Source organism: Leucopleurus acutus, assembly GCF_964270905.1.
Source record: "Leucopleurus acutus genome assembly, chromosome: 10".
Classification (NCBI taxonomy): Eukaryota; Metazoa; Chordata; class Mammalia; order Artiodactyla; family Delphinidae; genus Leucopleurus; species Leucopleurus acutus.
Window position 1 is genome coordinate 84,519,880 of NC_139153.1, and position 51,810 is coordinate 84,571,689.

A 51,810-nucleotide genomic window follows, 5' to 3' on the forward strand; every position below is an offset into this window, starting at 1 on the left:
ACAGACACTAGAGTAGCAGAAACATTCTTAAAACCTGACCTTGACTTAAGAGGAAAGAGCAGAAGGGGCAATGGGGCAGGCAGATTGGGAGGGTGTGCCTTCTAACTCCTGTGTGAGGAAATGGCCATTTAACCAGGTAATTAATGAAACTATCTTCCTCTGTCTTGGTACCATATTTCATTTCTTCATGCCAGGCTGGAATTTGGGGAGCCTGATCCTATTACAATTTATTATATATAACTCTCACAAAAGAAGTAGTGTTGAAAAATTAAATAATTTTGTTTGTGCTGTTCTTTAGAATTCCAAATTTTTTTTTCCATTTTCGTAGTTAATTAAGGTACGTATTACCTCCATTTTACAGATGAAGAAACTGGGGTTCAAAATGAGCTTGGCTAAAGCCACAGTTTCCTTTTTTGCGGTACGCGGGCCTCTCACTGTTGTGGCCTCTCCCGTTGCGGAGCACAGGCTCCAGACGTGCAGGCCCAGCAGCCATGGCTCACGGGCTCAGCCGCTCCGCAGCATGTGGGATTTTCCCGGACCGGGGCACGAACCCATGTCCCCCGCATCGGCAGGCGGACTCTCAACCACTGCGCCACCAGGGAAGCCCCAAGCCACAGTTTTTAAGGAGAAGAACCTTGAGTCCAAGCCAAGAGTGACTTGAATTTCTGTTCATTTTCCACCATCCCAGAGGAATATGAGAACAATTTCCATTTTGCTGTATATCAGGGTTTGTTATTCTGGAATTGCTTTATGTGCCTACCAACAGGAGACAGGTTACATGAACTGTGATGTACTTGTGATGCGTTCACAGTACAATACCATGAGACAGTGTACAGGATGTCCCCTATGTCCATATCTGGAAAGTTTTCCAAGATATACTGTTATAGAAAAGAGTAAGTGTATACAGTCTGCTATCTTTTAAGAATGAAAACTGGGGGAGATAAAACATGCGTTCATTCTTGACTCACATCAGCATGAATTAACAATAGGCAAATACACAAGGAAAATAGTTACCTAGGGAGAGTGGGGTAATCCAGTGAGGAGTGGATTCTCAACATATACCTTGTTATTTTGATTTGGCTGAACCCTGTGAATGTATTACTTATTCAAGAAATTAGGTACATTTTGTACTAAAGAGAGCTTCTCCACAATAATATTTACCACCCCTTCCCTTTTACTCTCCTTATCCCAAAGACACACAGTGCACACGAAGAAAGAAACCCAAGTAAGTTTTTAATAGGAAAAAATTGGCAGGTACAGAATCAATCAATGATGTCAGAACACAGATGCCAATCCATTTATTTCTGAGAATTGATGAGTTTGACAGACACTCTGGATCTAGGCATCTCTTCGTAGTGAGAAGCTTTTGAAACCTAAGGGGAGAGAAGAAACCAAAGTAAATGTATTTGGGAACTTCTTTCTTAACCTTCCTCAGCATATGCAGAAGAACTTACAAACCTCTTCCCTCAGAATGAGTTTGGTTCATTCTGTGTATCAGCCCGTTTCATTTCCTCATATACACACTCCCCATGGTAAGAGGACCCAGCCTCCCTGGGAAATGCTCTAATTTCGCTCTTCAGATAGGGTTGCCAGATTTGGCAAATAAAAATACAAGATGCCTAGTTAAATCTGAATTTCAGATAAACAACATCTTTTGTTGAATTATAGCATGTCTCATGCCATATTTGGGGGCATACTTATACTAAAACAATTACTTGTCACTTAATTGAAATTCAAATTTAACTGAGCATCCTATATTTTATCAGGCAACTGTATCCTCAGATGCTACCTGGACGGAGCTGGTTAAGTGCACTTGAACATGTTAGCCCAGAGGGACAAAAAGTACCTAGCCCGGTGTGCTACCAATAGAACTTTCTGCATTGACAGACATGTTCTACATCTATCCGTCCAATGTAGAAGCCACCAGCAACTTGAAATATGGTTAGTGCAACTGAGTACCTGAATTTTTAATTTTATTATTTTATTTAAATTTAAAATGTCACATGTGGCCAGTGGCCTATCTTGGACAAAGTAGCTCAAGTACTAGTCATGTATCTCCCTCCACATGTAGCAACTGGAATTTAAAACCGAATGGTGGCTAAAAAGGTACATCACCCGGAAATAAACCCACAAATCCCTGCAGCTTAGTGATTATTCCGTCTCTGTGCAGATATAAGTTCTGTTGCCAACACATTAATTCTGAGTATTCATTCTGAATATTTACTGAGGATGTGACATGCCAGGGAGTGGAGATGTATGATAGAATTTTTCAACAAACTTACCCTGTAGATGATCGTGTTAACTGTATAATCCAGCATTAGACTGTAAAAGCCACCAAGGTGCCCTATGTGCAGAGCAGGCATTGTAAGGGGATGAAACAGCATTGATTTGGTCACACACATCAGCTGTGTGACCCTTTTCCTTCCATGACTCTAAGCAAGCATTAGTAACCACAGACCCAGCAGGGTATTAAAGAGGATTCTTTTATACACGGTATCAGCCAGCAGAGAAGACAGGCCCTTAAAGGAAACTGAGCTTCCTGGGTCACTGAGGCTTATCAGGAGACATTAAGTCTGGTGAGGTTAGTGCAGAAACCTGGCAAAAGGTAGAGTGTGGAAAACAAATGGTGTATATGGTACTTCCAAATTTCACTGCGGTCCTGGTAGCTGCATAGGGCAGTAGGCAGTGCATTAACAATGGTTAGTGGGCATTTTTATACAGAAATTCAGATAACCATGTGCTTTCTGGGCTCTGAGAGGGCTTTTGGGGCTACAATATCCATTCCCTGGTTCATTCACCAGCGAGTTGAGCCCCAGGCCTTCTGTTAGATGTTAGGATGTCACAGACCAGGTCCCATTTCATGAAACAGAGAGTATAATGGGGAGAGGCAAACAACAAGGGAGCTGATAAATAAAATCTTAGAATGTATTTTAAAGAATCTCAACAAGATGATTGATAGAAAGTAACTTGGAGTGAGACGTGAGCAGAGGGAGGTTACTTATTTTTTTTATTTTTATTTTTTTTTGCGGTACGCGGGCCTCTCACTGTCGTGGCCTCTCCCGTTGCGGGGCACAGGCTCCGGACGTGCAGGCTCAGTGGCCCTGGCTCACGGGCCCAGCCGCTCCGCGGTATGTGGGTTCTTCCCGGACCGGGGCACGAACCCGTGTCCCCTGCATCGGCAGGCGGAGTCTCAACCACTGCGCCACCAGGGAAGCCCGGGAGATTACTTTTTTATTTTACTTTCTATACTTGAAGTTACAAACTTAATTCATGCTCCTTTTAACACTTTACACACATGTTTATACAGGTTAACAATCTCTCCTCATATAACCTCACATAATGGGGCTTTTATTTCTAGATGGTAGACACCCTCTCTTCCCTAGTTTCTACTATCTGTCTATCTATCTGTCTATCTATCTATCTGTCTATCTATCTGATATTGCTTTGCTTTATGAAAGGTTGTCTCTTAATAAATTTTAATATATATTGCCAGGAAATTTTCTCAAAAGATAATATGACTGTGGCACTCCTTCCTCATCCTCAGCATCCTAAGTATTATTGGTTTCAGTGGTTGTCTATCCATAGGTGAGAAATGCTATTCATTTGTTGCTATGATATGCATAACCTAACTTTTAGGAAGGTGAACAGTTCTATGTATTTTGGTTTGTTTTTTCTCATATGCACTGTCTATTTGAATTTCATAAAAGGTATAAAATATCCTGTTCAGTAATTTTTTTCTATTATTGTTTGCCCTTTTCTTAGCAGCTTGCAGGTCTTCCTTGTAAATTAAAGTCATTAACCTTTTGTGTATAATGTTTTACAAATCCTTTATCCCAATTTACTCCTTGTTTTCTACTCTTTTTATGGAATATTGCATCTTAAGTTTATTTTTGTCCTATGTGGTCTGTGTCCCTTCCTATATGGCATTTGTGTTTACTGCCTGGCTTAATAATGACACCTCCCCCTTAAAATATACACATACAAAACTGAAGTTATACAAAGTGTGTCCCTAAAATTTCATCTAGTGTTTGTATTTTATACTTAGCTCTTTAATCCATCTGGGTAGGTCTATTTCAGATAGGCCTGTCTGGAGAAGAGCTGAGAACACGCTCGCCAGAAGAAAAATCAGAGGATGGGCACTGCAGAGAAAGAGACCAACAGTACAAATGTCTTGAAGCAGCAAAGGGCTTGGCAGGTGGAAGAGAGATCAGTGTAGCTGGACAGGGAGATGGAGATGAAGTCAGGGAGGTGGGCAGAGGCCAGGGTGGTCATGGATGGCTCTTCAGATCATGGTAAGGAGTATGGTAAATTAATTAAGATATGTATTAAAGGTATAGGTGAAGTGACTTACAGATAGTTTGGATTTGTGGAGATGAAGGAATGGGAGCAAGGCTCATTCCTAGAATTTTTGCTCGAGTAAATGGACTTACAGTAATGTCATTTACTGAGCTGGGGAGGATTGGAGGGAATAACAGGCTTAGGAAGCATAATGTAAACTCTTGTGTCTTGAATGTATTTAGGTTGAGAGGTCTCTTAGGGCTTCAAGTGAAGGTGTCAAGTAGAAATTTGTATGCACACATTTGCATTTCAGGGAAGACAGCAGGACTGGAGATGTAAAATTGGAAGTTTATTGCATATAGACAGACTTTGAAACTACAGTACTGATAAAATCATCAAGGAGACAGAGTGAACAGGGGCTAGTACTGAGCTCCAAGGTTCTAAAATTTAGAGCATTTTCAGATAGAGCCATTTTGAGATAGATTTTGAATGCAAGGGCAATTTGTCATGGCGTAAAGTCAGGGCCTGTACTTTCAGCTCAGGCTATCACTGAGTACAGGAAAGAATAGACATGCTCAGCTGCTGCTGCCTGGTGCTGTGAGAGTGAGGAATGTGGTAAAAGTTTAAGCTCCAACTGGCAGACAAGCAACATACAGCAGAGACCCCGAAACTTACACACTTGATTCTTTCAGAAAGAACCTCAACTATAAGTAACATGTGTAAGTCTAAGTCTTAACAGATGCTTGTTCTATCCCCCTGCCTAAACTACAACTTAACTAACAACTGTAATCTAATTAAGTCCAATGAATTTCTGATATTTTTTTCAATATGACTACATTAATTCCATGTCCTAGAATTCGTTTTATTTTAAAGTATACATGTTACGTTCCAAATTCTTTTGGTGTTATAATGATTATACTTATTGAGTTTTTTCATAAATTTGTCTACTTATTAATGATACAGTCTTATGGGTATAAATATAGACTATAATCTGCCTTTTGGTAGATCTCCTGGTGATGCTAATCTTATTTTGCTACAAGATCAAGGTACTGAAATAAAATAGAGAGGGAAGAATACTGGGGCTACATGTGAGCCCTTATTCTCCAGGACCCTTGAGGCATGGTAGATGGAGACCTACTCAAGGGCTGGAAACCAACTAAAGCTACTGAGAGTTTATTGCCTACTAGAGAATTTTCCCAAGTGGTAACTAGGGCTTTTGGATATAAACAGTGACATTTCAAAGTAGGAGGTAAAGAACTATGTTGGAGAGGGGAAGCTAGGCCAGAGCTGTGAGGAATGTCCTCTGCTTGGGGAATAGCCTCTTAGCAGTACCTCTTAGGTAAGAGGTTATCAATTGGCACCTTCTGTGTTTCTTTGAAGCTCCCAAAATAAGTTGCCAATGCAAATTGGATTTTTCAGAAGGGATTTTCTACTGGTAAGAGAAGATATTATTAGCAGCCTTTAGTCTGGCATGTAATTAATGTCTCCTCTGGTAATAAACTGACCCTCTAGAACAAAGTACTTCCTGATGGCCCAGCCACTGACTCAGCTCAACATTTACTCAATGTGGCCCAGCCACTGACACAGCTCAACATTTACTCAATGTCCAATTATCAAGTGTTTATTGTATGCCAGGGTCTATGCTGACTATCAACAATTTAACAAGATGTGGTCCTTGACTTTAAGGAGGTCTCAATGAAACACACAAAATTAACACGATGTATCATTCACTCTTAAGTAATCCAATACAAAGTTTTGTTATTGGAGCCCAGAGGGGAGAATTCAAGTCCTCGCTAACTCCTTTCTTCACCTACCACAATAAATTAGTTTATCAAGTCCTTTGGTTCTTTTTTTTTTTTCCTTTGGTTCTTTACTAAACCATCTCCCCACTTGTCCCCTTGTTTCACTTGTCACATACTAAATCAAAAGTGTATTGGTTAACACGAAAATATGTGGCTAGCACACTGTCAGGATTTACCTCCCTCCCTTATGCAGATTCCAGGGAGATTACCTCTCCTCCTTCTCTTAAATTTTTCAGAGTTTAGGATACAATTAGTAACATTCTGGTATGTGGGCAAAGTTAAATCCATTATGTATTGAATTTTTACTCCTTTCATTATTCTGACAACCTCTTAGGGAGCAGTTGGTTATAAAATTGCCAGTGGTTAGAAGTACTGACTTCCTGACCTTGGGGCTTAGACAAGTTTTTTATGCTGTCTTCCTGTCTCTTCATCTTTAAAATTGGGATAGGAATAGTACTTATCTCTCAGATTGTTGGGTTAAATTAATATGCTGGAAGCATGTTGACACACAGTAAGTGCTTACTAAGTGTTGGCCATTACTCGAGCACCCCGCGTTCTAATCTCAGAACCCACACTGCTGAATCCACTCTTTTCATCACAAGACAAGCAAAGGCATACAGGAAGAAATGGACGCAGGGAGAAGTTAAGCACCTAGCCCAAGGTCACCCACCTAGTTAAGTGTTGGAGCTGGGTTCAAAGGCAACCTGGAAAGTCAATGAAAAGTATCCCAAGGCTTATATAAAGCAATTGCAACCTAAGGATCCAAGTTCTCCAACATACAAGAAATGCTGGGCGTAAAAAACCCGGTCCTCTCAGTGGACCCCTACCTGAAATGCTGTGAGGCCGGACCTTCCCCAAACTGATTTTCATTCCGGCTATCTTTAAAAATTAAGGAAATTCTAACGTGCGGCCATCAAGGTGCTCACTTCTTTTTCCGCCTATTTGCCTTCACCAAACACCCAGACCCTCTAGCCCCGGTTCTTTGGCTGGTAGTTTCAAGGCCGGGGTGGGGGTGGGGGGTAGGGGGATGCGCGGGAGGAGGGCAAGAGAGGGATGGAGGCTGCCTCAAGACCGCAAAGTGTCTGTGCCAACATGAGAATGAGAAAAGTGCGTTCACGGGAACCAGCTTCTGTTTAGATTCTCTTTCCCCACACACTCGGATCTGAATGCTCCAAAAGAACTGATGCCACGCAAAATGCTTCAGTGAAGCGCCAGAGATGTTTGAATGAGGGTGCGTCTCCCTGGGCCGCACAGGTCCCAAGTTTTGGCCTACTCAGCCTCCTTGCCTACTCATCCAAGGACAAACTGAGTCATGCAGAAGAAATGTTTACTCGATGAGACTCAATCCCGGAAAATAGGATCCTAGGAATTTTTGCACAGTACCAGATCGACACTTTTGGGTTGGAGCAGCTAATTTACCAGATCCCTAGTAGTTAACTATTTTAGGGAGGCCTGCAGCCCTACTCTATCCCTTTTGGGGCTGCGTTAGGGACCTAGGCGTTTGAACCTCTATTAACTATAGTTCGTTGAATGTCAGGCACTAATCTAGGTTACGGGTGTTAAGCGGTTTGTCAAAAGAAAAAAAAAAAATCAATGGAAACACCATCACTCTATCCCTAATTTACATACAACAAAACTACCAGGTTAGAAATTGGCCCCAAATCTCACAATTTGTAAATGTGGGGAGAAGCCACAATTAGAGTCTAGATTCAGTCTGTTCTAAGCTACCATTATGTTAACTCCACGTAATCAATTTTTCAAAAGCCCCTTTCAGTACGTGGTAAATTTCAGATACGTTGAAAGTTAGCGAGAGCAGAGAGTCTAACTCCCTTGCGGGATTAGGAAAGACGGGTTGTCTGCAGCCTAGAACGAGGCGTCTAAGAGGTTCTGGCCATTTCACTCGGCATGTTCATTTGAGACCACCGTATATCCACCCCTGCAGTTAAACCGTGCTTAGGCTTTACTGACTAAAGGCAGATCACTCGACTGTCTGAAATGCCTAACCACTTCGTGGATCATTAGACCTTAACCGATTTACCGCGTTCTGCAGAGAGGCAGATTTCTAGTAACAATGAGAGCCTTTTCTAAAGATTTAGAGAGATTTTTCTTCCATTTCTTGTTATCTTGGATAAAAATTCACTTACCTTCCTTTTTCTTTAATATTCCAAGTGGTGTTAGCTCTTCCCTTGAAACAGTGGGGGGCTCTGAAAAGAGCCTTTGGGTTTGAAAGCACTTCCGGAAACTCAAATCCCTGTCAAATCACTTGCCCTTGGCCTTGTGATGGCTCTCGGTCTTCTTAGGCAACAGCACCGCCTGGATGTTCGGCAAGACCCCGCCCTGAGCGATGGTCACGCGGCCCAACAGTTTGTTAAGCTCCTCATCGTTGCGGATGGCCAGCTGCAGGTGGCGTGGGATGATGCGAGTCTTCTTGTTGTCGCGCGCCGCATTACCAGCCAACTCCAGTATCTCAGCCGTCAAGTACTCCAATACCGCTGCCAAATACACCGGCGCGCCAGCCCCGACTCGCTCAGCGTAGTTGCCCTTACGAAGTAGGCGATGCACTCTGCCCACGGGAAACTGGAGACCGGCCCGCGAAGAGCGAGACTTCGCTTTAGCCCGAGCCTTACCACCTTGCTTGCCACGTCCAGACATCGCAAAATAAACAGAAAAGAAACAAACAAAAAAAGAGTACTTCTCAGAACAAACCAAGTCTGAAAGCAGATAGAACACTGCTGCTTTTATAGGCATTTCCTGGGGAGTAAATCCGATTGTCTGATTGGTTAGTACCAAGAGTCACCTAAGTAGCCAATAGAAAAGCTTTATTTCCATACCTCATTTACATAGTTCTGCCCATAGATGACAGCCTTGCTGTTTGTCTTCCAATTAACTAAGACGCAGTCTGCATCCTTCATTAGCATAAAGGCCCTATAAATAGCAGAAATCCTCTGTCTACTTTCATTTTATTTTTCGTGTTTTGAGGTTTTAAAATGCCAGAGTCAGCCAAGTCCGTTCCTGCCCCGAAGAAGGGCTCTAAGAAGGCAGTGACCAAGGCGCAGAAGAAGGATGGCAAGAAGCGCAAGCGCAGCCGCAAGGAGAGTTATTCTGTGTACGTGTACAAGGTGCTGAAGCAGGTCCACCCGGACACCGGCATCTCGTCCAAGGCAATGGGCATCATGAACTCGTTCGTCAACGACATCTTCGAGCGCATTGCGGGCGAGGCGTCGCGCCTGGCGCATTATAACAAGCGCTCGACCATCACTTCCAGGGAGATCCAAACGGCCGTGCGCCTGCTGCTGCCCGGGGAGCTGGCCAAGCACGCCGTGTCTGAGGGCACCAAGGCTGTCACCAAGTACACTAGCTCCAAGTAAACTTGCCAAGTAAGCGTCTTTACACCTAACCCCAAAGGCTCTTTTAAGAGCCACCCACATGTCCACAAAGAGAGTTGTAACCTGCTGCTTATTTTCTATAAATTGAAGTTTGGCCAAAAGTACTGTGCATTAATTAGAAGACAAAGGTAGAGAAATTTGTAAGTCCTATTAACGGGTCTAAGGAATGACAAGTGAAGCTGTTAAAAGCACTGTCAGGTTGTTGGGTTTTGGCATTGTTGTGTCAAATGTTATCCATTACCCGTTGCAATTAGGGGGTCACCGCAAGTATAAAGTCAGCTATTTTTTGAGTCCCAGTGATCAATGTACTGTAATTGACCTACAGCTATCTGAACATGAAAATTAACTGCGTAGGTGGCTGGAGGTTTGTAATACGTAGTCGGGGTTGACGAACTGCTTTAAGAGATGCTTGCAACTTGGCAAGTTTCCATGGAGGTTGAACCGAGGGCTGGCACCGAAAGGCGGGGAAACTAGGCGGGAAGAGAAAGGAGGCTATTGCACTTGGCATACAAAGTCTCTAGGAGAGAACCTTCCCAAACCAGGTAGTCGTGCGGCGGGGAGGGGGGGGGTGGGGGGGGAGCTGGCAAGTTCCACCTTCCCTTAAGCAGTTTAATCTTTATTCCAGGGGAAGATTTTAAGGTGAAAGAAACGCATTTTCCATTAATTTATCCAAGTCTAGAACACATTTTCAGCACCTAGGAGTAAACTTTGCTTTCTCTGTAAAAAAGTGGGAAACTACAGGAATAAAATTTATGTTACAAGGAAAACAGGTTTTTTTGTTGTTGTTTAACGATTTGAGGTAAGATACAATGTGATTTAGATTACTTAACATTAAGACCCCGTGATTCTAAATGTGCAGTTTTCTTTGATCCTGGGAAAAATACTAAGGCCTGTCTGGCGCTAGACAGGCGTCCATTGGAACACGGCTCCACAGTTACTGGCTGCCTAACCTGGAAGTTACCTGAGAAATGAGGTGCAGCCCTGGCTTAATTAAGGTAGAAGTGCAAATATAGGACAATGGCACATGCTTATCACACAAGCTCTTCAGCCAAACTATAAAGTTTCCCAAGTCCTTCAACAACTGAAATTGGATTTTTTTCTATACCCCTAGTGAGCCTGCGCAAGGACTGATGATCCAAATCAGACTAACGTCTCCTCACTGCCAACTGATCAGTTTACCCCAAAAATGTGCAAACATTCACTATCCCAGGCTGACTACAAGGTTTTGTTTTGTTTTTGTTTTCTCCTTCTCTTCCCCTCTTTTCCTCACATATAAATTCTGGTTTGCCTTTGTTGGATGAAATAACAACTATTGCTTGATTTCTCTTCAATACAAGAGCAGGCTGCCTAATCATTAACACCTTGGACCATTTATTTCTGAAGATTCCACCAAGACATTGTTTACCTGAGCCCTACCTTAGGAATCAATAGAAAAGTGAACTGAAAATGTACCTTGTCTAGCCCTGGGCACTTTGAGTTTTCTGTTCATCTTCCCTTGGCTCTTGTATGCTAAAATTTATTTTTGCCCATGTCTGCTTCTTATTTTGGTTCTTAGATTGTACTTTGTCGATTGGATACACATTAGTGGTTTTATCGCTAGATCATTAATTAGTTGGTGGCAGAGGACAGGGTATCTGGAATCTGTTCATTTGTTCATCTTTTTTGGGTTGTTTGTGTTTGTCTGAGGATTCTGGTCATCTCTGGCATTTGAGAACACAGGACGAGGAAGTTGGTGTTTTTCTTTCTGGCCTTTGATGGGATCCACTGTGTTTCGTGTTTTGTGTTTGTATACTGTGGGTTCTTTTCACTAAAAATCAGAGTTTCTTTCTCCCTTTCAAAACTGTCTGTTATCGTGATTACTCAGTATGAGTCCAAATAATTGTCAGTATCTGCAAAAATAACATTCCTGCTTCAAAGATAAATGAATATAAAATGGCCGCCTAAAACTTTTAACTTTAATAAAGCGTTAGACCTAACAGGAGACTTAAGACAAGAAAGAAAACAAGGAAACAGCATCTCCAGCCTACAATTGGCCTGTCTCTTGCTATGCCGAAGCCTCTAAAGTTTATTATTCAATAATTCCAAAAAAATATTGTCCCTTCTTGCTCTTTAAGTAAGGTCAGAGAGGAGAGAGAAGAAATATGTCATTATAAATAAAGCTATTGAGTCAGAAAAAAGAGAGGGCTTCCAATACCTGTATAGAACAAACATTAAATAGTTTATTAACCTTAATGAGTTCATTGTGAGGGATATGGCACTGGAAACTAGAATTTGCTACCAAACTTAGAAGGATATCAGAGAATTTACTCATATTCCCAGCAGTGGTGTACCCTGAGGGATCTCTGATCTTAATCACATTTGTTTCTTTAACTGATCAACATACTTAAATCTTGGTTGCTTTTAAATTAAATCTCTTTAAGTTTTGTTCCAGTTTCACAATTAGCTCCTCTAACTTGTACAATGATTGAGAATATTTTCTGCTTTATGAATACAAATAATTTTGAGCAAATTATCTACCTCAGCAGAAAATTTTAAAAGTTATAATGTAAACTTAAATAGCTTATATAAAGACTAAAAAACATACATCAATTTAAAATAAGAGCAAAATCAAATTCTCCAGATGCTTTAAACGTGCTACCTCTTTAAGTTGTAACTCAGACAGAAAAGAAAGTTTAACTGAATTTAATTAGTGGTCTTCGTTATCACATTACAAGATAAGAAACAAAACAGAACTACTCCATTATTTTTGAACAACTTAAATATTTTAATACATGGCATGTAATTCTATAGGAAATTTAAAAATCACATATTTCTAATCAAGTTAACCCTTTGGATAAATTTGCTGGCTTAACAATTCTGCCTTACAAACTGGCTCTACATCTTTTTCTTTATTATTGTTATAATGTAAGAATAATGTTAGTATAGTATTCTAGTTTACACAAGTTATTTTCTTTAAAAAAAAAACTAAGTTAAAATTACTAAATTTCTTTAACTCTACTGATTAGTTGAGTTATCATCACTTTATTTAAAATTTTACATTACGTAAATTATGCATTGAACTAAATTATCACAAAATAGTGATAAGGTAGATAGGTAATGTCATTTTTAAAATGGAATTAATTTTTCTAATGTTACAAATCATAAGGACTCATTGTGTCAGCTTAAATACTGAGTTCAAAGTCTATAGATAACTTTAAAAATTTAGATAAATATTAAATTGGGTAAATTAAATAAGTTGGAGTGTACAAAATACACATCACTAAAAACAGATCTATGCAAGTCTTTTATTTTCACACAGTTGAGAATGACCATAGATTAACAGGTTAGAGAACATATAGATGCCGTAGGAGAATAGAAATAGCTATGCTTGTTTTTGCTACTTTAAATTTGTAGAAGGGATATGTAAAGTGTATATGTGGGCCCAGAGGACAAGGCAGGTTTTGGATGGCCTCCTGGTTTCCTTATGCCTATGAGGGAACACAGTTGCCTGTTTTTCTAAAGGGCTGTCGTTAATACAAACAGCTCTGACTCTACCAAGTACTATAGCTGCAGAGAAACACAAATATGTACACAAGCAATGGCTATGTTTGGTCTGTTTATTTATTAGAAAGTTGTTACTGTTCATTAATGTAGTAAATTCAATTTTATATGTATTGTCTTATTTATGCTGACAAGGTAATAATACTTTAGAGCTGCCATTAAAGACTGAATTTATAACTATATTAATTTATCAACCACCCCTCAATAAAAATTGACTATCCAAATCTCTCATCTCTCTGTAGCCCAACCACCTCCAGACTTCATGGTCATGTAACAAAAAATAACTCCAACACAAGCACAAACTAGTTCAAGTTTTACAAAGATGTTGATTATCTCAAAAACTTGGCAAGTGATTGAATCTTGCTATATAACCAATTAGTACAAATTGAAAAACAATAAAGGTGGGACCGTGCTTCAACCATATCTAAAAACCACAGCATTAACAAATCAATTTCATGTTATTGTTTTGAAATATATGGATCTTTTTTGCCACCTGGGAATACTTGTAATAGTTTTAAATAATATAAAATGAGATCATGGATAAAATATAAAGCTATTCTTATCAGAACATATCAATCTATATCACCCCCTAACTGCTGAGAAGATAATACAAATAAAGTAAAATTCCCAAAAGAACATAAACTTACTGTGCCAAAATTTTACTTCTAACCTTAATAATAATGATAATATGACCTACATCTAAATATTCCCATAAATTCTCATCATTTGAAATTGTACCACAAGATCCATGTGACTTGTCTTTTCTTCTCTTTTGACATTTTCAGGTGTCAGATATTATCTAAAACTAATGTAGGCTACACTGTCATATATACAACAAATGCAATCTACATTTCAAAAAAAGCCTTCAACAGACACACCTCTACATAATATACAATTAAAGATTGTATTAAAAGAGACTCCCCAAAGTGTCAACTTTTAACAATGCTAGAAAAGGCCATTTCCAGTATTTTTAACTACAAATGTTGTAGTTCAGGACAAATGGATTTCTTTTTTTTTTCACAGCATAAACATGTTTAGAATCCTACCACTTGGATGTACACTCTCATTGGAAAGCCAATCGTGACACATTAAAAGATTTCCAGAATTTTGGAAGTAGGAAGCGTCCTCCTAAGGTTCTACAGATCAAGATGAGATCTAGAATAGATAGCTTTTTCCTTCTCCTTCCCGTTGTGTTATTCTTTGTCCTTTTCTCCATTACCAGTTTTTCCAATGATTAGATCTCAGATTTGTTCTTCTCAAGTATTAGAAAAAAATTAAAAATCCTCAGAGCCTAGCCCTCTATCTATACCTTGACTAAAAGTTCCTGAACCAAAGAATGTGTACTACATAATTTATTTCTGAGTATGGCTCAAATTAGAGTTACAACTGTGGTTAGGAAAAATGACACTTATTTAACTTAAATCCATCAAGGTAATCTTTGAGGCCTGTTCTTCTAATTAAGACATGCCAATTAAGTACTTGAAGATAATAGAGGTTTCAAATATTTCTTATTATGTTTGTGATTGTCCTCATAACGTTTTTGTCTTCCTCCTCCTCCTGCATCTAATATGCAGATGACTAATATGCAGATGACTAAGTGTAATGTTATGACTAATATGCAGATGACTAAGACTAAGACTAAAACCCGCTACTCTATTATGAGAGTCTTGACCAAAGTGGCGAAGTTGAGAGACTCTGATGCCAGAAATGGTGAAGATATGACCTACCTAAGATGGAAATGCTGACTGAGAGTCAGTGGACCATATTATACAGAGGCAGCCTGTCACATATTCTTCACAGCCAATCTTGAGAGTTTTTAAACAATCACTATTTTTCTTTTTTTTAAATCCTCTTTGGTCTGTGTAAGAACAGATTGTCCACACTGAACTCTTTCCTACTGAAAATAATGTACAAACATGATATCCTGTTCCTAGACTGTCCAAGGGTATTTCCTCCCCTCTTTCTCTTTCATAGTCATCTTTTTTGACTTGGATGAAATCAATCTATTGCTTGGCATACCTTATACACAAGTTAACAGTGTGCTAATAATTAACTAAATGTCTTTGAGTTACTGTTTGACAAACGTAGTACTCTGAGCCTGTGGGGTGATAGTAATTACCTACTTGAGAAGATGGGATGAGGATTAAATGAAATAGAAAATATAAAATATTTGTCCTAGAAATGGTATGGATGCCAGTAAAATGGCTGCACAGCATTGCTCCCTGTTGACAGAAGTGTAGCCCCTGGAGATAAAACCTCCCGATTTGACGCTCAGCTTGCCACCTATTAGCTGTGAGACTGATGCAAGTCATTAATCTCTCTGTGCCTCTTCTATATCTTGAGGATGACGGTAATAGCACCTACCTTCTAGATGTTTGTGATGATCAAAGACCTTTAATGCATAGAACACACTTTGAAGGGTGCCTGGTACATGGTAGGTACTCAGTTGTTGTGTGATGTTTGACAAGTTTCATTTATAACCTTCTTTATGCCCTAAAGGGAACTAAGGCAGCTTGTGACTGAAGACCTCAGTCGGTAGGAGCTGGTCTTTCTTAAATGATAGGAATTTCACAAGTGATATAAAAAGATTGCCAACGGATTCCTTTGCATTTACCTTGGTCCAACAGGTTGACAGAAAATGCATTATTTTTCCCACGCTTGTACTTAATTAGCTCTCTAGGCGTATACCTAAGGACATGATAGCTATCACTTGTCTTGAAACGTCCAGATTTCGAAGGGTGTGTAGATTCAGTACTTTGCAGTCTAACAGTCCTAAATTTAAAAGGTATTAAAAATTATTTAGCTTTTCCAAAATTTCACCCTGTGCAATCCTGGATGACTAAGCGTAAAATTAATTGGGCCAAATACACAGTTGCCTTTGACCTTGCCAGCAAGACGTTCTAGGCTCTGACTAAATTCTCTGGACTCTGAAAATCAGCTTGACATATCTTCAAGTACTATGGGTTTATTATAAATTAGGAAAAAGTGAGTAAATTTGGAGAATCAACCACTTTCTTATTGTCCCACCTCAGTTCTGAGGAAGGAAAATGAAACTTTGGTTTGCTCATTTAAAGACTTACATAACCTTATCATCCAGTGAGCAATTTGTATAGTAATTAATGGAAAGAGCTGGTTTCATCTTGCTATGGGTATTCATGGTATTAGATCTCCCCAGCTGCAGGCTCCAAGGGATGAAGGAACAGAAATGATGGGACTTGTCTCATTCTATGAGGAGACTGATATACTTAGAGGAGGCAACACTGGGGTAAAACCTTGACTTCATCACTTATAGCTCTAAACTTGTCTTCTGACAAGATCGAGCTCTCCAACAGTAAAAGAATTGGCTTCAAAAGCAATAAGGAAGAAACTTTGTTCTCATTTTCTTTTCTCTCTCCTCTCCTCCCCTCCTCCCTTCTTTTCTTTTCTTTTTTTCCTTTATTTTCTTTTCACTTTTTTTTTCCTACTATAATTGGCCCAAACTCAGCTGTAGGACAGGATATAAAAATATCAAAGATTAAAATGTGCCTGTTTTGGGACTCCCCTGGTGGTCCAGTGGTTAAGACTTCACCTTCCAATGCAGGGGGTGTCGGTTCGATCCCTGGTCAGGGAGCTAAGATCCCACATGCCTCATGGCCAAAAAAACAAAACAAGAGACAGAAGCAATATTGTAACAAATTCAATAAAGACTTTAAAAAATGGTCCACATTAAAAAAAAATGTGCTCCTTTTATTGTTAGATTTGCTTAAACAATTGAAGTGTTAGATGCTGGTCACTAGATTTTTAAACACATGCATTTGGGCTTTAATGCACTGAAATACATATATTTTAAAAAATTGAAATAAATAAACAAATACGATTGTGTGTTTAAGAATTCTACAGAGAAGATGCAAGTTCTGAGATCTTGAATGGAAGAAAGGCTGCTAGTCTCAAAGGTGGGTCAAGGGTACTCAGCAAGCACTAGGGTAAGAGCTTTTTGGAGGTTTTGGAAAGTGCTTGGCCTCCCTGATTCTAAGCATCAGAGACTGAGCCTGGCTGCATCGATTCTAGACATAAATAATGCTGAGTGGATTGGAATTGTTTTTCCTATATACATTTTTTATAAGTTTTTTTTTTTTAGAGCAGTTTTAGGTTTACAACAAAATTGAGAGGGAGGTACGGAGATTCCTCAAATACTCCCTACACCCACACACCCACACATGCATAGCCTTTCGCATTACCAGCATCACTCACCAGAATGGTACTTTTTTTTTTTTTTTTAAACCAAGGATGAACCTATATTGACACAGTATAATCACGCAAAGTCCATAGTTGACCTTAGGGTTCATTCTTGATGTTGTACATTCTATGAGTTTGGTCAAATGTATAATGACTTATATTCATTGTTATAACATCATACAGAATTTTTTACTTTCCTAAAATGATCAGAAATTTTAATAAGCTGGAAATGAGGGGAAGGGGCTCTGGGGTCTTTATCCTTCTCACATGTGAGCTGGGGCATCATGGATGGTCTGGAATGGGTTTGAAAGAGCTGTATCTTCCTTTAGGATACTCCAAAGACCTGAAACACGGTTTGACGGACTCTTCCCCTGCCCGCTGTCTGCGGCCTCTTTCTCTCATGTTCTGTACTGCAGCCAGATTTGCATGCACTCTGCTTTTCCTGGTTTTCATCCTCCCATATATGCTGGAACTCGTCTTTGATATTTTCACCACAGAGGGAATGAAGACAGAGTTTTGGGATGGTCTAAGGAGGGGATTTCTGCCCTTTCTCCTCTGGTCCTAAGGACCACCTTCTGGTGCTTGTTCCTCCAGTTATCTTCAGTGACTGTCTCCTTGGAAAAGGACAAAGTCACTATCCTCTTGGAGCTTACATCTCAGCTGGGGAAGAGAGACAACAAACAATCGTTACTATGAGTAATTACATAGAATATGAGAAAGGAATAAATGCTATGGAAAGGGAAAATGGAAAACAGGAAAAGGGGGGATCAAGAGGGGTGGTAGATATAATTTGCACATTAGCACTAATTAAAATGCTTAATATAACAAGAGTAGCTAACACTAGTGTAGCACTTAGTATGGGCCAGGTACTGTTCTGAGTGCTTTACACTATTAACTCAATTTATTCTCAGACAATAAAATGTTAGTTGGAAAGCACATACAAAACTCTTGGAGGAAGACCCAGCAATGAAGAAAAGAAGAGAAATCAAAGCCCTATTGGTTCTACCTTGAGTACTTGTCCCTCTTTTTCTAGCACCACCATCACTGCCCTCATTCTGGGCGTGAGCTGGTGAGAAGAGCTGTGCTTCCCTCCAGCACAGTCCTTCAATCTGGTGCATTTTCAACAGTGTTTAAGATAACACGTGCCACTTGCAATTGTTAAGGCTGCTACATCTGAAGCAACAGTGAGTTTGTTAAACTACTGGAACATCAGAGATCACACCATGAGTCAGCAGAGGTGGTCAATGGTTTGTGTGGGAGACTGTGGCCTTCACCAGCTAAAGAGAGGACTGCTTCCCCCTTGCCCACCCGCCACTACCACCAGAATCTGCTTCCAGGCAGAGCTTTCTCAAAACTTAAATAGCTATGTAACTGTGACTACATTTTTACAAGCACACGCAAACCATGTAGAAAGAACCTCTCTCTGTAAAGTGGAGTGATGGCCTGAGTGTAAGCTGTGTCAAGCGTGGCTTATAATTACGAGTATTCATATTACCCAAACGTGCGACCAATTTTCACAGAAACCCATATGTCCCCGCCCCACTAATGTGTCATCCCACAGGTAGTAAAGAGGACTCCTTAGTAAGCAAACCCTATTTCCTTGCACTGAATTTGGACACCAAGAGAGCATAAAATTAGGTTTGCCTCTGCCTACCTGTGAAGAAGGGTTGGAAAAATGCATTTCAAAACAACCCAGGAAAGAGACTAAGCATTTATTTGGGTACATTTCCATTAGATGTTTGATTTGGTTTATTTGAAAGTGGGGAATGATTTCATCTGCCAGCAGCCCAGAGAGATGAGCATGTGAGAGAAGGGAGGCTTCTGGGAACTGTTAAAACTGCTTCATGTGGGAATAACAAGCTTGAACTCTTCAACCTGTCGTCATGCAAGGGCCTTCCTCATCCTTCACAACCGGTTCTACAAGGCTCACCCCCAAGCACCTCACCCTAGACAATCCCCACCACCTGGCCTTTGTCACTATGTCTCCTTTGTGAAAAGCCCTAATACCCTTTCCTCACCTGACAAATTCCTACCCGCCCTTCAAGACATAGCTCAAATGTAATTTATAGGACACTGACTAGATCATGCTCATCTTTTATTTACAAGTGCACGTAGACTCAAATGCTAGAGGGTGTGGTTTTACTGTAGAGGATGGTTCACCATCCAACAGCTGTGCCATCTGGGAAACTCAGTCTCTCTGAGCCTTAATTTCCTCATGTATAAAGCAGGGAGGACCATCATACGTACCTCAGAAGGTTGTTGCAAGATTAAATGCATTGGTATCTAAAGTGCTTAGAGCACTGCCTGGCACAGAACAAACACCAATGAACATTAGCCATCGCCATTATTACTGTTCTCAGAATCAAGTACAATTTCGGATATTTGATGAATTATAGAAGTGAATTAATCAATCAATCTCTCTTTTTACAGGAGCAGCAAATGGGCTTTAGAAATGTATTTTCTCACCACTGGTCACTGCTGGACACTGTTGCATCTCACAAATAAGTCAATGAAAATGATACTAGAAGAAGATAAAAGGAGGTATTTTTAACAATCACGGAAGGATCAATAAGAACTTGGCTAAAACATTTATTTTGAGTATAAAAATATTAAATGATAATTGCAGAAATTTGTAAGAAGAGAAATATATAACAAAGAAAATTAAAATAAATCTTAGTATCTCTTTTCTATATGTATATAAGAATATGAACATATATATGAGATCCATCTCTAATAAGTATATATCATATATAAAGCAAATTTAGGTATCATGCTACATATACACAGCTAATTTTCTAGGTAACGTGCCTAGAAATGCACATTTTTTATAGATGTATGATTACTTATTAATTAGTCCTCTGTTACTGGCTATTTAGAAGGAGTTCCATTTTTATGCATTATAAATCATACAGATCACACTTCTTTTTACATAAATCTTTGTTTAAATATTTGATTATTTCCTTGGGACGGACTTCTAGAAGTAGAAATCCTAAATCACAGGGTAAAACCATTTTTTAAGGCCCTTAAAGTATACGTTCATCAAATTGCTATTCAGAAGGACCATGCCAACTTATAACACCAACATAATACAATAATTCCTATTTTACGGCAGTCATATTTACTGAGAATATTTTTTAAACACTTAATCAGATAGACCAAAAAAATATTGAAATGTAATTTCCTTCATTATGAGTGAAGGTAGTTTTTTCCCCATATTTTTATTAGCCATGATCCCATAAGAAATAAACTGCTGCAAAACAATGAACAGGATTGCAACAGTTCCACGGGAAAGCACTCTGTAAAGAATAAGTAGGATCTTAGGTTAAGACCAAAAAAGGGAATATTTATCAGGTGCCTCCTTTGCCCAGGACTGTGTTGGAATAATGAACCATGTCTGGCTATGTGTAACTAAAACTACTTTTATCTAGGTTGTCTCTAATACGCCTCCTAATCATTCCATGAGAAAAGTATCTGCTATGGATTGATTTATGCCCACCCCTCCTCCAAAATTCATATGCTGAAGCCCTAACCCCCAACGTGACTATATTTGGAGACAGGGCTTTTTGGAGGTAATTTAGGCTACAGAGGTCATAGAGGTGGGGCCCTAATCCAACAGGATTCATGGCCTTATAAGAAGAGAAAGAGAGAGCCATCACTCTCCTGGTGTGCATGCACTCATGAAAGGCCATGTAAAGACACAGCAAGAAGGCAGCCGTCTATAGGGTAGGAAAAGAGGTCTCACCAGAACCTGACCATGCTGGCACCCTGACCTCGGATTTCTAGACTCCAGAGCTTTGACGAAATAAATTTCTATTGTTTAAGCCATGCACTCTAGAGTATTTTGTTTGAGTTGCCTGAGCAGACTAAGTGTGAGATGGGAGAAGGAGAGCCTTTTGAAGCCAGACTTCTTGAAATCAAATCCCAGCCTTCCTGCTCACTAGCTCTAAGACTTTGGGCAAGTTGTGTGACTTTTCTGTGACTCAGTTTCCTCATCTATAAAATAATTTCATACATTTTTAAAAAAAAATTTTGAGGGGAAAATACTTGGGACAATGACTGGCACATATATATGGTGTATATGTGTGTGAGCTTGTTTTTATGGTATCTTTTTGAATTATAATGCAAAATATGAATCTTGGTGTTTTCTCTGGATCTTAAATTATGGAATCTAAGAATTTTAGAAAACTAGCCAATTCTCTGTTACTTTTACAGCAATGAGTGATATGTTCTGTCAACCTGTAAATATGTTTCAATCCACTCATACCCGACCCTAAGCCACTGACGTTTAATGGTACGACCTCTCAGGATCACCGAGGTTCAGAGAAACCAAATACACGTTAAAACAGAGCCCTTGGTAAGATGCACCCGTAATCTCTCTAAAGAGAAAAGAATTTTCAAACTGAGGGTCACAATGTATTAGTAGGCTGTGAAATCAATCTCATGATTTGCAACCAGCATTTTTTAAAAAATAAAATAAACTAGATGAAAATATATCAGAATGCACTTAAGGTAGTATTGTTTTCAGAATTTATGTTTCAAATGTGTGTGTAAGTGCACATGTGAGCATGTATGTGAGACAGAGAGAGTGAAAGAGACTTTTCTACCTCACTTTGCAATCAGAAGTTTGAAAGTCTCATCATCTCATTTCCTCTTCAGAAGTATTTCAAATGTAGACTCTCTCTTTTCCCACACTCTCTCCTCAAATGAAGCTCTTGTCTTTCTTCTGAGACTATTACAACAGACTACCAACCTCTGACATTAGGCTTTCCACAATAATTGTTTATGTGAAAAATCGAAAATCAAGGCAACTACAACCACCATACAAGAAGACAACTACTACAAAAATACACAAGCTCTCTCCTTAAAAGCCTCCAGTGGTTGCCCAGTCTGTAGAATGTCACCAAATTTCTCACGCAGGCATTTGCGGATATTTGCAAGATGGTCCTTATGGGATTTTCATTTGCTGAACCCTGGACTCTGGTCATATTACACCGTTCCCTCAACATCCTCCTGGAAGGCCAGGCCTTGAAACTCTTATACACCTGTGAGAAAGCTGAGTCCTAGAACAAGCCCAGAGAAACATCCTAGACATTATTCCAATAACTCTTTTCCCACAGCTCTGCAGGACACCTGCCAGCCCAGTCCTGTTAGAGATCTGGGTCTGTCGTTTCCACTGAGCTCTTCAGACCAGGGTTCCTGCCTCATATTTTATAGTTAATTAAGTGCAGGGATTGTATCTGTTTCCTTACATATTCTTTTTGAGGGTGGAGGGTGAAGGGGGTGGGTGTGGATATAGGGGTAAGGTTTGAACTAATGAAACCAGAAGCAAAACTCAGTTCAAGATGCCCTCTACAAGGGGGACCTGATTTTGGCCAAGCAGATATCATGTGTGAAATCCAGGTAATTTACTCCATGCTTGAGGGTCTGCTATCAAGCCTTAGGGACTGAGAAGTGGTTTTAGTCACAAGCAATCCACATGCCTGTAGATCATTGTTTATTAGATTGTTTGCCCAAATAAGGTGTTATCCTGAAGTTTTTTGACAATTCTAAAAGCATCTTCCAACTCTGCAGTGAGACATCTAAGATATCTGTGTTACTTCCCTCATATACATAAATAATTTTCAATAAAAATCAGGGCGTGAATAATTTATTTTCTCCACCAACTGAAAGCCAACCATTTGGAAGACCAGTTAGAAGAGATGAGATAAGTCATTCGTTAAAAATTACTTTTATATTTACACGGAAAAGAGGAAGTTTTGTGCTTCCCTTTGAATTTTGTTGAAAATCGAGGGCTTTATTGAACAGTTTTGGCATGCAGGGTCATTTTTCATTAAAAGGCAAAAAGGCATCTGAAATCTGTATCTCTATGGTTTATTCAGCAGTGGAACCTGGGCGATTCCGTGCAGAGGGTATTCGAGGCATTCAACTTTTGGCCGTGAAACAAACACAAATGCTCCTTCCCCAAGGGCGGGGGCGGTGCCGAGCGACGCACCAATCACAGCGCGCCCTGCCCTATATAAGGCCCTGAGGCCCGTGCAGTAGTTTATGCTATATGCTAGGTGGTACGTATTGCTCTACTCTAATGTAATGTCTGAGATGGTGCCCGTCGCTCTAGCGGACCAGGTTCCACCGTCCATGGAAAAACCTCCCCCCGAAAAAAGGGGCAAGAAGCCCGTTGGTTTGACGGGTGAAAGTCGCAAGACCACAAGCGCCTCATTGTCCAAGTTGATCATCGAGGCCCTTTCCATTTCTCAAGACAGAGCTGGCATGTCTGTGGTAGCACTGAAAAAGGCGCTAGCAGCCGTGGGCTATGACGTGGAGAAGAACAACAGCCGCATCAAGCTGGGTCTCAAGAGCCTGGTTAGCAAAGGAATTCTGGTGCAGACCAGGGGTACCGGTGCTTCCGGCTCTTTCAAGCTCAGCAAGAAGGTTGCTGCTGAGCCCACCAAGGGAAAGGTCAAGAAGCCTGCTTCTACCAAGACGAAGAAGCAGGTCTTGGCCGGAGACTCCAAATCTCCGCAGAAAGCTAAGACCAACAAAAAAGCAAAGACGCCGAGGAAAACAATGGCTGAGAAAGCAGGTTCGAGTGGCAGAAAAGCTAAAGGCACCAAGGGCAAACAACAACGGCAAAGTCCAGCGAAGGCCAGAGCAGGGAAGCCCAAGGCTGGGAATTCTAAACTGATCCAGCTGAAGACTAATCCTAGGAAAGCAACAACCAAGAAGTAACATTTCGGCAACGGCCAGTTTTCATAGAACCCAACGGCTCTTTTAAGAGCCACTCAAATGATTTTGAGGGTGTGACATTGCATTTTCAGAAGACCCCGGAAGAAAAGACTATTCGTCAACTTTATCACTTGACAATAAGCAAGATTGTGATGTGGTGATAAGTGTCTTGTCAGACAAACGGTACAGACTCTGAAGAGCTTTGGATACTTAATGGTATGCTGACTGCCCAGTTCCAGAAAGTTAGGTTGTCCATCCTAATAAAAATAAGGCACATTCCTTGTATGTAAGTTCCTAAATGCTTAGAAAAGTGCTGGATTTTAAGCCGAGAGAGGAGAGGAGATCAGCTCCGTGCCCAACCATACCTGACCATGTTTTTTCACCTAATGATACTCTAGTATATGACTTAATGTGCCTTTCCATGTAAGATTTCTGAACTCAGTCTCCATGGACTTTACAGGGGTTAATATACAGAAACCAAGATCTCAGTTTGGATTAGTGAGAAGTTTACCTCTCGTTAAACAGATTTCTTTCCACTATGAGTGATTAGTTGCATAAATCACAGATGTTTCCGTTTTACATTTGCAAGAATATTGAAATGCCTTTCACCTTCATTAGTTTGCAAGTGGTTACCAGATGACTATATATTAAGCACATACTGTTACATTAAAATTTGGTTTGATAATATCATTAGTCTTGATATAATTGTTCTCTATTTATGAAGAGAATGATAGGCTTGTTCAGATTGTGCTACACAGGCTGAAAAACGTTAACTCTAAAACGTGTGGAGATGTTGGAGGTTCAAATATTAGGGTGTGACCTTTAAATCACAAACCTGCTTGTACTAGGAAACGCTTAGGGTCGGAGTTAAAGCATCTTTTCCGCTTTAAACAGTTGTTTGTTTTCACTTAGTTTGTAATTTAGCGTTCTTAAAGATCCTCATAAAATAAATTTATACTGTTAATCTTATTTTGGGCCTTGGTATTGGGGGCGACTTCGAACAAAGCCCATTGCAAAACTACGTAATTAATGCAGTCACACATACAAACATGTTCTATATCCTGTCTGAATTCATTTGTATAATCGGGCCACAGAAAAAAAAAAATTAATTGTATCCTATATGGAAAACGACTAAATACAATGGTTTCAATTTGTACAGAATCAGCCACAGCCCTGCTTTGCTTGGATAAGGTGGCCACTGTTTCCCTCTGAGGCTGGAGTTGGGATAGTGAAGGAAAATTCTTCACTTGCTGGACAAGGCAGTGAGCTACTTCTCTGTGTCCAGCAGTGGACTGACCCCAGACTATCACCGCAAAGAGAAAGGAGGAACAACTGGCTTCATCCCGCCCAGAAGCCAGCCGACCTCCCGGCACTACTCCAACCTGTGTAGAAGCGGCTCGGCCACTCTGCGCCTTTGTTCCTCGGGCCCATTAGCGCCTGGATTGCATCGGATTAAAAAGTTAACCAATGAAGGTTTTCCCTTAAGTTCCGGGTACCGGTATGAAACCCCTTGTTTTGGCCAATAGGAAAACAGCCTTGTAACACCACCCTCCGCAATTAAACAGTGGTTTCTTCGCCACACTGAGAACCAGCCAATGAAAGCTTGTCCCCAAAGAGCCTTCATTTGCATAACTCTCTGTTGTGTGGGTGATACTGTGAACTTTTGTGCCATGGATGCCTCCAGCCGTCCACTTAAGGACAGTTCTAATATTTCCAGATGCATAAAATAGGCACATTTCTCTCATGGGTCCAATCTTATACATCACTTCGCGTTTCACCGTTTGTGAAAGCCTACTTTCTTCATAAAGACCCAAGTTTAACACCTCAGTGAAGCGCAAGGCCCTAAGTATTTAGTTACATAACTGCCGTGTTAATGCAGCTTCCGACCATACTTCGCATGTTAAATTAGCTCTGACATTTGGCTTTCACACACCGCCGCAACGTCCAACAGCCCTTCAGCGAGTTTGTGGGCGGCCCTGAAAAGGGCCTTTTTGGTTTTTTTAGAAGATGTCGAAGTCTGTCTCGGCCGATGCCGTGATCAACCACCGAAGCCGTAAAGGGTGCGGCCCTGGCGTTTGAGTGCGTAAACCACGTCCATGGCGGTGACAGTCTTCCGCTTGGCGTGCTCGGTGTAGGTAACAGCGTCCCGAATCACGTTCTCCAAAAACACTTTCAACACCCCGCGAGTCTCCTCGTAAATTAGCCCAGAAATGCGCTTGACACCACCACGGCGGGCCAGGCGACGAATAGCTGGCTTGGTGATGCCCTGGATGTTGTCCCGTAAGACCTTGCGGTGACGCTTAGCGCCGCCTTTGCCGAGGCCTTTACCACCCTTTCCGCGACCAGACATGGCTGCTGTCACAGTGACTTTTTGAACTTAGCACTGCTCTTTAAATAGCATTCTTGCGGACCTGATTGAAAACGAGAGCCGTGGTGGCTTTTCCAAATTAGGTCATCAAGGGGTGGGGCAAGGAGGGGCTTATTAACATTTCAATGTTTTGATTGGTCGGAATACCTAGCTCTTCGTCTGGCGGGCCGTAATGTGAGGTGGCCTTCAATCAGCTGAAGAGCTTTAGTTTCTCTTTTGCCCTGCACTATTTTTCTTCCGTGCGCGTTTGCAAGTTGAGTATATTCAGCTCAAGGACACGGAGCAAAGAGCTTCACTCCACATTTCCTTTTGGTAACTTGGTAACTAATGTTAGATAATGGTTCCTTGGGGAAGGTAAAAATAATGTGAAAAGGAAGATAGAGTTATAGGTAAAGGGACTTTCCCTTTCAGTCCTTTTAATGTTTCAATTTTAAAGGACGCATTTTGATGGGGCGAAATATAAGCCTGGCCATGAAGAGGCTCTCGTCCTAAAAGACCTGTGTTTGGAAAGACAAAAAGGTAGACAAACGACTGCAAATTAAAACTTCTTCCTTTTCTTCTCTTCCTCAATTCAAACATGTACAGGGTGACTCCTTTTTCTGCAAATGCACGTGAGAGAAGGAATTTAAAACTAGGCTTGGGTAATCAGTTACCTCTGGACCCTCTTCCTGGCCTGCGCCTGATTGGCCTGCATTTCCTAAAAGCTCCTTTCCTTCTTTCATTAATCGTTTCTCAACCTTCTCTAGTTTTAGAGACAAGAACATACGTTTGTTTTGTAGAGTCCAGGATTAATAGTAAGATAGGGCTAATACTTGATTAAGGTCATTACAAAGCCTACAGGGCCCTCCCCTGGGAGGCCTATGATGAGATTATGGGTGTTTTGAACAGGTTAATCCCATTTTTGTTTTCATTCTTTTTTAAAAAAAAGCCGAATAGAACAGAACTGGATCTGAATATGGTTTGAAGAGAAGGATTTCTCAAATCAAAAAGTTTCTCTGGCTTCCTGACAACTTTAAAAAATTTCCACAGTAAGAGTCACTCTAGTTAAATTGAAAAAAAAAAAAAAAAAGACACCCCTCCCCCCCATCCTGGTTAATAAATAAATGTCTGTTGGAGAGATTTAGAATGAGATTATGGTCTGAGAGAGACCTCATATAATAACCTCAGACTTAGGTAAAAAGGGAGAAGAGACCCAAAGATGGAGACAAAAGACCCAGGAGAGGGCAGGAAAGCTCTGGATGACATATGGTTTGTATCACTTCTGAAATAATTAGATGGTTATATTCTTCTGCCCCAAAGTGAGTGTTTTTAGGCTCCTGACTTTCACTACCCTTTCCCACCACAAACATGCACCTTATAAGCAGAGACTTAGCTAGGAAGAAATGCCATTCATTACAGAGGAAAAGTGCAAGGTCAGCGTTCACAGGTAAACATGAAATCTCAACATGCTTTTTAATTCATGAAAATAAATTTAAAATAATGTGTATGACATGGTTCTTTTTTTCTTATTCCCTTCTCCTAATTTCTTCTTTTCTAATTTTTTCTCAATGACATTGACTCAAAAATCATGAATGTCAAAACAGGAATATTTAAGAGGTATACAATTATAGATTTATATTAAAAATGGATTCTTCCACTCTAGGAAGAGTTCAGGTATTCCTTGGTCCTGTAGCTTGGGAAAGGGTGGGTCACCCTAGAACTCTCATTCTCAGAGTGAACCTGGCTTCACAGAGCCCGATTCATGTGAGTGAGGCTCTTCAAATAAAAACCCTGCAAACAAGTTGTGGCTAAATGGACACATGAAATATTCACACAAATAAAACTGTGATGTTAAACAAAAGTCTTCTACAAATATAAAATGCCCAGAACCACTCTCCACAAACTAACTCAATCAGAATATCACCGTTGAGGAATATATATATATATATATATATGGAATATATGTACACATATCATCCCATGGAATATATATGTATTCAAAAGACAATTCCGATACTTAGCCAGGGTTGAAAACTACCAGAATATACCAACACTTTTCAGGGTACAGTTGTACTTTAGGAAAAAGAAATCCCAGGGTAGAAATACTTTTGAGCAATATTATAGTTGCAGAAATACATAAGTACAATCTCGCCCCACTTAGCCTGACAGGGATTTATAACATGACAGTAGTTAGCTCTGGGCATTTGGGGACACCAATCCTGGTCTGGGGCAGACAGCTTTTCTGACCCCTGGCTGATTTATCTCCTTCCCATCTAAGTCTTAAATGCATTTCTCTTTTTCAGCCATCTAATCTTTACTTTGGTATGATCTATTTTCTTACTCATTTTTCCTGAATTAAACTGTCATTCCCACTGGCATGTTTTTGCTTCCATAACATACATATACTGTGTCTCTCCATATTTTTCTCATTTCCTCTCCTTATCCTTCTAGGAAAACGTTCCTGCTTTTTCTCCTTATTTTATTTTATTTTTTAATTTTGGCTGTGCCATGCAGCTTGCGCGATCTCAGTTCCCCATCCAGGGATTGAACCCGGGCCACAGCAGTGAAGGTGCTGAATCCCGACCACTAGGCCACCAGGGAACTCCCTGCTTTTTCTCTTTAGTTCAAACTCTTTTACTAAAAGTTTTTGGCACTTGCGCTTTCTAGGCCTGCTGTCCTTGTGTGGGTTTTCTCCCTTAAATATTCGTAATACATTTTGACCTACTAAAGAAAATGTTATTTGGAAAGAGAATTTCTAACAGTATCCTTTCTTAAACATTTGCTTCAAAATTTTTATAAACACGTTTGTAGTTAAATTTGATTCTCAAAATTCCATTGAATACTTCCTTAATCACACACACAAAGCCCAAAGAAAGGATTTTGCATTTGTTTTAATGGTGAAAACTGAACACAAAAGTACGCAAAGCAAAGATCGTTAACTGTTACATCCATGTTTAAAACAGGTGCTTTCTTGCACACATAGCGAAGCTCCTTTGGCAGTATCCAAGTTGCTTACTGACTATCTTATGAAAATGCCATTGTGGTCACTCTGTTTACAGAATAAGATCCAGAATATTTCATCAACTCATAGGGTAACGTTAACTGACAAGACTTTCACTGAAGTTTATGCAAATATTGGTATTATCCTCACCTCCCCCTCCACACACAAATGCACTGAAGGCTCCAAAATTCTATTTTAGAATCTTTGGGTCAAAAGCCAGAATTTTTTTTTTTACTTAATTACTTTATTTACAATACTTTCTATGCAAATCTGGTGAAAAATGATTCACAGGCGCTTCAATGTTACCTATCCCATAATACCTCCCTGAATGATAAATAGAATTAATAAAAATGTGAATTTGATAGTTAGAATTTTGTGTGTGAACAGAAAAAAGAATTCCCAAATGTTTCAAATATTTATGAAATAACTATAGAGTATATTCTGAAATGTTAAAACAGGTTCTCTCCTCACTCAGGAAATAATCAGAGGTGCTGCCACTAGGCAGCAGAATGGATACTCAAAGGAGCATCCTAAAAAGATGGAACAATGCCAACCACACGTTTTCTTGATTCAGAGAGAGGGATTGTGTAGTGGCTATGAAGATGAGCCAGGCTAGCTGGGAAAAAAATCAATACAATCATTTTCCAGCTGTGTAACCTTCAGCAAGTTAACCAACCTCTCTGTGCCTTGGTTTCCATACAGCAAAATAAGGGTAGCAGAATAACAAGAGTTTCTACCTCACAGGAGTCTTCTGAAGAATTAAATTAATATTTAGAGCAGGGCCTGGCATCTAGTAAGTACTTGATAATTATTAGCTAAAAAAAAATTAGTTTTAGAAAATATTTAAGCCTAAGAAGACTTTTCTGAGAATGAAAATTCATTCAGCCAAGAAATAGAAGCTACAGAAGCATCTGCTTAAAACACATCATATGTATCTCTCACACATGAGTAAACACCTTAGAGAATTACTCAGAATCAGCATATGTGAGATACCAGCATGCATGCCAGGCCAAGTAACAAATGCACGCAGGATGTCAAGGCAACCCAGGCTTTTTAATCAAATTGTCACATGAAATGATTTAATATTGTATTAATATTCTACATGTTAATCACTGATTCCAAAAGGGAGAAGAAAATATGATGACCCAAAGTCCACAGAAAGAAATCAAAATTAAAAATATCACTCCACGCATGTGAAAATCTTCCATGATTAAAGTCATGCATTTTAAAATTCTAGTTATTATTAGAGTGTGTAACTTATAAGAAACTTGCAGCATTTTAGAGAAGGTCTTTTGTTTTTAAGTGTGTGTGTGTACCTGAAGAATGTATCAAGTACACGGTACTCTAAGACTATATTATTATAACTGAAGCCGAAGTTTTGCCTGTACCGCCCAGCAGCCTTAACCAACTGCTGGCAGGTTGCCTCAAAGATCAGCAGGTTTGTTCGTTTTCCTTCTGTTCTGTTCCCAGTTCAGGTAGCTCAACAGTGCCCTGCGATTCCAGAGATTCAAATAGCTGGTGAATAGTTTCAGCTTTGCTCTCAAATTTTCAGGGGCTTTTCTCCAAAAGTGATCCCCAGCGCCCCACCCCTTGTTTACTCTTTTCCCCTGAGGAATCCCCTCCCCCCACCCCATGGTCGAAAGACCACTGTGACATTTTTGGCCACAAGATGGCGCGCTTCTCCTTACTACCACCCTTGTAAGTGGTTTTGCCAGAGGCAAAATAAGATACAGATTTTTAAATGTACAGATTTTAAAATCTGACTTTTCAAATGTAGTTGACCTTAAGAATTGATGAAGAAGGCTAGAAAAATTAAGCTAAGAAACACTGAAAGAAAATGGAGATTTATAACTACGGTTATTAAAAAAAAATTAGCAGGCCGCAGTTGCCGACTGTTAATAAATGTGTATTACTGTGAAGAGTAGAATGTTTCTTGAAATTTTGGCCTGTGTGAAACAAATCAATATAAGACAAATGTTGCCTAATTAATTGTAACATATCCTTAATGAGGTAGGAAGCTTAGTATGAGCCAGGAAGCTTTTTGGCAGTCTGCTTTGAGTATAGGATGATGTTTAAGGAGAAAGAATTTATCAGTGTGCTTCCACCATGGTTTGGAGGTAAAATGACCAATGTGTTACAGCTTAGATGGTAATGTGTCTAGTGTGAAGAAAAACAATTAATTCAGATACCGTGGTTTAATGAAAATATTTCATGAAACAAAACATTAAAAAATTAGAAGCAGTATAAATGTCCCCAAAATAACGTAATGATTAAGTCGATTAAGTCTATACATAAGATGGACAAATACATCAGGAAAGCCATGCAGTACACAACACAATGAATTATGCATTTATTAAAATATATGTATCTACTAATTTTATATATTTTAATATAGCAATAATAGTGAGAGGAAATATGCAAATTTTTAATAGACTTTATTACTGGCTAACGGAATAATAGTTTCAATTTAATTCATTTTCAACTTTTCTGTAGTAAGCACAAATCCTATATACTTTTATCCACTTAACTTTGGGAACTGCAAAAAAAGAAAAGTTTAAAAAAATAGTTGAGATCTCTTTGCCCAAGTTCAATATCTACCAAACAAACTTTCGAGCTGTATTTGATCTGAGGCAGCTGCCCTCCAGGACAGAAAGCCTTGTTCACAGTTATGCTGCCAAATACACGTGGCAGCACAAAGTAAACACAAGTTTTCTGCGTGTATATATTAGTACCCTTTTGAATATGGTCAGACAAATTATTTTCCCAGAATCGACTAATTCCTGAGTGACCTGGTTAATTTTTTTGAATGTGCACGGGTGGGGATGAGAACCAGACTCTCACGGACCCCAGGAAGATGCTGGGGTCAGCATCTTGGTGCTGACCAAGGCCACTCAGTGGCTTCTAGTTTTCCATCTTTAATATGAGAGAAGTTGCTCCAGTTTTTGAAGGGAAACGCCTCCACCCTGGTGGTCCTGATTGGAGCAGGACACTGTGAGGTCTAACACAGTAACTAACTGACACCCCCAATCACAGTCCCATGAGTGATGCCAGATAGAGCTGGCCAGTGGTGGCAACAGGGGTCACATTCCAGGGTTCTTCCCTCAGGGACTTTGAAAGGAAACATGGCTGATATTGTTTTCTGCTGTTTTTTCCCTTCATTTGGGTCAAACTCACTGAGAATACAGACAATGAGACAAGAGAAGAGCGATCTCCACAGCCATCTCCTTCCTTCCCCATTTACTCCAGGCATCTAACCATCTGAATGCAGGGCCAAGGGCTGGATCAAAGAGCCAGGTTGGGGCTTCTCTGGTGGCGCAGTGGTTGAGAGTCCGCCTGCCGAGGCAGGGGACACGGGTTCGTGACCCGGTCCGGGAAGATCCCACATGCCGCGGAGTGGCTGGGCCCGTGCGCCACGGCCGCTAAGCCTACGTATCCGGAGCCTGTGCTCCGCGACGGGAGAGGCCACAAGAGTGAGGGGCCCGCGTACCGTAAAAAAAAAAAAAAGAGCCAGATTGATTGAGTTTGAGACCTGTCTCTGTCCCAGGTAAGCTGTGAGACTCTATTTTATATTTCACTTTCTTCATCTTAAAAAAAAAAAAGAGGATAATGGTACTTACATCAAAGGACTATTGAGATAATGTATGTAAGTAGGCACTCAGAACTAAGTCTGGCACCAAGGAAGAGCTTTATAAATAAGTGTCAGCCACCTTTTCGTTATCATCATCATCTTAATTATCATTTTCATTGTCAGAACAAGGAGAGGGTGTGAGCAGAGATCAAATCCTGTGCTACTTCAAGTCTGGCATTGTAAGTGCGGGTATCATTAACCTAAGGAAACCTACATGGCACCTATGTGCAAATTAGAAAAAGACATTCCCTCCTCAAGACACTTCCCACCCATTTTCGGGAAGACTATCATAAAACGCACAGACATCCATGATGCCTCTTCTGGGAAAGGTGCCTCCTCGGGTTGTGCAGTGCACAACCTTCACACTGTACAACTGTCCAGGTCTCCCTCTGATGGAAGAGACCACGGGGCTTGGAAACAGGTGAGTTCTTGTATAATAGAGAGAGGGTTAAAAGGAAACTTGAGTGGGTCCAGGAAACGCCTGGATGTGTGTGTCAAATGCTGGTAGGGGTATTAGAGTGTATGTCCCGAGGAGAAGGTTCAAAGCTATTCTCAGATGTTTAAAGGAATCACAAGTCCCCCCAAATTTAAGGAGACTCATTCCACCGTTAGGAGATGAGATGACGTAGGTGTATGGAGTCTGAGGTGATGCAGGAAATGGAGGCAGGCTCTACACGCAGCTTGGAATTCAGGAGAGCCAGTTCTCGGGGAGAGGTCACAACTAGGGTCCTTTAAGAAGCAGGAACTCAGAAACCTAGATGGGGAACTTTTGGACAGTGAACGGGGAAGGCTAAGAGCAGAGAGTTCCTGAGACAGTTTCTATTTCTTAGGTCCAGCTGTCCAGAAACATGAAGAACGCCTCAAGTGCACCCTCTCTTTCCCCACAAGAAGTCTGCAGGCTGCACTTCATTCACATTCGGCTAAGACATAGTCCCCTGCGGCTCCTCCTGTAAAGACAAGATCCAGGAAAGAGGCATCACAGACCCACGATCCTCTTGCCTCCTCCCCTCCCCGGCCACGCATGTCAACTCTTGTCACCCCCTTCCCAAGGAACTCCTGGATTTCAGGCACCATTATCTCTCATCTGGAGTTGCTGAATAGCTTCCTAACTGGTCTCCTTGTCTCCCATCTCACCTCCTAACAACTCACTCTCCACATCGAGGAGACTGGGTTCCTCCTTCCTTATTTAAGTCCCTGCATTGATCGCCGCCCCTCCAGTGCTCATAACATAACATCCCAAAGGCCCCCAGGGCTCTACAGGAGTTGGCTTCTGTCTGCCCCTCTTTCCCCTGCACCACCAATGTTCAGGGAGTAGAAATGCAGACTGAAAAGTACGTAAAGTCAAGGGTCAAACTGATAATAATTTCTCACCTCCCAGCCTGCCTCATACTCTCCCACTTGCACAGTTGCTACATCTGCATTGACTTCCCCTAGTCCTCAACCTCACCTAAAGAAATCCTACTTCTTCAAGATCCAGAAGCCTTTCTTGATCCCCAGATGAACGTAGTCATCCCTTCCCTTGACACCCCGGAGCATGTGCTTCTTATCTGCCTTAGGATCTTTGGGGGTCTTTAACTGCATTTACCTGTCATGGATTTCATTCCTTACTAGACCTGCGTTCTGAGATAGCAAAGGCGACTTAACCTCAAAGCACCCGCACTACTTAAAACAGCACCTTGCAAAATAACAGGCATTCAAAAGATGTCTGTTGAATTAGGAGCTTTCATTCTGAGGGAAATCATTAATTCCTGCTCCCAGGGACATGCCAGGGCTCCCAGAGAAAGACAGATGAGAAGGCTTCTCGTGGATGCCAGCTCCCCTTTGCCCTCCCCCTGCCCCACTTCCTGCAGGAGGGTTAGTGTGTCCTGGGGGCAGAGATGCTAAGAGGCTTCCTCCTTCTTCCTACTCACTGGAAGCCTGCCTTCTCCTCAAGATTCTGAACAAAATTCCAATAAGGAAGAGGATGATACAGACAGCAATTCCACTGATGATTCCAGTGACCAGGGTGCCAGACAGCGAGGGCTCTAAAATAGCAAGAGCAAGTGAAAGCCCATGATCACTGCCCCATCCCAGAGCCAACCCTCCCCCACTGCCCTGCTGACCACTCCCATCCCACCCGCACCAGGCTTTCTCAGCCCCTGGCTCTCATCCATACCCCAGGTGGCAGTGAGGGGCTGATCCAGGCCTGGGTGCTGCACCTGGCAGCTGTATCTCTGCTCTTCCCCAGGGAGCACAGCCAAAGCCACCCAGCCCCGGTAGGTTCCATCCCCGTTGGGCAGCACGTCCTCAGGCTCAACGTCCTTGGCATCCAGTGGCTGCCTGTCCTTCAGCCACCTCATGGTGATGTCCTGGGGGTAGAAGTTCAGAGCCTGACACCGTAGAGTGGTCACTGCAGAGGCCGCGTGATGAGTCACTTTCACCAAAGGAAGCGCTGAACAGGAAGGAGGGAGGATCTGGAGGGGGGATTCCTACCCATGCCAGGAAGACCAGAACTTTCACTTCACTTTCTCTGTGGGTTGGAGGAAGGAGTTTCCCTGTGCAGACAGAGCAAGTTGTAGGAGAGACACCCATTTTGTGCCCCAACACGTGTTCCAAGATTGGGTTCTGACGTGGTGTCACATGGAGAAGAGTCACAGTCATATCAGCCTGTTCTCCGGCCCCACATGTAAATATGCATACTCGTTGCACATGTCTTACGTTCTTTGTTAAGATATTAAGTTGAATCAGGTGAAATTGCCCCTATGAGGCTCAAAAGTGATTGAATATGTACTACTGGTAATTTCACCTGGTTCAACCCAATAATTATTCTTGTAAAAAGGGGCCTTGTAAGATAGGCAGCCTACGTGACTCCTACCATGTTCTGTGAACGTAACCTTTACCCTCCAAGATTCTGCTACTCTGACCGGTTGCCTCCATGGTATTCATTTCTTGTCTTGGTATTCATGTGATAAGTGGCATCTCTGAATTCCTAAGAGTTATAAATATACATAGCGTTCTTGGTTAAATCAAGAGAAAAATCACAGTTACTTCCTCTTTAGCTACGTGCATGGAAAAAAAATGAAAACCATGACTCATGGCTGGATGATACATCTCAATTGTAAGGTGGAGACCTCAGAGCTGGAGACCTCAGGGTGGAAAACTCAGACCTCGTTACCTTCGCAGAGAGTTACACAACCTGGACCATCTCTGAAAACCCAGCCGGGGATCCCATGCCCTGCATCCCCCTCCTGTCCGTCTGTCAAGAGAGGGGCAGAGGGTGCTCCCGCCATACCTTGCCGGTCCAGGGCCCCTCTCCCCAGCTCCAGCAAGCGCTGCAGCTGCTCAGGGCAGCCCCTCTCGAGGTAGGCCCTGTTCTGCTTGGCCCGAATCTTGTTCACTTCCCACTCCAGCTTGGTAGTCCGAGCCCTGGGCTCTGCTGCTCTCCAATCCAGCGTCTCAGGACGGAATTCAAGATGGTCCTGCCCATCGTACCCGTACTTCCAGAACCCTCTGGTGCTGTTGTCCTCTTGCACTTCACAGCCCAGGATCACCTGCAGGGTGTGGGACTCTGGCAGCACTCCCAGCTTCGTTACTGAAACCAAAGGAGCAGGCCCCTGTTTTCGCCATTACGGGGACCCAGTGACCTCAGGAATCAAACTCCTGCCCTCTTCCCTGTCCCCCGATCTCAAATAGCCAGTCGTCTCCCTCAAGATGCATCCCTGAGGCGGGGACACACTCCGCCCACCTCGGGAAGGCGAGGCGTGCTCGCCACATACCCTTGCTCTGGTTGTGGTTGTCCATGATGGTCCAGAAATCCACGATGAACATGTGATCCCAGCCTTTCAGGCTCTGGCTCAGCTGCAGCCACAGCTGGCTGGTGGCCCTGCCCCAGAGCCACGGGGCACGAGGCTCTGCACGGCGACTCTCGTGATCGTAGGACACGAACAGCTGGTCGTCCACGTAGCCCAAGGCCTCAAACAGGGGCAGCCCAAGGTCTGGCTCGGAGGCACCCATGAAGAGGAAGCGCAGGGAGTGTGACCCTGGGGAGAGGGCGACAGGCCTTCTCTGTGAGCTGCCTGGGGAACTGGGAGGCAGGCCTTCTGAATCAACTGGTACCAGCTGTGTCTGGTCCCACCCCGTGAAAGTGACATGCGGTGCCTGCCTTCCCTCCGCGTGCCCCTCCCGTCTGCTCTCCCCTTGTGCCCCTCTGCCACGTGTGCCTGCCACCCCATCGCAGGCCCCAGCCTCTGCCCCAGTAGTCACAGTTACAGCAGCCTCCCTTGGATCCAACAGACTCTAGAAAATCCCAAGGTGTGCCTAGCCAGGGCAGTTGAGCTCGAGAGTTAGTGCTCAGAGCCAATCAGATCCAAGTCCAGAGGAGTTATTGTTTTTTTTCACTACTTCCATCTCTAAATGCTTTACAGTGTGCAGACAGACTTCGTTTTACTGCACTTTGCAGCTAATGTGTTTTTTACAAATTGAAGGTTTGTGGCAACCCCGTGTCAAGCAAGTCTATCAGCACCACTTTTCCAACAGCCTTTGCTCACTTTATGTCTCTGCGTCACATTTTGGTAATTCTCGCAAGATTTCCAGCTTTTTCATTATTATTATATTGGTTCTGGTGATCTGTGATCAGTGATCTTTGATGTTACTGTTATAAAAAGATTTTGCCTCTCTGAAGGCTCACACGATGGTTAACGTTTCTCAGCAATAAAGTACTTTTAAATTAAGGTATGTATGTTGTTTTTTTAAGACAATGCTATTGCACACTTAATAGAATACAGTGTAGTAAACATAATTTGAATATGTACTGGGAAACCAAAAACTTCATGCGAGTAGCTTTACTGTGACATTCCCTTTATTGTGGTGGTCTGAAACCGAACCCACAATATCTCTGAGGTCTGCCTGTAAATGTTTGCTGTCAAAGGCTGGAAGATGTGCTGATAAACAGCTCAGGGCAGCTTTTCAGCAGCAAAACTGTTCCCAATCAAATGCAAATATAGAAAAACTCCAGTAAGCCCAAGAGGACAGACTTCTGGGCAGGTGAGAGCTTCCTGACAACTCCCCTCAATTCTAGAATGAGGGAGTTCAGGGATGTATCCACAATGCCTAGAACAGTGTCTGGCATGTAGTACGTGCTTAATACACACTTGTTGGGTGACTAAATGCTGACTTCTAGATTTTTGTCTCTGGCCGTGAACTCTAGACTCTTACACTCCAACTGCCTACGTGATACCACCAGTTGGATGACTCACTGGAATCTCAAACTTGAACAAGTCCAAAACCAGGCTCCTGGTTTCCCCAAAACTGCTCTTTCTTCCGCCTTCACCATCTCAGAAATGGCATCACCTATCCCCCTGTTGCTCAGGCCGATAAAATAAAAATAAAATAAAACAATAACAGAGGCACCTTCGACTTTGTCTGTCATGTGATCCTTCATAGATCCCTCAGCAACTTCCTTCAAAATAGATCCAGAATACAACCGTTTCTCGCCACCACTTCTGCTTCCACCGGCCCAGTCCATCAACTCCTGCCTGTCTGCTTGCCCTTCACTATGCGTTCCACAGAGCAGCTGGAGCAATCTTTTCAACAGCTGTGCTTGATCACATCACTGCTGGGCTGGAATCCACACCGTAGCCTGTGAGGCCCCAGGAGACTCGCCCGCGGCTCCTCTGCTGAGCCCATTGCCTATTCTAGGCCTCCGGCCCCTGCGCTCCTGCTGCAGCGGTGCCCTTGCTCTTTCTTCAACCAGGACATTTCATCTCTTAAGGGACATTTGGCAATGTCTGGGCACATTTTCTGTTGTCACAACTGGGGAGTGTACTAACATCCAGTGAGTAAAGGACAGGGATGCTGCTAAACATACTACAATGCACACGACAGTCCCCACAACAAAAAAAATGTCAGAAGTGCTGAGGTTGCAAATCCTTGCCATGTCTCCCCAGCCTGTCCTGGAAGTGCTACTCCCAGGCAGCATCACCTCTATTTCCTTCAGGTATCTGTTCAAACCCAGCCAGGGAGAGTGGCCTGCCCTGCTCTCTGTGCTTCACACGCCTTCAGGGCACCCATTACCTGATGCTTTCTATCCTTTTGTGTATTGTCATCCCCGTCTACTTGAATACAAAGCACCGGAGGACTAGGCTCCCTGCTCTCTCCTGGGTCTAGAACAGCATAACACATGGGTGGTGTTGCTTCAATGCTTGTGAACAGTGAAGACTTGTGTCCAACAAATGTTATGATTCAACCTCTAACGCAGTGTGACTTTTAAGGATCGCAGCTGTGAAGCGGAGACACGGGCTCTGCCTCAAAAGCCCTGAGTAACATTGAACAAAGTCACCACCTGTGAGCAAATCTTATCTCATTCTCGTCATCTATAAAGTGTGGATACACATACTAGCTACCCTCCAAGTGTGGTTCTGAGGCTACATGACAAAGTATGAAGCGTCCAGAGCTGTGCCAGACAACAGTAAGGGCGAACACTGTCAGCTAAGATTAGAACCAGTGGTACTTCATTTAGTGTCAGAAAACCAGATTGCCTGAATTCTTTGTAACCTGGGGAAAGGATTTAACCTGAGGTCGTTAACCACGAGTAAAATCAACATACGAATAGCTCCTACCTCCCACCTCCCAAATGCCTAGTAGAGTCAAACAGGATCACAGATCTGAAGGCGATTTAAAACTGAGGTCATTACTTACATGTTAATTACCATCCCTTTGGCATCCTTTAGTAAAGGCCGGTTAATTATACAATACTATTAGCACTGCGAATCAACAACTCCGGGCTGAAAAGGAGAACTGTGCGATTCAGTTCAAAAGTTCAAAAACAGCAGATATGTTATTTTTCCAGGCAAAAGAACAATCACCAAGAGTCAGTCAGTGCCTAGGCCGACCTCTGTCAAGAACCTCCCACCCACAGCGCCAGTGGTTCTGAAATGGAAACCCAGCTGGGTCCGCCGTGCGTTCGCTCGTCCCAGTCTCCCAACCCTTAGAGCGCCCGGGAAAGGAAACACCGAGGGGGCGCTCCGGCCGAGGTCGCCCTTGGTGAAAAGAACTTCCTGTTTGGGGATGATCGGGGGTAAAACGACACAACCACCAGGAGAAACAAGAATACCGAGATCCGAGTCCAAGGACCCCTAACCCGAGAGCTTGGCCCCGATGAGAAAAGGTTTATACCTAGAAACGTCACGCTCGGAGGAGGGAGTGGGTGGTTCCGAGTGTAACTCCATAGCAGCAGGGACAGCGAGCGGGCCGGGGGTGGGCGTGGAGGTCTTGGGGCGAGAGGCCCCGTAACCCCATCTGCACCCCAGTGACCCACGTCCCCTCCGGGGAAAGTTGGGGGAGGGGACCGCGCACAGGGCTGAGCAGTCGTTCCGAGCTTAGCGAACTCCCAATCGCTAAGAAAAGCTAGTTTCGATTTTTCCTCCCCCCACCCCCCGCTCCCCTCTCTGGCCTGCGGCCCCCGGACTCACGCGGCGGTCGCCCCTGCGTGGCCACCGTCCGCAGGAGAATCAGGAGGAGAAGCGCCGGCCGGGCTCGCGGGCCCATTTCGCCGGCTCCGACCGTCCGTCCTGGCGCTTTTCAGCCGCTTGGGTAGGGCGGGGGAACGGGGGTGGCCCAAGAAGTCACCCTGGAGCCATTGCCGAGGCTCCGGGGATCCCAGATGAAACTTCCTGGCCAGTGGGATCCTTTTCCGGGGCCACTGGCGAAAAGAAATGGGTCTCCTGCACTTGAGCTCTCCTGCAATCCAGAGTACCTGCTTGGGAAACACTCAGTGACCCAGCTGTCCTTCTGGTTTTTAAACCCAGGGAGGATGTTGCTGACTGGGGAAAGTATATTTAACGATTTTCTGATCTAAATATTTAAATATTGAATAACTTGAAAATTTAATTATACATTTTGAAAAATTTTAAGTTCAACTTTCCAATCCTGATGTTTTTGCATAAAAAATTTATTTTATTCTCTGATCAGAATTAGTTAAATCATAAGATTAACAGATTAGATCCTATCTACCGAAACATCTTTCACAATTTATGTAGTTAAGTTATATTTCGCAAACTACTGCACATTGGAATCACCCGGAGAATCGTTAAACCTCTTGATGCCCTGCTATAGCCCCCAGACACTCTGATTTAATTGCTGTATGGTGCCACCAGAGCAACGGGATTTTAAATACCCCTCTTCCCCCCAACACACACAACAAAGTTTGAGAACTACTCTCTGAGAAATTTCAAAAGGATATTAGTGTCTGATTTTCCTGAAACCTTTAAGTGCCTAATAAATATAATAAGTGATACCTTTTAAAGCATGTATGCAAATTTTGGCCATCTCAGAAAAAATCAGAGTTGGAAATTAAGGCCTCTTAACTGTGTGGGGATATGAAATCGGGTGGGGAAAATGTTGACTATTGCTGATGAGCACATGGGCGTTGATTGTACAATTACTTTTTTTTTTCTTGGTAACAGCTTTATGGAGATATGATTCACGTACATACAATTCACCCATTTAAAGTATAAAATTCCACGGCTTTAGAATATTCATAAAGGTGAGCAACTATACCGCAATCAATTTTAGAACATTTGTCATCCCCTCCACAATGAAACATTTTAGTACCGTTTAGTCATCATTTCCAAATCCACCATCCTCCCTCCCTCTCCCCTTACTCAGTCACTAAGCTGCTGCTAAAAAACATAATTCAGCAAAGTAAATTTTAAAGATTGAATTGGTTTTATTGAATGATTCATGAGTCAGGCAGCATACCATCTAGCAAGCACAGGAGAGCTCCAAAGAGCTCCAAAAAGGGAAAGATTTAACGGTACTATGGCCTTACTCCAGTTTCTCTGAACCTCAGTTTGCTCATCTGTGAAATGGGGATAATAATTTCTGATCACCAAATGATACTCTATGTGAATGACCTCTTGCAGCTGTTAACAGATATGGACACCCCTAGAAGGTAATAATTACAGACTGGCAGGTTAGGAATAAACTGTATGTTGTACGTTTTTGTTTAGAGTGCCATCAGAACTAATGAGATACCATGGTATAAATGTCTCTTTCATTTGGGAAGAGTTTGGGACCATTGCGATGACTATCTTTGTCAATTGTTATCTTTCAGCTCTTCCAAAGGCCTTAGAAATTTTAAGGGAGAAAACGTCCTCGATATTTAATATCTTCTAATGAAAACTGTCGTATATGTATTTTTCATTACCGATGAGAAGAACAACAAGGTCTACTCTTGCTCACTTTAGTATAATCAGAGTTTTGTAAACTACCCTATTGTACCTCATTTCTGATGAGTATATATGTGTGCTTTAAAGGCACATGAATTATAATCAATCTTCAAGGGAAAGTTATACTGCAAAGCCACTGAAACTCTCCGTCTCAACTTTCTCATTTGTAAAGAGGTGAAAATAACAGCTACTTCATAAAATGATTTTTAGAATTAAGTGAAAAAGAATAAAAATGGATAAATGAAGCCTTCAACAAGTGCCTGGCAAATAAACAAGGCTAAACCATGTTTATTAGTAGTACATATTCTAATATCATACTAATATTATCAATGATATTTTTTATCTGAGGATGCTGCTCCCTACCAGGTGATAGGTCAGCATCCTCTCACAGATTGTCTGTATTGTGGTTATCTCACTATCAAAATAATAATAATTTAAAAGGATAAAACATATGCAGTCTCTTTAGGTCTTTGGGGTTCTTATGCCTAATTTGCTACTCACATTTAAGACACAGTTGAAGTGGCTTCTGCACAAGACTGTTTCTACCCCCATGATTTTGTAAAATTGGCCATATTCTCCTTTAGTCTCTACTCCACACTATACTGCCAGATGTAAAACATTTCTGTCCATTCTCTTTCCATGCCTTTTCCCCTTACTCTAAACTGTGTGCACTTCGAGGGTAGTTATCTGTGCTTCTCCTCCTTATGAATTGCTTGAGGAGGTGAATGAATCAACCATGGGTTTCTTGTCCATTTGACAATTTATTTCTCTTTATAAAGATTATTGACTCCAAAGGTCCCGGTAGCCAGCTTGGTACTTGACTGCTCTGGGCCTTTATTCCAGTCTCACAGCTTCTCAATACTGTCACCGTCAACTGTAGGTGATTATCATTTCTGTCCATCAAAAGACTATATATGAATGAGTTTTGAAATCTTCTGGGTAATATGTCAACCCAGAGTTAATGATTGATGACTTAGCCCGGCCACAAGGACAGTGTTAATTTGGAGCGCCATCTAGTGCCTATTGGTGCCAACGACATCCTACGTTGTAAATGCCTTTGGGCAGGGAAGGGTTGAAGCCAAAACAATCCCATTTATTAGATTGTTAATTGGACTTTTACACAACCTACACTTCAGTGCAGTCTACTTCTTGAGGCTTTGTTTGGAGCGTGTGTGTTACAATGAAGGTGCTGAGTTGATCTTAGGCACATTGCAAAGTCACAAACCCTTTAAATCTTTTTATCCTTATTAGCACATAGTGTGTAATAAATTTGCTATTGCTATCACCATTGTCATAATTGATATACCTTAACCAAGATAGTACCAGTGTTGTTATATTGCACAATAGTGTTTTCTTCTATCATCTTCCGCCTCACTGTGGTCATTTTTACTTTAAGAAAGGAAAGAAAAATAATTTAGTATTTTAAAAGTTGCCTTTGTAAGACTATGGCTAACCTCCACGCCTGGCGAAAGTCGACTGTTTCCTCCTTTTCATGTCCACTCTGACCTTTTCCACAGCCATTATTCCATATCTTTTTCTAGGTCCCCATCCTCCAAATTCCACCATAAGGGTAGAGCCTGTCTTATTTGCTTCCTTATTCCCTAAACCCAGAGGGGATTATCGAAGGTGCAGATTAATTTTTTTGTGGAATGAAATAATTATCCAGCATGATATTTCTGACTACTTAGACAACTGTCAGTCCAAGCCACTTAATCTGTTCCTCCCTTGCTCTTGCCTGCCTATAGACTTGCTGAACTCTCAGGGCTTCACAGTGGTGTCAGGATCACCATCTGTCAAACGGGAATAAAAATTTCTGTTCACCAAAAGAAACAGAAAAGTGTTAAATTATAACTAAAGGTTAAAAATTACATAAGGGCCTGGAGAGCCTGTAACATGCCAGCCGCCAAAATGAGCTTTGGTTGGTTGGGCTCGCCATCTAGTGTCCATCAGAACAGACAGCAAGATGTGTTGTAAACACCTTTGATTCTGCCGGAAGGGTATGATATTCATGCAGAATTGTTTGCAGGGGTGAAAATGCTTTCTGCCAACAACTCATTAAACAGACTAGTAAGTAATTAATAGTTATGGGAGTATTTTAATTTTATAATAGAAAAACAAAGGTCTTTGACTTTAGTTCAGTTGATATGTGTGTGTGTGTGTGTGTGTGTGTGTTCAGGGTACATGAATTGTAATCAGTCTGCAGGGCTCTCCTAGGAGAAATCTGAATTCTCAATCTCCATTTCCTTATTGGTGAAGTACTAATGCTTGTGATGGTAGTCATAGGATGGTGGTGAAGACAGAATGAAAATAGTGCATATAATGCCTGGTGCATAGAAAGTGTTCAGTTAACTGTTATCTTTATTAGTATTATTGACACTCTTAAACCAACAATTACAGAATGGTGTTGTGTTTATAAGAATGTATGTATAACTTTTAAAATAATTTTTAAAATATGTATATAAAAATTTGTACTTACAACATGGCAGGTACTATTCTTAGAACTATATAAACATTAACTCATTAATTCTCATAGCAACCTGTAAAACAAGTACAACTATTGCCACTTTATAGATGAGAAAACTGAGGCATAGAGGAGGTAATAAAATTATCTAATGGCAAAGTTGAGTTTGAACTCAGGCATTCCAGCTTCTGAGCCAGTCCTTTTGATAAACATACTATGCCACATCTGTATTTTTCCTGGACTATTTTATAAAATTAAGAGGTAAATATAAGTGCTACTATCATTAACCATGAAAAGTATAAGAAATCTATGTATTAACTGAAGCATAGCTACAAATTCTTAGGTAAGCTAACATTGTAAGAATTTGGTCCCAACCAGAAATTGTGTTTAACTTAAGAAGGTTTAGGTGAGTTCAGTAGTAAAAAATGCAGGGTGACGTCAGGATTATTGATTATGTTCTCTCCTCTCACTCCCCAGTACACATACACACACACATCTCCCTTCTCTAATGGGCAAGCTTCTTCTCTTCTTATTAGAATCTCTTCTTGAGGTCTTCCTTGGGTTAGTTCCTAGGTCTGGTGACCTTTCAGAAGCTGCCAGGGGAAGCATACATAATTGGAAAGAGTGAACCAGCTTGTTGGACTTGGTCTACTCTTACCCACTCCTCCAAATGAAGGAGAGTATCAACTGTCTCAGGGTCACCCCAAGACAGGACGCTCCCATGGTACAAGGATGTAATGGAAATAAACCTTAAATAAGAGGCTACTGTGTGCTCTGTCCAATCCCAGGAACTGTACGCACATTATCTAATTCAATCTTCACTATATTCCTGGGACGAGGGAGCAGTGGGGAGTGTTACGGAGGAGGAAATGAGTGTGCTGGCTCCAAGGCTGCTGTCTTGACTTCCGCTCTTTTGCACTAACAACTCAGCTGTGCTCCCAACCTTCAGGCAGCCTTACAAGTCTCAGATTAGCCTGGGGCTGCCAGGATTTTGAATGGGCTACGGAGTGAGGAACCTTCCTGAGTTGACCTTCTATCATTTACATTTATAATACATAATATTATATATATAGTATTACATATTATAGATTTCATATCCACGTCTATATATAGTATATATAAAATATACATACTATGTAGAGATTTATGTGTAAAATATATAGTAGTATGTATTTAATATTATATATTTATACTACTATATATTTTACATATAAATCTCTATATAGTATATATAGTATTATGTGCTATACATTTTATGTACAAAATCTATAGTACATAATGTAAATGAATATATTATACGCTGTTTGTTATATATAATTATGAATAGATATAATTCATTTTATAGGTAGTAAACATCATATACATGTGATTATTAAATTTAATACTCAGTTTTAATTTCTAAAGTAGTAAATATCTACATATATATGTAACTTACATTAACGAAACTTACCGGGGGGCTACTAATTTTTAGAAATGTGAAGGGGTCCTGAAATCTAAATTTTGAGAACCACTGTTCTAGCCTGTTCTCTGATGTCTTCATTTCCCAATTGGATTAGTAAGTACTTGAAGGCAAACGTTTAAGCAGCACATGAACATTTTTGGTTTTTATACTTTTGTTGTCTCAGTGGTTTGTGTCTTTCTTATCAGATTTATCACACTGTATGATAATTATACTTGTCTGTGTCAGTCTCAAAACGTATAATTCCTTAAGAGGAGACCCTTTGCTTGGCTTATCTTTGCTTTTGTTCCCTCCTGGTGTCCTTTGCTTAACAAGTGCTCAGTAAGCATATGTGAAAATCTTATGCATGGCACAGTGATGAGCTAGGAAATAAAAAGCAATAACATGTCCTAACAAATCTACCAAAATTTGTATGCCCCGTTTCCTCCAAAATAGTCATCGTGTAAAGCCATGTATTTATTCTGATTAAGGCTATTGCCTAATATATGTTTTCGTCTTGTGCTTTATAATTGCCTTCATTAGCAGCCTAAACTGAGAAAGTGTAAAAATGTATATCTTCTCGCTATTGACAAATCCTTTTCTTTTGAGGGTGGGTTTCACTTTTGAAACCATTTAAAGTCATTTGAAAACAAGCTTGAAAAATCAGGTGGCTATTAATGCCCTAGTTTCTTGTGTCACTTATGTGATTCTAATAGCAGTTCCAAATGTTTTGCAATGTATTGTTCCTTTTGTAATACTCTCTATGTATTAACTGAGCTCCCACTACGTGCTTTACTACTATATTCTCTGTTGGTTTCCGCAGTGTATTTTGAAAGTGTGTCAGGGAATAAGATACAGAAACTTTAGTCTCAACTGAAAGTTTCCTTGGCGAGTCAGCAAAAATCAGGTTTTAATAACTTCCAGTTGGGGCCTATAACGAACGGACAGAACACTCTCCTGGCATGGTAGAAGGAGGAAGTGAAAGAATAATCAGTTGTCAGCCCCTGATCCGTACACCTGTCCCAACAACTCCTCTCACTCTCCTTTGAGTGTGTCTTGCTGTCCGAGTCTCTCTCTCTCGCTCCAGCTCCATTTGGGCTTGACATTCTGCTCTGCATCTTTAACTTTGTCCACCAGCTTTCCCGACCCGAAGAATATGAAACAAAATTAGCCAACCCGTAAGATTTAGGATGTGTGTAAATACAAGAATACACAATTTATTGCATGGCAACATTTACCTTTGTCCTCAGTTTATTGCTGGCTATCTTGAGACCATCAATTTTGAGTGGGCAGACAACAACCTTAATCTGAGTCTTCCCTGGAGTGAATTTTAGTAGGTCTTTTGTTGCTCACAGGTTTGTTCAATCTTATTTCAAAACCTGAGACTTCATGGGACATCTACAAGATCTAAGGTGGCTTTATAGCTCATGGTCAAAAAATCTTGTATCTTCCAATTTTTTAGAATGGTTTTTAAAGATTCTGATTCAGAGCTTGTAGGACAAACTGAATAACCAAGTGTAAAAGTATAATTTTCAAAACATGACTCTCATACAAGTACTGTGTATAGTGAGCTTGTGCATGGGTCAGAGAATGATTTCAGTATTAATGACGGAGCAAGCAGAATGAAAAAGTTAGGTCAAAGCAGGATACAGGAGAATGAAATATGTGTTCAGTCAGGGCAAGAAAGAACGCTGGAAGGCTGAAAAATCAGATACAAAATTGTTTAATGTCCTATTAGGCAATACAATCATAACTTTAGGGTTATCTTTTCTACTAGAAAGAATTCACTTGCATCTCTACTGAACAAGACCTTTATTAATGTATCAATCTTCTACAAGTAAACGTATAATTTTGCATACTCTGAGCCCAATCGAAAAGGCAATATTAAGTCATACTGGACAGCGTGCTGTCCAGTATGACAGCTATTAGTCACATGTGGTCATTGAGCACTTGTAATGTGGCTAGTCTGAAATTTTACAAATGTAAAATACACACCAGACTTTGAAGACTTACCATATGAAAAAAAGAATAGAAACTGTCTTATATTTTAAAATATCGATTACATGTTGAAGTGATAGTAGTTTGGATATACTGAGTTAAGTAAAATATATTATTAAAATTAGATTCACCTATTTCTTCTTATTTTTTCATTGTGACTACTAGAAAGCTTAAAATTACGTGTATGACTCACATTCCATTTTACTGTATAGCATGGCCTTAGAGCATTAGATGAACCACAAGTGGACTCGTGGAGAATTCTCTACTACAGCTTGAAAAGACATGAAGAAATATCTTTGCTTTGTTTTTGACTTTTCTCAACACAACTTACGGGGATCTAGAGAAGGGCTACTTGTTTTTCTGCCTTCTGATCTCTATTATGTGGCCAGGAGGTTGAGAGCAAGAATTTGAGTGGCTGGTGTCTGGTTCTGGACTTCAGATTTGCATATGGAGAGATGTGAGTTGAGTGATTTAAACTGAGTGGTCATATTAGAAAACTGAATTACAGTAATCAAATTTACATGCTGCTTATTTGCAATTTTGTTTGTTTGTTTGCAGTACACGGGCCTCTCACTGCTGTGGCCTCTACCGTTGCGGAGCACAGGCTCCAGACGCACAGGCTCCAGACGCGCAGGCTCAGCGGCCGTGGCTCACGGGCCCAGCCGCTCCGCGGCATGTGGGATCTTCCCGGACCGGGGCCCGAACCCGTGTCCCCGGCATCGGCAGGTGCATTCCCAACCACTGCGCCACCAGGGAAGCCCAGGTACACCATTTTATAGTGAAGGGAGGTTCAGTGACCTGGTAATCAAGACTCCACACAGCTCTTTTCCTGGTGGTTATGCATACTTAGCTGAGTTTCAGATGAAGAGGGGGCTCATTGCACATAGAATCAGAACAAAATGGCATGTTCTTATTTTATGTTTTTACCAAAACATATTAGCATGATGAAGGTACTTTAGTTGTTCGTACACTTTCAATGATTTCTTACAATTCCTATGCCCAAAGTCACACTGATGGATGACAGGTCTAAAGCGATTTTCTGTGGTTGCTAATTCATCCATCACTAATCTTATTAGGCTGTTAATTCCCAGAGGACATGACCAGTAGTAGACATAGTTTCCAAATGTTGAATGAATGTTATTCAGTGAAACCATGGGGTTATCCTTAGTCTAAAAGAAGATACCTCATTTTTCATTCATCACTGAACTTAATTTGTATAACCCCTTTTGACTATCACATCTAAGACTGACATCTTTAGTACATATTTTCATCTAGATGTAGTAGTAGTAAAGGGTGCTTTAGAATAGAATACATATGGCCGGCTTTAGAGGGGATAAGAGGTGAGCTTATCAGCAAAAAGTGGCATAATAATTTATTTGTTCTAGTAATTTTCCTCTATTTCTGTTAAAATTTTGCCGTTTCATTTCTGTTTCAAATCTATAGTTCATCTTAAAAGTCAAAAGTGTATCTTGTTGAAGCCAGTTGCTTTATTTCCATCTGTATCTTTGGGTTCCCAGTTAGAGAGTGTCCTGTACCACAACGTGTGTTAGATATTGTTACTGGAAGTAACCTAGAATTTTCATGTGCTGAAATTCATCTCTTTATTGCAGCATGCAAAAATAAATAAATAAATGCTTGTTTTCTTTGAAAACAGATCATCTAAACGTCCCTAGCTGCCAAGTCTATTTGGGGGTTATTTGCAGGCTTAGGGGGTCTCCTTTCTTCCCTCATTATCCCTATCCTTGAGGGCCAGACCCCCTGCCTTGCACAACCCAGAGGGAAACCCGAGAGCTTTTAAAAAACAGCCCAATTTCTCGCCTTTGGAGAAGTGAGAAGAGTGCCCCGCCCCCATCTATGAAAAGAGGGATTTGATAGAGTTTCAATGTCTTCAAATCAAAGATTTAAGTCTCTAACCCCCCATCATCCAGGACCCCCCCAAGGCTTACGAACCCCCTCCCATCCCGCCCTAACTGCTTTGGACTGGCCCCAGAATCCTGGTCCCAGTCCACAGTTCCTGTGGGTCTGTACGCAGAATTCACAGAGGACCTGTGTTACTTCCCTTGCGAAGAAACAGAATTATGGTGAAAATTTAGGTGGAAACCATTTCATTTTTGGCTCCAAAAGAAGGGAAGCATGTGCCCAACCACCCCTGAGAAAAAGAACTTTCAGGGGCAAAGGAGCGAACAGGTAATTTAGAAGAAAAACAGAAAGTGGTCTCCGATTGCCCAGGACTTCCCTAGGAGTTGGGGGAATTGGGGAGGACTGGACGAGTAGTCTTTGTGGTTGCGGAAAAAATAAATGGAGAGCACGAAGCCTGAGGCTTCTCGGATCCTTTCCCGACCAAATTCGGGTGATTTGGTGCTGCGTATTTTAATATTTTCCCCCTTTTGTGAAGTGGAACAAACACAACTTGGGCGCACCGCGGCGGCTCAGAGCCTGCCAGCCAGGCGGGCGACCGGAGCACCAATCAGCGCGCGCCTGCGCTCTATATATACGGCGGCCCGGCCCAAGCGTAGTTCCATCGGCGACTTGCCACTTGTACCCGAGTTCTAGATCTTCAGCACTCAGCATGTCGGAGACCGCTCCTGCCGCTCCCGCCGCCGCGCCTCCTGCGGAGAAGACCCCGGTTAAGAAAAAGGCGGCCAAGAAGCCGGCCGGGGCGCGCCGGAAGGCGTCTGGGCCGCCGGTGTCCGAGCTCATCACGAAGGCTGTCGCCGCTTCCAAAGAGCGGAGCGGTGTGTCTTTGGCTGCGCTCAAGAAGGCGTTGGCAGCCGCGGGCTACGATGTGGAGAAGAATAATAGCCGCATCAAACTGGGTCTTAGGAGCCTGGTGAGTAAGGGCACTCTGGTGCAGACCAAGGGCACCGGTGCTTCCGGCTCCTTTAAGCTCAACAGGAAAGGGGCCACTGGGGAAGCCAAGCCCAAGGCTAAGAAGGCAGGTGCGGCCAAGCCCAAGAAGGCCGCTGGGGCAGCTAAGAGGCCCAAGAAAGCCACGGGTGCGGCCACCCCGAAAAAAGCCGCCAAGAAGACCCCGAAGAAGGCGAAGAAGCCAGCCGCAGCTACTGTGACCAAGAAAGTTGCCAAGAGCCCAAGGAAAGCTAAAGCTGCGAAACCCAAGAAGGCCGCCAAGAGCGCAGCTAAGGCAGCGAAGACCAAAGCCGCCAAGCCCAAGGTTGCCAAGCCCAAGAAGGCTGCACCGAAAAAGAAGTAGGTTGTTAATCGTCTGCTTCTAAAACCCAAAAAGGCTCTTTTCAGAGCCACCACTGATCTCAAAAAAAAGACCTGTATACTCCTTCCGTACTTGCTGTTTCTGTATACCTATATCCCCTTTCGCCTTTTAATCTAAATCAAGGTTGCGCAGGAGTCGTTGCAGAAGGCTGCTCACGCTACCCTAAGATGGGCAGCGAGGGCTTGGCCGGGTGACTGCTGTGAGGTTGCAGGGCATAGACCCATCCCTGCGGGTTGCTCTTTGCTCTGCGGTGCTTTTGGTTAGTCTCCTGGTCAGCAATTACAAGTGCTGTCCGGAGGCTTGCGTACTTGGGCTATCCGCCTGCCCCGCTCCACTCCTGTGGACAGCAAATACAACCACAAAGAAATCCAGCCAGTTTCTTAGTCTTAACGGGATATTCCGATTGGGCTAAGAACTCATTCAAAAGTCCCGCCCTGCTCGCGGGTTGGCTCACTTCTCCAGCCCGTAATTTTCACCCTGTATTTAATTGGATGGTGGCCGGCCTCCATCCTTAGTCTCCAATGTTTGTTTTCCTTCCGTTGGGTTAGCACTATTCGC

General features: G+C 41.8%; 6 protein-coding genes across 6 annotated transcripts in view; 3 read left to right on the plus strand and 3 right to left on the minus strand.

Annotated features, from left to right (window-relative positions):
- Positions 1-1,226: 1,226 nt before the first annotated feature.
- Positions 1,227-8,772, minus strand: LOC309966914 (histone H2A type 1-C). The gene is made up of 2 exons (XM_082847356.1): positions 8,225-8,772; positions 1,227-1,373 (listed from the first exon to the last, which is right to left on the minus strand). Exon 1 carries the CDS (start codon positions 8,730-8,732, stop codon positions 8,340-8,342), a length of 393 nt encoding a protein of 130 aa, XP_082703482.1. The 5' UTR covers positions 8,733-8,772; the 3' UTR covers positions 1,227-1,373; positions 8,225-8,339.
- Positions 8,773-9,061: 289 nt separating this feature from the next.
- On the plus strand, positions 9,062-9,476 carry LOC309966948 (histone H2B type 1-C/E/F/G/I-like). The gene has a single exon (XM_082847405.1). It carries the CDS (start codon positions 9,068-9,070, stop codon positions 9,446-9,448), a length of 381 nt encoding a protein of 126 aa, XP_082703531.1. The 5' UTR covers positions 9,062-9,067; the 3' UTR covers positions 9,449-9,476.
- A 13,790-nt stretch (positions 9,477-23,266) lies between these two features.
- H1-6 (H1.6 linker histone, cluster member) lies at positions 23,267-23,947 on the plus strand (the record flags this gene model as incomplete). The annotated part of the gene is made up of 1 exon (XM_082847735.1): positions 23,267-23,947. The coding sequence occupies one exon, from the start codon at positions 23,267-23,269 to the stop codon at positions 23,945-23,947; it is 681 nt and encodes a 226-aa protein (XP_082703861.1).
- A 1,961-nt stretch (positions 23,948-25,908) lies between these two features.
- LOC309967263 (histone H4) lies at positions 25,909-26,303 on the minus strand. Its single transcript, XM_082847833.1, has one exon. The coding sequence runs from the start codon at positions 26,292-26,294 to the stop codon at positions 25,983-25,985; it is 312 nt and encodes a 103-aa protein (XP_082703959.1). The 5' UTR covers positions 26,295-26,303; the 3' UTR covers positions 25,909-25,982.
- A 5,429-nt stretch (positions 26,304-31,732) lies between these two features.
- Positions 31,733-40,566, minus strand: HFE (homeostatic iron regulator). The gene is made up of 6 exons (XM_082848176.1): positions 40,369-40,566; positions 36,676-36,939; positions 36,192-36,491; positions 35,076-35,351; positions 34,831-34,944; positions 31,733-33,867 (listed from the first exon to the last, which is right to left on the minus strand). Exons 1-6 carry the CDS (start codon positions 40,442-40,444, stop codon positions 33,827-33,829), a joined length of 1,071 nt encoding a protein of 356 aa, XP_082704302.1. The 5' UTR covers positions 40,445-40,566; the 3' UTR covers positions 31,733-33,826.
- Positions 40,567-50,557: 9,991 nt separating this feature from the next.
- H1-2 (H1.2 linker histone, cluster member) overlaps positions 50,558-51,810 on the plus strand; it is a 1,888-nt gene continuing 635 nt past the window's right edge. The window contains exon 1 of the mRNA XM_082848018.1: positions 50,558-51,810. This exon is cut by the window's right edge and continues 635 nt beyond it. Coding sequence (XP_082704144.1) covers positions 50,593-51,234 — 642 coding nt within the window. The 5' untranslated portion in view covers positions 50,558-50,592 and the 3' untranslated portion in view covers positions 51,235-51,810.

Bases quoted from the DNA above. Each gene is read 5' to 3' on its own strand.
- LOC309966914 (XM_082847356.1), bottom strand. From the start codon at position 8,732: ATGTCTGGACGTGGCAAGCAAGGTGGTAAGGCTCGGGCTAAAGCGAAG.
- LOC309966948 (XM_082847405.1), top strand. From the start codon at position 9,068: ATGCCAGAGTCAGCCAAGTCCGTTCCTGCCCCGAAGAAGGGCTCTAAG.
- LOC309967263 (XM_082847833.1), bottom strand. From the start codon at position 26,294: ATGTCTGGTCGCGGAAAGGGTGGTAAAGGCCTCGGCAAAGGCGGCGCT.
- HFE (XM_082848176.1), bottom strand. From the start codon at position 40,444: ATGGGCCCGCGAGCCCGGCCGGCGCTTCTCCTCCTGATTCTCCTGCGG. The intron at 36,492-36,675 runs GTATGTGGCGAG...CTTTGGTTTCAG, and splicing joins CAACCACAACCAGAGCAAGG to TAACGAAGCTGGGAGTGCTG. The intron at 33,868-34,830 runs GTGAGTAGGAAG...TTGTCTTTACAG, and splicing joins GAGGAGAAGGCAGGCTTCCA to GAGGAGCCGCAGGGGACTAT.